This window comes from Sorex fumeus, unplaced genomic scaffold (genome assembly GCF_029834395.1).
Source record: "Sorex fumeus unplaced genomic scaffold, SorFum_2.1 ptg000072l, whole genome shotgun sequence".
Taxonomy (NCBI): Eukaryota; Metazoa; Chordata; class Mammalia; order Eulipotyphla; family Soricidae; genus Sorex; species Sorex fumeus.
Genome location: NW_026606129.1, coordinates 13,180,164 through 13,252,252, shown reverse-complemented (window position 1 = coordinate 13,252,252; position 72,089 = coordinate 13,180,164). Strand labels below are relative to the sequence as shown.

The 72,089-nt window shown below is 47.4% G+C and overlaps 1 protein-coding gene across 1 annotated transcript; it reads left to right on the top strand.

The window, feature by feature from the left end:
- Nucleotides 1-23,452: 23,452 nt before the first annotated feature.
- Nucleotides 23,453-66,419, top strand: KBTBD12 (kelch repeat and BTB domain containing 12). The gene is made up of 5 exons (XM_056129298.1): nt 23,453-24,522; nt 27,610-27,880; nt 30,066-30,216; nt 46,188-46,385; nt 66,241-66,419. The coding sequence occupies exons 1-5, from the start codon at nt 23,453-23,455 to the stop codon at nt 66,417-66,419; spliced, it is 1,869 nt and encodes a 622-aa protein (XP_055985273.1).
- The last annotated feature ends 5,670 nt before the right edge of the window (nt 66,420-72,089 follow it).

The window sequence follows — 72,089 nt, the reverse complement described above, 5'->3', positions numbered from 1 at the left end:
TGTACACTGGTAAAGGGATGGGTATTGGAATATTATATGACTGAAACTCAATCATGAATAACTTTGCAACTGTATATCTCAAGGTGATTCAATTTTTTTAATTAAGGAAGGAAGGAAGGAAGGAAGGAAGGAAGGAAGGAAGGAAGGAAGGGAGGAAACTTGTTGATTTGATTTTCGGGCCACACCAGTGATATTCAGGATTACTCCTGGCTCTGCACTCAAGGCTCACTCCTACTAGCAGTGCTTGGAGACTATATGGTGCCGAGGATTGAATCCTGACCAGCCATGTGTAAGGCACTATGCACTTGGAGAAATATCCAGTCCCATTGTTTTTTTTTTTTTTTTGCTTTTTGGGTCACACCCAACGATGCACAGGGGTTATTCCTGGCTCATGCACTCAGGAATTACTCCTGGCGGTGCTCGGGGGACCATATGGGATGCTGGGAATCAAACCCGGGTCGGCTGCATGCAAGGCAAACACCCTACCCACTGTGCTATCACTCTAGCCCCTTCCACCTCTGTTCTTAAGAAATTCCCTAATTCTACTCATTCATCTACTCAGCAACTATTTACTGAGCATCTGTTCCAGGCACAGTGCTGGGCTGGCTGGAAATCAAAGTGAGAACAAAAACAAGGCCAGCCATTGTCTTGTGACATATATCACTGAGCGAGGTGATTGATCTTATAATTTGCACCAGTACAAAATAGAATTCAAGGCAAGGACCAGAAAAGAGAGAAGTGAGGCCTGGGTGGGGAGGAAAATAAAACCTAAATCATACCTATCTGTGAAATAATATGTCTACGAAGATTGTGTCTGGCAAGTGCTGCTGGATAGACTGTAAACAAGGCACTCTGGGGCACCCAGGAGACGAGATTTCCCAGCTGTCAGCCCCTGGAGCCTTGCTTAGAAGCATCAAGGAGTTGCAAAAGCCTGGCTTGCTCCCCAGGGCGCCTTCTAATAGCATCCTTCATTGGAGAGGCCCCCAAAGAAATAGGGATCTTGCTTCTGCCGTGGGCTGGAGCAATAGCACAGCAGGTAGGGCATTTGCCTTGCATGCAGCAGACCTGACCAAGCCGGGTTCGATTCCTCCGCCCCTCTCGAAGATTTGGCAAGCTACCGAAAGTATTTCGCCCGCACGGCAAAGCCTGGCAAACTACCCATGACATATTTGATATGCCAAACACAGTAACAACAAGTCTCACAATGGAGACGTTACTGGGCCCACTCGAGCAAACTGATGAACTACGGGAGGACAGTGCTACAGTGCTACTTCTGCTTCAACGCAGGATGCCGTGAATATCATCAGCAAGAAAGAGATTTCTACCCCAGTTCAGAGATCTTCAGGGAAGAAAGCTTCCGTTTTTTAACACACGCCACTTCTGGGGGAAATGACTTGAGTTACTTTATCAAAGCACTCTCTCACGCATTAGCTCTCTTGCCTCATCCTCCAAAAAAGGGAAGTGTGAGGCAGACCCATTTCAGTTCAGCCAATTAGACTCCAGGAACCAGTGTTATTTCCCTGAGGTCAGGAGCCAACACTGGCTGGGTTTTGGCTTTGCCTTTGTCTGACCCAGAGAATTGTTTCCTGAGGGCCTGAGCCAGGCTGGAGCTGGTCACAAAGGTTGGACAGGCCAGAGCTTGTGGCCGCTGGGAACCTGGCACCCTGGTTTCACTGTATTCAATGCCTGGCACCACAAAGCAAAAACATGTTTTTATCTTTCTCTCTCTCTCTCTCTCTCTCTCTCTCTCTCTCTCTCTCTCTCTCTCTCTCTCTTTCTCTCTTTAATGACTTACCATGAGATACTGTTACAAAGCTTTCATTATTAAGTTTCAGTCATACAATGATCCAACATCCATCCCTCCACCAATGAATATTTTCTACCACCAATGTTCCCAGTATCCCTCCTGCCATCCCCACCCACCACACCCCTGCCTCCATGGCAGACATTTCCTTCTTACTCTCTTTCTAATTTGGGGCATTATGGTTTGCAATACAGATATTTAGAGGCCATCATGTTTGGTCCTTTATCTACTTTCAGCACACATCTTCCATGCCAAATGATTCCTCCAACCATCATTGACTCAGTGATCCCTTCTCTGTCCCAGCTGCCTTCTCCCCCAGCTCATGAGACAGGCTTCCAACCGTGGAGCAATCTTCCTGGCCCTTGTCTCTACTGTCCTTGGGTGTTAGTCTCATACCATGTTATTTTATATTCCACAAATGAGTGTAGTCCTTCTATGTCTGTCCCTCTCTTTCTGACTCATTTCACTTAGCATGATCCTTTCCATGTCCATCCACTTATAAGCAAATTTCATGACTTCATCTTTCCTAATATTTCCATAGCATTCCATTGTGTAGATGTACCAAAGTTTCTTCAGCCAATCATCAAAGCAAAAACATGTTTATACCAGGTGAGGAAATAGGACAGGCATGACATAGAAGTATGGTCATGAGCACCAAACAATGGGCACAAGCAGAAACATTCTGAAGCTTCAGCTCACAACAGCCAGAACCCAGAGTCATAGTATACTGGGTAGGGCGCTTGTCTTACACATGGCAGGCCTGGGTTCAATCCCCAGCATCTCATATGATTCCCTGAGCCCACCAGGAGTGATGGCGGAAGGCAGGAGTAAGCCCTGAGCAACACTGAATGTAGCCCCAAGACAAAATAAAATCAAGATCATCAAAGCCAGTAAGGACAGAACAGGAAGGTGTGACACTGCTGGAATTTCCAATGGGGTCACACAAGCCCCCAACTGCCAGCAGTCAGGCTTGCTCCTGGGACACTCGCAGACCAGCCACACTCAGCCCTGCCCTCTGCCCTCTGCCTTCTGCCCTCTGCCACTACAATCCTGTCTGGTCATTCATTCGCTCACTGCACATGTTCTTCTGAGTGTCTTGGGGTTTTTTGTTTGTTTGTTTTGTCTTTTATTTTACTTTTTGTTTATTTAAATTTTATTTTCAAGGAGTTGTTCACAGTAATTGATTACATTCAATATTTCAACACCAATCCCAGCATCATTAAACCTTCCCACCAGCATCATTTCAAGTTTTCCCATCACCACCCAAGCCTGCCCAAAAGGCAGATGCTAAGTAATTTATGTTGTATTGCTTGTTATGAATAATTGACTAAAAATGATCAAAAAGGTTTCCTTAGAGCAAAGTGTGTGAAAATTGCTGTATCTCATCTTGGAGCCTATTAGAGATCATTAACATATTGTCAGAGTTTGAGTCTTGTGTGCTAATATATATATATTGTACATATATATGTACATATAGTTTTTTTTATTAGTGAAACATCATGAGGTACAGTTGTAGACTTACAAATTTTGGTGCTTAGGTTTCAGTTATATGTACATATAGTTTTATCAAGATTGGTTTTCTTCAATCTTACACCCCATCAAATGTGTTGTATTTGGTATATCTACTCTTGGTAGATCAGTAGCATAATTGTATGAGATGTTGCGCAGCCGCTTTTGTGGCCATGCTCCTGGAATTCTAAACTTTTTTCAGGGTGCTAGACTTGGAGTTAATTTTTTTTAACTGGATGGTGATTTGGGGGCCGGGGGGGCATCTCTGCAGCGTACTGCTCTCTTCCGAGATTCATTTGTGCGTTTGGATTGTGGCCGTCAATATGCTGAAATGGCACCCAGAGGCAGTCTGTGGGAGTAACGGCCAGGAAAGGGGAAACGCAGGGAGACTGGTAGAGGGATCCATTCCTGACTCCAGAAGCCTGGAGATTTCAGTCACACTTCCTGCATACCTGGGTTTTTCAGCGGATTCAATCTCAGGCATGGGGGGCTTGGGGAGATCCTGTGAGTGTCAGCCATGAGCATTGTGGCAATTGGGTTCTGGAGCTTTCTGACTGTCGAAGCTTATTTATTTGGGGGCAGATGGAGGGGCACACCCGTCCCCCTTCGAGGTGGCCCAGTGATGTAAGCCTAGTGCAGGGTGAGGAGACATCTCTGTAGTGTGCTGATCCCTTCTGAGATTCATCTGTGCCTTGTTTTGTCTTTTGCTTTTGTTTGGGAGCCGCACCTGGTACTCAGGAATCACTCCCGATGGAGGTCCAGGTACCCCATGGGGTGCCAGGGACCAAACCTGGGTTGGCTACACCAAGGCAATGGTGTTCCTCACTGTACAACACAGTCCCTGAATGTGTTGTTCTGTGTTGTTGTTTTGCAGTCATGGCCAGCAGGGCTCCAGAGCTCACAAGGCCACCTGGTGAGGAAGATGGAACTCAGGGCTCCCGCATACAATTACTAGGTTCCTTGAAGGCGAGTCCCAGGCTCACCACAAGATTTTGCTCAACAGTGTACCAGATATTTTTTGAAGGACTATGGACCCAGCAGTAAAGAAACTGCATCTGTATCCCTCTCCCCCTCCGATTCAGGGGAAGAAATGAAAACAATACCGAGAGACAGAAGCCAACGACTTACAGCTGCCCTACATAGCGCCGTTCACTCACACTCAGACTTTTCCAGTGAATGTTATCATCAGGGAGTTGGCTCCCTGGTAGAACATACACTTTGCATGCGTGAGACCTGGGTTCAATGTCCAGCACTAGAAAGCAAAGAAATCCATATATTATCAATGTGTGAATTTGTTCTTTTCTGCAGAATGGGTACCCATGATGGAGCCCCACCCAGGCCTCAGAAAGTGACACACGCGCTCATCTTTCTGAGTCCTGTCCCCAGCCACAGTGCACACAGCTTTTGTTTTTTCCCAAGTATCAGAATGTTTTATGATTGTACAGATGCTTCATAAATATCTTCAGAAGCTTACAATTTAGAAAGTATTAGTATTCTTTAGGGGTAAAGGTGAGACTCCCTAAGAGATAGAGGAGAAAAAATGATTTATTGTTCTCTAGCATTGCTTGCATGAGATATCTATTCACCTTTCTTTTTCTTTCTTCTTACTGAATCACCGTGAATTACAAAGTCACAAAGATATTTATCATGAAGTTTCAGGCATCTATTCTTCCAATATCCATCCCTTCGCAGGTGCCCACTCCCCTTCACCAATGTCTCAGTTTCCTCCCTCACCCTCCCAGCCTGCCTCTGGCAGATACTTTCCTTCCCCCCTTGTCCTAGTATTCTCCTCCCTAAATTATCCGCCCCCCCCATCCCTCACCCAGACATTACAAATCTTTTTTTGTTTTGAGGTGCTGGGATTTCAATACTGTTAATCACACTTTTCATGCACATCACATTCCAACCCATTACCAGAGGTTCGGCCTCCTCCTGTCAGCCACTCGCCCCCTCCCAGGTAAGCGCCCTCCTGTGGACAGAAGCTCTACTTCCCATTAGTAATTAAATTGGGGGACAGTCAAATCTTTTCTTGACTCTGCAGGAGCTTGGCCTCCAGACCCCTGAAATTAGGGGGTTAACTACAGGACAGCAAGGACCATTTTGGTCTCTGTCTGTCTCTGTCTCTGTCTCTGTCTCTCTGTCTCTCTCTCTCTCTCTCTCTCTCTCTCTCTTTGTTACCTGCCAAGACTGAAGCTGGAAGTGAACCGTTTGAGGAGGGCTCGCTCCCTCCTCAGATAACAAACCATTTCTGCCCTTGTTCATTTTTCTCAGCAGATGCCGGAAGCAGGGAACACGGCGCAGTTGCCCTGAACAGCTCCCCCACCCCCTACCCACACCACTTGAGATGGCCAAACCGTCCCATTCATCCAGACTCTGTTCAACTCCGCGGTAAAGTCTTGGCAAGGCACAGGGGTCAGGGTTTTCCCTCCAGGGAGCCTCCAGGCCTGGCCTCCGTGCCCTAGGGCCAGGAATGAACCATTCTCGGGCCCTTAGTGCCCCAGTCACAGGAAAGGGCAAAGGTCTCCCAGGCACTGTCTGTACAGGTCCCTGGTTCAGGGACTGTCCACACCATAATGGACACTGAGAGATGTGGAAATCTTTGAAGGGGCTTTATGGGGCCTTCCAGTCGGGTCTCCTCTGGGCTCTGGCCACCTCCAAAGGGCCTTCCCTCCCCTCAGGGCCTGCCAACTCCCCACACTAGCTGCACAGGGAGTTTCTCCCTCTGGAAATCTACACACACACACACACACACACACACACACACACACACACAGGCCATGAGGGTTGTGGGGGAGAGGACACACCGCCCTAGTTTAGGGGTGCTCCCAAACGTTTTCCACATTCCCATAGTTCACTCACTTCCTCTCACAGGCCCCCATTGGCTGCTGTCCCCATTTCCCCCCACCTTTGGGGTAAGGAGGAAGCTCATTACCCCCAAAGTAATGAGCCCAGAGCGGTCCAACTTGTTGAAAAGGTCCTAGCAGAGCACAAGAGCACAGGAAATAAATGGTGAAAGAAGAAGGCTGGGGAGAATCGATACTTTTTTTAAAGAAAAAAAAAATCACTCAGCAGACACTCGGGCCCAGCAGCGGAACCACAGCGGGAGAGTAAGCATGAAAACACAGAAGGGAAAAGAAAAGAAGCCGGTGCCACCAGCCCCAGTCATCTGTCACTTCCTGGCAGGTCCTGTGAGGGATGAATGAAGTTTGAAGTAACCAGGCTGCTTTTTCATTGAAGAGTCTGTTTTCCCCTGATCAATAGGGCTGTTGATCCAGTGGTAGATACAGCTCCAGTTTTTCCCTGATCAATAGGGCTGTTCGAGCTGGTTGTAGATAAGATCCAGATAAGAAGCGAGCTGTGCTTTCTCAGAAATGCCATTTGGGGTGCAAATCTTTTTCCTTTAAAAGAAGGGGAGAAGCGGGAGGGGAGGGGGATGAAGAATGGGAGCGGGGAGTGAGGGAAGAAAACAGTTCTGTAGCCAGAAAAAGCTACCCCAAAGCAAATCATAATAAAAGGGGGCAGAAGATTTTAGCTTCAAGGGAACAGAAAACAGGAATAAATGAAATCAAAATGGCAAAATCGAACCAAAGGCACACAGGAAAATCTCAGCAACGTGATGAACAAATCAAGACTAGAAAATGAAGTTTGGCCTTGAGAGAGAGAGAAAGACCCCACAAAAGGATGGGCAGAGTGGGCCGTTTCCAGGGACCCATCAAGGAGCGCTCACCTTCAAACCCGACTTTGGTCTGAGACTATGCATAGGATCAACGTTAGCCCCACAGGCATCAGTTGGCAGGTGGTGTCTGGGTGTTTAGAGCCTTGACCCCACGCTCCGTGGGAGCACAGATTCCGACTCTGCCTCTGGGCTCCGAACAGGAACTCTTCACGCCATGCCCCACTTCCTCCCCAAAGGGATGAAAAGAGGGAGAAAAAGCGGCCAAAGAGGAAATCAAACAGCCTTCCAAGCTAGCTGAGAAAGATTCATTAGCCTCACACAAACAACCTGCACACAAAACTCCCTGTAAAAAGAGAAGAAAGGAAGAAAAACAAGCAGCAGGAGAAAACGGTGAGAGAAGCAGCTAAATGGACTCAAAGAAAGATTTTGAAAAGCTTCACGGACCTGTGAATATGGGTGCATGCAAGGATTAAAGCAAAGACCTAGGATGTTTCAAGAGACCTGACTTACCAATGTGAAATGGGTTTGCTCTGCTCTGGGTTTGGGGGCCACACCAGGGACCGTGCAGTGCTGAGGATCAAACCCAGGGCGTGTACTCGAGCAAGTACTCCATCCCTTTAAACTCTGTCTGGCGCATTTTTAAAATGTTGTCAACAAGTAGATATACAATGGAAAAAGAAATCCTTTTCAGAAAGGAATCAGATACAGATACAACAACCTACCCCGTGGGTGAATGTTGAAGACACTCTCCTAAGTCAAATAAAGTGTGTGCATGTGACACTGCCTATTCCCTTCTATGAGGTGAACTTGGGATGGGTTAATTCTCAGAGACATAAAGTAGAATGGGTGCTCCCAGTAGCTGGCAATGACAGTGAAGGGGTGGGGGTGGGGGGTGCAATGGGGGAATGAAAATTACTGTTTTCTATTTGAGATGATGGACTGGAGCGATAGCACAACGATAGGGCGTCTGCCTTGCACGTAGCCAGCCTGGCCGAGCCGGGTTCGATTCCTCCGCCCCTCTCGGAGAGCCCAGAAAGCTACTGAGAGTATCTCTCCCACACAGCAAAGCCTGGCAAGCTACCTGTGACATATTCAATGTGCCAAGCACAGTAACAACAAGTCTCAAAAAAATGGAGACATTACTGGGCCTGCTCAAGCAAATCCATGAACAACGGGAGGACAGAGTTTGTGTTTGTTTTGAGATGATGACAAAAATGCTGGAAATGGAGTTGGAGATAGCTGCATGCAAGTATGAATGCCCTTAATGCCTCAGAATTGTACCTATCAACCTGTTGAAAATGGTTAATTATATTATTATGTTACATATATTTGAGTATCTTTTTTGTGTGTCTTTTTTTCTTTTTGGGTCACACCCGGCCATGCATAGAGGTTAGTCCTGGCTCTGCACTCAGGAGTTACTCCTGGCGGTGCTCAGGGGACCATATGGGATGCTGGGAATCGAACCCGGGTCGGCCGCGTGCAAGGCAAGCACCCTACCTGCTGTGCTATCTCTCCAGCCCCCTCTTTTTTTGGTTTTTACGTGGAAGAGGAAGTCAGCTAATGTCAAAGATGCAATGGGGCCTGGAGAGAAAGCTCACTGGGCTGGAGTGTATACTCCGCATACTGGAAGCCTTGGTTCGATCCCCAGCACCACCAGGAATGACCCCTGAGCGCTGAGCCAGGAGTAGCCCCTGAATTTCCCCACCACACCCCCTAAGTGATGCAGTGTAAGACCGATTGTTTTGTTTCTGGCATTGAGAATAAAGGAAGGAGCCAGGGGCCGCAGCAAGAGAAGATTGGAAAGAAGCTGGAAAGGGCAAGTAAACAAGTCTCTCCCCTCCAGAAAGGAACACAGCCCTGGCAACTCCTTGATTTTGGCCAGGAGAGACCCGCGTTAGACTTCTGTCCTCCAGAACTGTAAGGAAACATCCATGCAAGGTAGTAAATTTGTGTTACCACCACCCCGAACACTGTTTTGAACTGGCTGACCTAACGCTTAGCTTCCCAGGAGATAATCTGTGATACATCCCCAGGAGATACTCTGCGATATTTTCCCCTTCCTAGGAGATACTCAGTGATACTTTCCCCTTGAGGACATTCCTCCTTATCTGGGTTCAGCTACATGAGTTTCCATCTCCCACACCTCAGAGCACAAAGATCTAACGCTTTCACAGGCCCCGGAAACCCCTATCCTGAGGGCAAAGCTCGCCAAGGATAGATGCTCCCAGGAAGGAAACAAACTAAAAGGCATAACCCAAACAGCAAAAGGCCCACCAGGGGAAACACGAAGTGTCTGTCCAATCCTGGGGACACAGAAATTAGCAGTGTCAGAGGCGAAATTCACATTTAACTGGACCACTTAGTATTTCTCTGACAACCCTCTTCCCAAGCCAACATAGGAAGTTGGCTTGTACAGCACTTTTGTCTAAAAGATTAAGCCAATGGATTTGTCTTTTTCCTGGTTTTTCTGTTTTGTTTTGTTTTGGGGAAACACCAGTAGTGCTCCGGGCTTACTCTGGCTCTATGCTCAGGGGTCTTTCCTAGGAGGGCTCAGGAGACCATATGTGGTGCCAGGGATTAAACCTGGCTTGGCTTGGTGCAAGGCAACTGCCCCACACGCTATACTATTTCTCTCACCTCAGATTTGTCTATTTTTTTTTTCATTTTATTTCCAGACAGAACGGTAGTACAGAGGATAGGGCATTTGCCTTGCACATAGCCAACCAGGATTAGGTCCCCGGCACCCCAATAAGTTCCCCCAAGTTCTGCAAGGAGTGATCCCTGAGTGCAGAGCCAGGAGGAAGCCCTGAGCATAGCCAGGTGTGGCCCCCAAAACAAAACAAACAAAAGATAACTCAGATCAAAAATCTGATTTTCAGGATTTGGGGGATGGATTTTAGAATACATTTTTATAATGGGGTGGGAAGGGGAGGAGATACAGCTTTCTACGCTTCGGTTACTGTACCCTTGTTCCTTCACCGCAAAAGGACAATTTCTACCCACCGACCTAGAATCATCTCCTGACCCCCTGATGGCCCACTTGAACCCCCTGGGAACCACCATGTCTGTCTAGACCTAGGAGGGCTTTGTGTACTGGTGTTGCAGGAGCAAGAAACCTTCCTGCAAGAATGAAGGGGACATCAGACTCGCTGGACACAGAGAGGAACTCTCGCTGGATTCAAAGGCCACTAAGGGAGGGGAGGGGGGAACCTCAGGTCACACACGGTGGCGGGGGGAGGAGGGGTGAGCATGCCCCCAGCACCTACAAAGAACTCCCACCACTGCCCCCACTCCAGCCCCCCACAAGAGACGGGGCAGGGACCCTGGACATTCCAACTGACTCCAGGCCTGCCAACCTGTCAGCATTCCTCATTATAGGGACAAGCCACCCAACCCACCACCTCCATGCAAGATCCCCTCACCCCCAACCCAAGACCCTGGATGCGGAGGGCCAGGGGAGCCGGGACCCTCAGGCCCGGGGTTTGGCAGACAGGAGGACAATCTCCCCACAAAAAGAACAGAATGGGAAAGAGCAATCTCCGGGGAGCCGCGGGCCCGCGTGTCCTCGTCCCTGCGCCCGACCTTGGGCGGCGGGGAGCTGGGTGGGGGTGGAGAGCAACACCTGTCACCTCCTCCATGCCGCCTGCCAGTCCCGCCAGTCCTGACACAGACTATTTATAGCGAGCGTCCTCCCGGGCAGCTATTGGGCAGCGTAGCGGGCAGCAGGGGCACCCTGCCCGGCCTGGCCCTGCGCCCTGCGGCTGCTCCGGCGCCATCGTGAGGGACAGTCCCGGACGGCGGGGCAGTGAGCGCGCGGGGTCCCTGTCCTCCTGTCCACGTTCCCAGCCCCCCTGCTGTGGCTCCGTGCCTGGACAGTGTACGCCCTAAAGGTAGGCGAGTGTCCGCCTCTGCGTGCCCCGCCGGGCCCACTGCCCTGCAGAGCCACATGGGCAGTTCTCAGGGGGGGCCCTCTGGGTGCAGGTACCCCTGTGCGTGCCTGGGCGCAATGAGCACTGTGCCAAGTGCACAGGGACACTCCCCGAAGGGCAATGTTCCACAAGCGTGTTGCACCCGGCCTGCAGCTGCCGGTGATGCAGAGATCAGGGTCGAAGTCAGGGGTCACCCTCTTGAAAGACTGCAGGACAACGGGGGCCAGGAAGATAGCACAGCGGGAGGGCTGCTTGCCTTGCATACAGCAGAACGGTTCGATCCCCATCTTCCCTCCCAGATGGTCCCCTGAGCACTGCCAGGTGTGAGGCGTGAGTGCAGAACCAGGAGCCCCCCAAACCAACCAACTCAAAAAGGCTCTAGGACAAGACGGGGGAGGGTATTCAAAGGGCGTGGGGGAGAGAACTGGGCCATCAGAGATGGGGCCGATGGCCACTCGGGTCCTGCAAGTTTTCACCACGGGAGTTTGGGGCTCTCTGTTGCCTGTCATAGCCGATGTTGTTTTCCGTCTGCAGCAGATGCTGGACCTCTTCCAGCTTTGCATGTTGAGGACGGATTGCTCACACAGGGCTGCGGGCAGCCCATTGCAATGGGGAGTGAAGGGGCTTCATCTTGTTTTCTAAGACTGGGGATCGGATCCTTCAGAGCACTGGTGATGGAGCATTTGTTTTGAGGGTGGAAGTGGGGGACCCAATGCCTTCTGCTTGCGACAGGCAAGGAAAGTGAATGAATCTAGGCGATTTGGCTTGGGCAGAAAGAGAGTATAACTTGATCCGTCTCAATTGACTTATAAAAAGGACAGAGGTGGAGTTGGAGTGAGAGTATAGCAGATAGGTCACTTGATTTACCTGCAGCCGGCCCTGGTTCAATACCTGACACCCCTGAGCCCTGCCAGGAGTGAGCCCTGAGCAAGCCAGGAGTGAGCCCTGAACAGCACTGGGTGTGACCCAAAGCAAAATAAAACAATATAAAAAGGCAACAGATATACAGGAAAATTGAACAGTGGGTAATTGCACATGGCTGACCCAGGTTCGACCCCCAGCACCCTAGATGGTCCCCAAGTACTGCCAGGGGTGAGCCCTGAGCACAGGGCCAGGAGGAAGCCTGAGCACTGCCAGATGTGACTCCTTTCAAAAAAAGTATGACCTATTTTTTTTTCAAGAAAATGGTTTATTCACATGTAGAAAGCCTAAAGGAAACATAACCTTTAAAAAAATTAGAACTAAGCAAATCATTGTTTCACTGCACAGACTGTACCAAGTGCCTCCATGCCCGCAGCATCTTCGCAGGAAGATATTAGCATCCAGAAATGATTCGAGCAGTTCTCTACCCTGCTCTGCTTTGTGTTTAATTCCTTTCCTTTTCCCGCTTCTTTTTTCTTGATTTCCTGTGTTTTTGTCTCCAAGGTCACTGATCTATGTTGGGGTTTCTTTTATGAAGCTGTTGTGACCTGCGACTGTATTCTTTAGCGCCATCATTTTCAATGAATTCCTTAATATTTTTGCAACAACATTTCTCAAAGATGCATGAATCTCTTTTCCAATGCTTTTTTTTTTCTCCCACATACTTAAGTCAAATCCAAGAGCAACCGTGCCAAAGTCACTAAGTTTGGGTGATTTTTTTGGCAAGGAGGCAGACAGGGAGGTCTACCTGGAGGGACTGGAGCTGATTCGTAAAGAGCCAGTAATATTTTTCACTGCCTCGCACACAGCAGCCTGGGTGGGTTCAATCCCTGGCACCACATACAATCTCCTTGAGCCTGCCAGGAATGAGCCTTGAGTACAGAGCCAGGAGTAAGCCCTGAACACAGCTGGGTATAACACCCCACCCCCAAAAAAAAGACAACCAAAAAATTAAAGGTTATTTTTTTTTTTGCTTTTTTGGGTCACATCTGGTGATGTACAGGGTTTACTCCTGGCTCTGCACTCAGGAATTACCCCTGGTGGTGCTCAGGGAACCATATGGGATGCTGGGAATCGAACCCTGGTTGGCCACGTGCAAGGCAAACGCCCTGCTGTGCTATTGCTCCAGCCCCTAAAGGTTAATTTTTAAAAGAAAAAGGAGCTGTATGTGTTTAATTATGAGTAGTTCAGTGGAAGATTGAGAAAATGAAAAAAGAGGAAAATCAGGAGGTGAAGCAGGATAATAACTAAAATGGGGCTGAAAATGAGCTCCAAATTTTGGGGGGAAAAATTATGTGGGGTCCTGATTTTGTTCCTCCTGTTGGTCTCCAACGTACAAAAAAAAGGGTCTTTATTTTCGTTCTGAAACTGAGGTGTCGTATTCTGCTCTCTTTAGGCCAACCTGCCTGGCCGGAGTGGAGAACACTTCATAAAGTCCAACAAAAGGAGTTTTAGGTCAGCTTGGATTTAGCTTTCTGACCAGGTCACTGCACACCTTTTCAGGTTTTTCAAAAATCAAACTTCAGGTTTTGATGTTGATTAACTTATCATCTTATCCTAGAACCTACTCCTCATCCTGATCATTTCTATGGGGAGGAAGAAATACAAACTAATTTAGGACTCCAGCAACTTCTTTTTTTGCACCAAGAAAAATAGGAAGAAACTGTTTTTGTCCTTCCTCCACGGAAAGCAGATGCCAAAGAAAACTGAAGAGGAGGGAGGAAGGGCTGAAGTCACGAGTGTTAAAGCAGTTCTCAGAGGCCGGGGTGATGGCAGAGCAGTATATTTGCCTTTCATGCCGCTGGCCCAGGTTCAATCCCTGGCATCCCATATGGTCTCCCGAGCACTGCCAGGAGTGATTCCTTTTTACAAATGATTTCTTTCTTTATTTTTAATGGAATCCCTATGATATACACAGTTACAGGCTTCAGTCATACAATGTGAGGAGTGATTTTTGAGTGCAGAGCCGGGAGTAACCAGATGTTACTAGTAACCAGTAACCAGCCCCCAGAATAAAATTTTTTTTGAAAAAAGTTCTCGGTCAAGTTAACTTCAGAGCATGTAAGCTTTTGTACTTTCCACTCATAATCTTAACAGTTTAAAAGAAAAATTTATAAAGTGTCTAAGTATTCCTTTATGGCTCTCTTCTTCCCTCTTTCTCTCTCTCTTTCTCTCTCTCTCTCTACACACACACACACACACACACACACACACATGTATGTGCATCATGTGAATACAGCTTTTCATTTTCATCCCTTTCGCATAATAAGACATGCTAAAAGGCATCAAGAATTATATATGAGGTCTCTGCCATACAGCTGGTGAAACGAAACATGAATTATGCAGTTGAAACTCCTTGTCACACTTCTCCAATTATAACCACCTCCTTCCATATCCTCTCTCGGCAACCACTCTCCTAAATTGGTGTTGCTAATTACCCTGCTTTTCTTTATGTCCCATTGCAGTGGTACGTATCATTTTTCAGCTTTATTTTGACATCATTTCAAGCTCACAGAAAAGTTCGAAGAATATTTTTAACAAAACCTCCCACAGGGGGAGGGGGGCGGGCGGGTCATGCAAGGCCTCAGGTGTGATCCCCATCAGCACACACCAAACTCTCCTACCTTTTCCCAGTTGTTATTTTTATTTCCTCGTCAGAATGACGTCTGCATGTGCTCTTCTGGAATACTGTTCCGCGTATTTAACATGGGCTTGAAATTGTATAAACTTTTTTATGTGTGCCACATTTGTTTATGTTGATAAATGTATCTCTAGTTTATAAATTGTATACTCTATAGTGCTTGGGGATAGCTTCTTTTTGTTTGTTTTGTTTTTGTTTTTTTGGGTCACACCTGGTGATGCACAGGGCTTACTCCTGGCTCTGCACTCAGGAGTTACCCCTGGCGGTGCTCAGGGGACCATATGGGATGCTGGGAATCGAACCCGGGTCGGCCGTGTGCAAGGCAAACGCCCTACCCGCTGTGTTATCACTCCAGCCTTTTTTTTCTGGGGGGGGTAGTGAGAGGGGAGCTATACCCAGTAATGCTCAGGGTTGACTGCTCCTGGCTCTGCACTCAAGCATTACTCCTGGTGGTGCTGGGGGCCATATAGCTGAGGATTGAACCTGGGTTGGCTGTGTGCAAGGCAAGTCGCTCTGGCACCTGCAATTAGTTTTTAACTTCAAACCATGGAGAGTTTTCATGGGAAAGAGGGCACGGTCCTGTATCAATCAATATTAAAAAAAGAAACAACTCGAACGAGAATGTAAAGCTTATCAATTAAACGTTGCAAAAGGAAAACACTGGCAGTAGAAGTTAATGGACATATGCCCACCCCAGTCCTGTTTCTCAGAACTAAACATAATGGACATGGGTATGGCTGCATTTTTGACTTGCAAAGTAATTAGGCTTTCTTCTTGTGATTTATATTTATCTTTGCAACTCATTTTTTTTCCTCCCTGGTAATGAGTACTGTTAGCCTGAATGCGCCAGTTCTGCCTTCTATAAATTGGAGCAGAGAATAACTTCCCATTGATATCATTGAGAACATTTATACAGTTTTGTTTTGCTGATAAAAGGAGAATGCTGTCTGCGGCCTCATTAGAAGAAAAAGTTTCTGTCAGCTTTCTCGTTTTTAGAAGCTATATCTGCACCCACATATGGACAACTTACATATGTATTCAAACATTGCTGTTACTTAAAAATTATTTGTATTTGTATAGGTGTGTCCTGCCTTCCCAAACATATCTTACCAAGCTAATTACATGGTGTATATGCATCACGTTATTTAACGTTCCCAAATTGTCTCCCACTGCCACACCTGGCATGGCTGGGGAGGGAGGGCTGGTGTCCATGCCACACCCAGTATGGCTGGGGACTTCCATGGCCATAGCCAGGGGTGCTCAAGGGACCATGCAGTGGCAGGGATTGAATGAAATTGCTTGCCCGTGTTCTACCACTTGAGCCATTTCTGCAGCTATTCGTAGATAATTCTCAAAACTAACCCCGGGAGAAAACATTGAAAGAAACAGAAACTTGCTGAGGTGACCAGATAACAAAGCAGTGATTAGAATTCATTCCTCAATCACCCAGACCGAAGACCACAGTTCCAGCCTCCGAGCTCCACCATGTACAGCACCAGTAATTTCCATTTACTGAGCACTCGAAGGCCATGGTCTGAGCCATGTATTTGTATCCACAATCCCCATTTTATCCATAGTGATTTTATGGCCAATAACCAGTTACTGGCGCCCGCTCGAGCAAATCGATGAGTAATGGGATGTCAAGTGATCAAGTGATCTTATGGCCTGAAGCCGCCAAGTCTTTTCTCTCTAGCGTTTGCTTCAGTCCCTGCCACTAGAGGGAGCAGGTCTCAAAATCCGCAGAATCTGGGCTGGGATAGTCCGGTTGAGTAAGGCCTAATGCACATGGGGCCGGGTTTCATTCCTGCTAAGGAACCACCCCAGGACAACACAGTGTGTAACCTTAGAGGCCCCCCAGAACTGCGGGGGACTTAACTGTTGACCTGGGGAGTCCCAGCCCTGTGAGGTCCGATCAGCATTGCGCCCTCAGAGCTTACAAACCAGTCTTATTGGCCAAGAATTGCTGTGGAGGGCTAGAGTTCGTCTTGCACGTGGCCCACACGGGTTTGATCCCTGGCATCCCATACGGTTCCCACCCCCACCCCCAATTCTCCACCCCCCAGCACCTCCAGGAGGAATCCCTGAGTGCAGAGCCAGAAGCGTACTGAGCATTGCTGGGTGCGCACCACCCCAAGGAAAGAAAGAATTGTTGATGGGTCCCCTGGACCTCCTGAACAGCCCCCCAAAAGCCCACAGAATATATCCCTGTGACTTAGTTGTTTTTGCCTTTTGGGTCACACCCAGAAATGCTCAGGGGTCACTCCTGGCTCTGCACTCAGGAATTACTCCTGGCGGTGCTTGGGGGACCATATGGGATGCCAGGGATCGAACCCGGGTCAACCGCGTGCAAGGCAAATGCCCTACCCGCTGTGCTATCGCTCCGGCCCCCAAGAAATATTTTTGACAAAATATTTAGATGGTTCCTATATAGTAACCTTGGGAGAGTAATTTAAGAGTGGACATTCTCTAAAAACCATTTTTAATTAGTGGATAAAATTAAAACCACTTGAAAGAGAATATGTCTGCAGACTTTGGGGTTCAGATGAAATTGGGTTCGGGGTTCATTTTCCGCATCTGTAAAGTGTGGTCATTTAATGAGAAGGGAGAAATTGAGAGCAGTGACCGAGAAGCAACTCAGTATCTATCACAAAGTAGAGGACCCCTATTTCCTTTTCTTATCAGCATACAATAACAAAAGATAGAAAAACATAAATAAGGGACCAGAGAGATAGTGCAGGGGTGAGGCCTTGGTCTTGCAAGCAACCAGCCTGGGTGTATCCCTGGTGCTGCATGGAGTGTCACAAGCCTCGCCAGGAGTGACCCCTGAGTGCAGAGCCAGAGGTAAGCCCTGGGAACTGCTGGGGCACAGCACACACACACACACACACACACACACACACACACACACACACACTATAAACAAAAGTGAAATTTATCTATTATTCCACTGTGTTTGCATATACACTTAGGCCAGTCAGGACTCTTTGGTGCAGATAAAAAGCGATCCCATTTCGAAGAAGATTCAATAGTCCAAGGAATGGCCTCTCAGAACTGAAAACATGCAGCTTTTGGGCAGTTTCTGTTACATTTCTCTGGATTATCTGCCATATTTCACCTGTTTTCTTTGTTCTCATGCTGGTTTGTGGGGCCATGGCAGCAGACATTCCATAACCCCCTCTCTAGACACAGGGACACCTCCAGTGTTGAACCAGAGACCTGAGCATCACTCTGATTAGTGCTATCTATGACCTCAACACAGCAGTTGTGGGGAGGGGAATGAGTGAACCCCACCCTAGCCACACCAAGAGAAAGCAGTTTGGGGATTTGGGGATGCGCTCCGTTGTCTACTATAAAGTTTTTCATGTGATCACAGCTATAACATATTGATAAACAAGCACTTCTATGCTGACTGGTCCATTTCTCATCTCCTGGTAACTAATGCAATATGGATTTTTATGAAAATAGTCCTGTGCCACCGAGGCCATTCATTCCTGCTGTACAGACCCAGAATCCTCAAATTATGGTCATCACATCAGGGTCACAGTCACGGTCCTCCCGTTGTTCATCGATTTGCTCCAACAGGCCCAGTAACGTCTCCATCGTGAGACTTGTTGTTACTGTGTTTGGCATATTGAATACTTCACGGGGAGCTTGGTAGGCTTTGCTGTTCGTTCCAGGTGAGATACTCTCGGTAGCTTGCCGGGCTCTCCAAGAGGGGCGGAGGAATCGAACCCAGCTCGGCCGGGCCGACTGCTTGCAAGGCAAACGCCCTACCACTGTTCTATCGCTCCAGCCCATCACATCGGGGTGATCAGCATTTTACTTCTGTCTGAGCAACAACTAAAATTTTAGGAACTGATGAATCCTAATCTTCTGCATTGTGTCAGGGCTAGTGATCCGAACTGGAAACTGCATGTGGGTTTCTTTAGTTGCTGTTGTTTGGGGGCCACATGCAGTGGTGTTCAGGTTTTACTCCTGCCTCTGCACTCAGGACTCGCTCCCAGTAGTGCTCAAAAGACCTTATGGGTGGAATGTCAGGATCAAGCTCTGGTTGGCCATTCACAAGGCAAGCAACCTACCCACCCCTGCTTGTGGGTTTCGAATAATGTAAGTATTAGGATTCTGGTATGTCAGTACAAACGGAATCAAGGGATTTTTTTTTTTAAGATCTGCTTCCTTTTAAGTAAGGATTTATGTTGTTGAGCCCCAAGAAACAGCTGTCATATGTAAAGTTGGCTGATATGTTTCTGTGTAAAGAAGTCCACATAATAAGATTTGGACTAGTCCTGACATTGCTGGAGGAGAATTCAGAAATCTATGACCTCCTAAGTTTCCACATTGGATTATCTGTGTGAAATCTTTGAAAATTGGATTCTCTTCGTAAAAAAAGTAAAAAGGTAAAAAGTCAGGTTTGACTTTTAGCCTGAAAACACTCCCAAAGAAACTTTTAAGCTTTTATTGAAATGAAGCTGAGTCATTTGTGCCAGAAACGCCAGCAAGGAAGGTGTCATCAGAGGCTATAGAGTCTACAATTGGCTAGTTATTATAATTCCACACGGTGACTTTTAGATGTTATAATTGCCATTATGTAATTAGACGTTCCTATGATGCTTAATATTTGTTTCCTGAAACGAACTTTAATTCAGCCCTGTACAAAGTACCCGGAAAGGCACATGAGATTTCTAATTCTTTTTTCTGTTTTTGTTTGTTTGTTTGTTTGTATGGGGGCCACACATGTTGGTGCTCAGGGCTTACTCCTGACTCCGTGCTCAAGGATCACTCCTGGTAGACTCAAGAAACTGTGAGAGTCCCGGGGAACAACCCAGGCTGTGTGCAAAGCAAGTGTACTACCCTAACCCTAACCCCTCTGTACTATGGTTCTGGTCCAAGGTTTCTAATCCTTTATGGGATTACAGGAATTTACAAAAACAACTGCTATTTGGATCAGGAATATAACTCAGGTGTGTGAGGCCCTAGTTCAGTCGCTGGCCCCGCATGTCCACCACCAAGTCCTACCAAGTGACCCTGGAGGATTCCAGCACTGGTGAGGTGTCCTTGATGACGCCCAGCAGCCTGGGCCTTAGTGAAAGCACACCTCCGTGTCTTAGCATTGACCTGTCCAGCCTGGCTGGGACAATAGTGCTGGGAGTGTCCCACAGATATATCCCTATCTCCTGTCCCCACGAGCACTGCTTGGAAACAAATGATGATGATGATGATGATGATAATAATAATAATAATAATAAATTTTATTTACAGCTGAAAACTTTCACTCTGCCTTTACTGAAATCACCACCTCTTCTCCCTCCTTTGCAACCAGACTTTTTGGTTCTCTTTACATACAAGGTCTTTCTCTTGTTAGAACGCCTGCAGGGGCTTAGCTCTCTCCTGCCATCACTGTTTCTGACTCTTGGACTGGCTTTCTTTTAAAGCAAACCACCTAATTAGCTTCCTTGGAACATCCTGCTTCTTTTCCCCTCGGGAAGGAATGCAGCCACTTCTAGCTTAAAGAGACTTGCAGTAGACTGGTGCTTTTTTTAAGGTGAGAAGTACTTTGGCCTCTGCCTCTATGAATTAATGAACAAAGAGAGGTTAGGGCAGCAGGCTTTCTGGAAGATTGCTTGCCTTGCACATGGCTGACCCAGATTCCATCCTTGGTCCTTTTTACGGTCTCCTGAGTCACATCAGGAGTGATCCCCGAGCACAGAATAGGAGTCAGCCCTGAGCGTGAAGGGTTGTGGCCCCGAACAAATGAACAGAAAGAACAAAGAGAAGCAGAAACTTGGGATACTTGTGTGCATCTTCTAAGGTCAGGATGATTTAGTTTGAAATGTTTATTTTCTTTTTTTTTACATTTTTATTAGTGAGACACCATGAGGTACAGTTGTAGACTTACAAATTTTTGTGCTTGGGTTTCAACCATACAATGATCAAATACCCATCCCTCCACCAGTGGCCATTTCCCACCACCATGGATCCCAGTATCCCTCCCACCCCTCATCCCCCCATCCCACCCTGCCTCTGTGGCAGGGGACATTCCCTTTTGTTCTCTCTCTCTTATTGGGTGTTGTGGTTTGCAAAAGAGGCAATGGATGACAATCATGTTTGGTCTATAGTCTACTTTCAGCATGCTTCTCCCATCCTGGGAGGGAGAAATGTTTATTTTCAAGTACTGTCAATAGCTGACATTTGGTTGTGAGCTCCCAAGTAGAAACAATCTTTATGTGGTCCACGGTCTTCAGTTAATGCCCAGTAACAAAATCCGAGCAGAATTTTAAGTGTTGTGTTTTTGGTTTTGTGTCATACTGATGCAAAGGAAAATATTATACCTGTAGTTAACAACTTGCTGTTTATGCAGCCAAAAGCATTTTTAGATACGCACGAAGCTGTCTTAAGATTAAGGTGATGCTCAAAGGTTACTTACTCCTGGCTCTGCACTCAGGAATTACCCCTGGCGGTGCTCACGGAACCATATGGGATGCCGGGGATTGAACCAGGTCAGCCATATGCAAGGCAAGTGCCCTACCCACCCACTGTACTATCTCTCCAGGCCCTGAGCAGAATTTTAGTGGCTCTTTTGTTTCCCCAACACCCTACAAGATTCCCTGCCATGATTTTTTTTGGAGGTGTACCCCCATCTTTGCTTGATAATTGCATCCTAAAGCCTATTTCCCAGACCAAGGAGGTGACTCAGAGGCAGAGCTCTTTCCTTCTTCCATGTGTGAGGCCCTAGATTTGATCCCAGCACACACACAATTATTATTATTATTATTTTTATTATTATTATTGCTTTTTCAGTCACACCTGGCGATGCACAGGAGTTACTCCTGGCTCATGCACTCAGGAATTACTCCTAGCAGCACTTAGGGGACCATATGGGATGCTGGGAATCGAACCCAGTTTCGGCCGCACGCAAGGCAAATGCCCTACCCGCTGTGCTATTGCTCCAGCCACACACACACACACACACACACACACACACACACACACAATTTTAAAAGAAAAAAAGTTCAAGTACTGTGTAAACTCAAAAAAAAAAACAGCAGCAGCTCTATCTCTCCCACTGCCCGTGTTCGGTAGTCTCACGCTGGTTCCCCAACCCTGGGGAGGTCGATGGCAATGGGCAGGTGAAGGAAGGAATGAGGGCCAGGCTGGTTGGTGTCAGTTGCAGTTTATTCCAATCCTCTCTCCATTCACTTCAGTTTCTCCTCTGCCTCCCCTAGCCCAATCTTACAGTCTCGTTATATCCCCCAGCATGAGGGGTTGGGGTAACAATTACACATAGGTGTGGTCACAATCAATAGGGGTAGAATTCTTTCCCTCGGGGAAAGCCACTTCTAGGACAGATTCTCATTATCAGATCAACCCATCCTAGAGCAGGATCCCCTGGGTGTGTTTCTTCTCTCCTTGTCCAACAAATATATAAGCATATATAATATAAATCATTTTGTATGGATACAGTAAGAAATACCTTAAACTTATAGAATTGCTCTCCTAGGGCCATCTTAATCTCGGACTACAGAGCTCAGGCCAGATAGTCTTTCCTATCCCTAGCAGGGTCCTAGTCTCGTCGTTTGGATCATGACAGCATTTGTCTATGATCAAGCTCTTAATTTATAGTTAAGAATCGTGGCACTTTGACCTGGCCCATTTCGATGCCAGGGTAGCTCACCACTTGCCCTGGGTCCATTCAGTCCCTTGTCAGGACCCTGCTTTTGGGGTGTTAGGAACCTGGGGCAACTGAGGCTTAAATCAAGAAAGTAGATGCCCGGGAGTGAATAATATTCAAAGCCAATTAAACCCTAAGTTACAAAGCATAATATTAACTGTCTTCCTATATTTATTACAAAAAGGACATTGCTTTAAAGTAAACTATTCAAAAGACATAAGGAGAGGAGAAAGGCAACATTAACTTACAATACAATTTCAAAGTCCTAGAAGGATTTGACCTTACAAATTAACAGATACTGATTAGGGGAAAAGCTGATTAACTGGGTGGGGAGGAGAGCATGGGGAAGAGGTTACAGATAAACACAATGGAATGGAAGTGCCTCAGGAGCACTTTAATAAACCTGAGTTCCTTGTGGCAAGGGGGAAAGGGCAAACCAATGTTAAGCCTAATATTTGGAGCTATATTCCAACAAAGTACAAAGATCATTACCTAACATCCTACACCCTATGCCAGGGGATGAGGTGCAATTTATAGGCGGAATTGCAAAATGCCTAACTTATCACTGCTTCCTTCACCTTTAGAGAGAGAACTTCCTAGCTCTCCTGGGGGAAAAAATCTCTACTGATACAAAGGAAAATATCATGTCTGTAGTTAATAACTTGCTGTCCTCCCAGGATGGGAGAAGCATGCTGAAAGTAGACTATAGACCAAACATGATTGCCACTCATTGCCTCTTTTGCAAACCACAACACCCAAAAGGACAGAGAGAACAAAAGGGAATGCCCTGCCACAGAGGCAGGGGGGGTGGGGGTGGGGTGGGGGGGTGGGAGGGATACTGGGATCCGTGGTGGTGGAGGGTGGGCACTGGTGGAGGGATGGGTACTTGATCATTGTATGGTTGAAACCCAAGCATAAAAATTTGTAAGTCTACAGCTGTACCTCGTGATGTTTCACTAATAAAAATTTAAAAAATAATAATAAAATAAAAAATAACTTGCTGTTTATGCAGTCAATAAGCATTTTTAGATACTCACGTAGCTGTTTTAAGATTAAACACACACACATATGTATAAATACTCTATATGGCATGTATAACATTTGCCTATAAACGTTTCTCAAAACCGCTGCTGCCTTTTTAAATTATAAAACTATTTCTCAAAAGGCAACTGTGTGTTTTCTTTCCATCAGGGCTGAGCTGTGCCATCTCGGTCGCTTTTAGAGTAATCAGACATGCAAATAGCCCCTTAAGCACCAAGCTCAACCTCAAGGAGAAGGAACTGAAAAGTCGGGAGAGGATATCATGGAATGCAAACTCGAGGACGCAGGAAAATGTCATCATAGCTTGAATTTGCTGAAGCAAATTAAGAACATGAGAGAATTCGCGGAAATGATCGATGTGGTGCTCATAGCAGAAGGAGAGAGATTTCCTTGCCACCGACTGGTCCTGGCCGCCTTCAGCCCTTATTTCAAAGCCATGTTCACCTGTGGCCTCCTGGAGTGCTCTCAGAGGGAGGTGACCCTCCACGACATCACGGCGGACAGCGTGTCGGTCCTGCTCCGTTACATGTACAGCGCGGCGCTTCAGATCGACAACGCCAACGTGCAGACGGTCGCCACGGCCGCCTACTTCATGCAGATGGAAGACGTCTTCGGCGTGTGTCAGAAGTACATGATGGACCACATGGACGCCTCCAACTGCGTGGGCATCTACCACTTCGCCAAGCAGATCGGCGCCGAGGACCTCTGCGATCGGTCGCGGAAGTACCTGTACCAGCACTTCGCCGAGGCCTGCCTGCAGGAGGAAATCCTGGACGTGGAGGAGCACCAGTTCCTGGCGCTCATCAGGTCGGACGACCTCAACGTGTCCCGGGAGGAGAGCATCCTCGAGCTGGTCCTGCGCTGGGTGGACCACGACCGGGCCCTGCGCGCCGCGCACCTGCCCGAGCTGCTGCAGCAGGTGCGGCTGGAGCTGGTGAGCCCCCCGTTCCTCCGGCAGGCCCTGCGCCGGAGCCCCCTGCTGCTGAGCGACGCCGGCTGCATCGCCCGCATCCAGCGCGCCTTCGCCGCCAGCAAGGCCCCGCGGCCGCCGCACGCGCCCCTGCGCTACGGCATGGAGACCACCAGCCTCCTGCTCTGCCTGGGCAACAACTCGGCGGGCATCCGGTCCCGGCACCGGAGCTACGGCGACGCCAGCTTCTGCTACGACCCCGTCGCCCGCAAGACCTACTTCATCTCGTCGCCCAAGTACGGCGAGGGCCTGGGCACCGTGTGCGCGGGCGTGGTGATGGACAGCAACGCCGTGGTGGTGGCCGGGGAGGCCAGCGCGCCCAGGCTCGCCCGGCAGAAGGGCCGGAACGTGGAGATCTACAGGTTGGTCCCTTGGCGTCCTAAGGGGACGTGGGTCGGGATGACTTTGACGTGGTCGGGTTCTAAGTCAGCCGTTGTGTCTTATCTCCTTTGGGAGGGGTGGGGCTGGGGGGACACAGGGGTCACTCCCGGTGGTGCCTGGGGTGCTCAGGGGTCACACCCGGTGGTGCCTGGGGTGCCCTTGACGGTTGCTCGGGATTGAACCTGGGCCGGCGGCAGAGAAAGCAAGCGTCCTGCCCACTGTGCTCTTTCTCTGACTCCCCGAACCGTTTCTTTTTTGAAACAATGTTTCTTTCTTGCGGCCGGAGAGATGAGAGAGTAGGGGGTTGGGCATTTGTCTGGCGTGAGGCCGGCTTGGGTTTGATTGCCAGCCTCTCAGATGGTCCCTCAAGCCCACCAGCAGTGACCCCTGAGTGCAGAGCCAGGAGTAAGCTCTGAGCACACCTGGCCCCCAAAACAAAAATAAATGTGCCTTTCCATTTTTTTTTTTTTACTTATCCCCCCGTACTTCAGCATGGAAACAGCCATTATCAATGTTATCTTTAAAATGTCAACCTCAGGGCTGGAGTGACAGCGGGTAGGCTGTTTGCCTTGCACGCAGCCGACCCGGGTTCGATTCCCAGCATCCCATAAGGTCCCCTGAGCATCGCCAGGGGTAATTCCTGAGTGCATGAGCCAGGGGTAACCCCTGTGCATATCCGGGTGTGACCCAAAAAGCAAATAAAATAAAATAAAATAACATGTCAACCTCTATGAACATAGAATGCTTTTTTCACTATTATTTTTTTTCACGATTTATTTTTCTTAATAATAAAAGTCATATTTTGATCCGGACATTTTCTCTCCCTTCATCTTCGGTTCAATGTCCAAACAGAAATAAGATTAGTCAGTGACCCAGCAAATTCCTTTTCCAAACCTCATAAGCCATATTTTATTCTACAACTATTTTCTTATATGTCGTGTCTCAAGTCTTTTTTTTCATTCTATTTATGTGTACATTCACTAGCTTTAATGCAGTAGCCCCTGTATATGCAGATACCCAGTCCTTCTTTCTCTTCTAAAAATCATTGTAATTAAAAATAGTGAAAATATTGGTGATTCTAGGGGCTGAACATAGAAAGTGACAGAAGACAGCGCTCATGTAACGGGTCGATTTCCACCTTCCGCTTGTGACAAGCCAGACATGCCCACCAGGGAAGGAGCACAAACTTCCATCTTCTTCCTTGTCAAGCTGGAAGCCAGGAGTTACTCTGTGGGAGAGAAAAGTTGACATCAACAAGGGGAAAACCTATGTGAGGATTGTGGCTGTCTGATGCAGTTACTCAGCCATGCTTTTTTTTTTTAATTTTATATATTTTTAATTTTTCCCCTTTCAATAAAACATGCATACTATGAGGACTTTGTTCCTAAGCATAACAGCTTTTTTTTTCTTATTTGCTATTTTTCCTGGCTTTTTTAAATTTTAGATTTCAATTCCAGGTTTTCCTTCTGTAGTTTTCTGGGATGGAGCTTCTAATTGTGCTTATCTTCTCCCACTGTTCCCCTAGAATGTTCGCCTTTCTTGGACTCAGTGCCCCAAATCACGAGTGGAGAAAAGAAACACAGTTATCAAGAGACAAGATGAATGAACCAAAGCCTGTTCACACTGTATAATGCCCCCCCACATACACACATGTTATATGCATGCACACACTCGCCCATACACTTATTTAATGAGTTGCACTCTAGAAGTATTGAGAGAACATATATCCTATATATACACGTATATACACATATAAACTCATACCTAGTAACTCTTCCCAGATGAACATAATTATTCATAGATGCAATTACTGAAATATCATACCCAGAAGACTAAAATAGATGCCAAATGCCCATATACACCTACAGGTGGAATTTTTTACACCTACGGGTAGTCTTGACTATTCTAAGTCATTTAGGACCACAGGAACAATGCTTAAGATTCTGTATAACTCTTAAGATCCCAGTAGAAATCTCTGAATTGAGATATTTTCAGATTTTCTGCTCTAAAATAAATTAGCATAGTATTAAAGAGAGACCTCCAGTTCCATAGAAGACATTTTACATATTTTTACTTTTTCTTATTCTTATAGTGAAATTAAAAATAATTTTTCTCAGTGACTTTCCTATTCTTTTTTCCAACTCCCTTTTCTCCTATTTGTCCTTGACTTTCTCTTCCAGAGTTAAAAAATGAAGACTGTGCTTGATAATCTATTTCCAATAGACTGTTTCCTAAAATTCTCTAGGTAGTTGTGGTTATTTAATGTACATTGTACTTAGCTCATCAATCCTTTTTTATTTTTTAGGGGGGGTGTTATTTGGGGGACCACACCCAGCAGTAGTCAGGGCTGACTCCTGACTGCTCAGGAATTACTCCCGACAGGACTCAGGGACCATATGGGATTCCAGGGATAGAAGTCAGGTTGTTGCATGCAAGGCAAGTGCCCTACCACTGTGCTGTCTACCTTTCCGAACCCTCATCAATTCTTTTTTGAAAAGTGCAAATCTATAATCCAATCTTATTTTTGGTTTCGGGATACACATGGCAGAGCTCAGGAGCTATTCTCAATTCTGTGCTCAGAGGCTGTTCTTGGTCGCGCTTAGGGGCCAGATGGTGCTGGGAATCAAGCCTAAGTCTCCCCCATGCAAAGTAGGTGTTCACCCCGTTGGCCTTTATATTTCTGTTTTGTTTTGTTTTGTCTTGTTGCTTCTTGGGTCACACCCAGCAATGCACAGGGGTTACTCCTGGCTTTGCACTCAGGAATCACTCCTGGCGGTGCTCGGGGGACTGTATAGGATGCTGGGAATTGAACCTGGGTCGGCCGCATGTGAGGCAAACATCCTACCCGCTGTGCTATCGCTCCAGCTCCGGGTCTTTATATTTCTGACCCAGAAGCAATCTTTGACAATTTTTTTCTCTCCAGTTAGAAGAAACAAATTGTTTTTAGGTGGAAAAAGAAACTTGAGTATATTTCTTGGGTACGCGGGTTTTGTGTTGCTGCTAATTCTGAGTCTCTCTCTCTCTCTCTCTCTCTCTCTCTCTCTCTCTCTCTCTCTCTTCACTTACAGGTATCATGATAGAGGAAACCAGTTCTGGGAAAAGTTATGCACAACTGAATTCCGAGAGCTGTATGCTCTGGGCAGTGTCCACAATGACCTCTATGTGATAGGAGGACAGATGAAAATTAAGAACCAGTATCTGATTACAAACTGTGTTGATAAGTACAGTGTAGAACAGGACTATTGGAAAAGGGTGTCTCCCCTTCCACTACCCTTGGCATGCCACGCAGTGGTGACAGTGAAGAATAAACTTTATGTGATTGGAGGCTGGACTCCCCAGGTTAAAGGCTTTTCCTGTCTCCTGGCATGGCTAGGTGCTGTCTTTGTTAAGTACTAAAAGCGTATGGCTAACATTTTGGTTACATGCTCGCTGGTGTATAAAACATTAAACTGAAGACTCAACAGTCTTCGAGAAGCAATTTGGGAGAATGCATTCTAATGCGTGTTAATCTGAGACGTGACCATCTCTGTGCTCAGTTCTTCCTAACCCTCCTCCGGCTGGCTAACCAGGAAAGATGCTGATACCCAGGAATTCTCTGGGGGAGAAATGCCGGAGCCTTAACCCCGTGCTGTCTGCTCCATCGTTGTGTGACCCGAGGCAAGGAACTCTCAGGTCTTTGCCCATGTTGGCACCATCATTCCTGCATGTATATATTTAGACTGTAGGAAAGTTGGTGCCATGGCTGGGAATTGGGCATATAGTGATAGCATACAGAGCTGTTTCTTGAAGTCTGGCCAGCCAAACCTGAGAAGTCACCAGAGCACCCTCACCCTCACCTTCTCTCTTCCCAGGACGCCCCTCCTGGACCATAGTGTTGTTGTGATAGTACCCAGCTGCCCTGTGACTACCCACCCACCCATCCAGTCTTTCCGGTTACAAAGGAATCATCACCCATTGTCCATCCCCATGACACTGATTTTTTGTTTTTGCTTATTTCTTGTTTCTCCAAAGGTGCTTCATGATAAAAACTGATACATATACGTAGAAAGAGAAGTGTATCTTATTTTTTGTGTGTTCTCTTTGACAAGCTTGGGTTTTCCCATTTATACCATGCCATACCTTTATTTAAAAGTTAAATTTCACATTTGATATATTTGAAAGGCTGGACTGTGTATTTCAAGGCAATACAGATTTAATCACAGCTAGGAACGGAAACCTGGTGAATTATTCGTAATTAGGCTTCTGCAGAACTCTCCGTTTCCTAGTTCATTCTGCAGGACCGAGCTCCCCAAACAACTCTGCTTATCTTCCAAATAAATAGAGATGAAGCCTCCCTTTGCTTCTCTTCAGTAAAATATAGATGAAATGCTGGAATTAAACGGCAAAGGGAAACAATAAGGTCAATATTTATAAATGTAGAATGTCTCTGAACAGATGACACATGAATATTTCATAGCAAAGGCTTTTGCTCATCTGTACTTAGTACAAAACAGTCAGTGACAGGGTAACGTGGGGTTGTGATTGCAATGTGCTAAGCGTAACTGTATGCGCTGAGAGTTAACTACAGTTAATTGCATACAGCTTCCATCAGTGTGGTGGTTATTTCTGGATTGAACACCTGCATCTGAAACAAAAGCTACTTAAGCCTCTTTAGCCTGAAGTCAGAGGAGTTCCTGATGCATTGTAGACCAAAAAGCAATACTTCACTCTCAGTTCCTGGGTGCGACACATCAGTAAAAGAACACGCAGTCACTGCCTACTGCCTTTTGTCAGTGAAGATATCTATAAACACATCAAATAACTGCAAATAATTTATGCTAACCATATAGCTTTAAAATTGAAATGCAGGGACTGGAGACAGTAGAACAGGTAAGGATCTTGCCTGGCACACAGCAGACCCAGTTTCAATCCCTGGCACCATAGAATGGTCTCCTGAACCCTGCCAGGAGTGACTCCTGAGCACTGAGCCAGGAATAAGCCCTGAGAACTGCTGAATATGGTCCAAAAACAAAAACAAATTGAATTCAGATCATTCCTATATAGATCACAATTGCAGTGTAAACATATCCTAATTTTGTTGAATTTAGATTTTAAAATATACTACTAAGAAAAAATGCCTCATATATTCTTCAAATTCATTTCTTACAATGAATATTAAAAACCCACCACTATAAAATCTGATATAATGAAATGTACTTTTAAACCTGTTCCCCAAAGTGGTTTTCTTCTCAAAGCTTGTACTGTTGCTTTACTGACTGGTGTTCTCTGGTCTCGCTGTTCAGTTCACAAATCGTTAGCCGTGACTCAACACATCAGCCTCATTATTACAGGATATAAATTCCTCTAATATTGACAATGTACTTAGAACCCCCGAGTCATGGCCTTTGACGCTTTTCTGAGTCTGGGTTGTTGCTCTTAACCTCCCTCTATCTCCTCGGCTGTCGGCTTTGATTAATTGCATCTGTGGCCTCCCAAAGGCCTCAGAAGTGGTTTGTTATTATAGTACCTGTCATATTTCATACAGATGGATCTTCCTGATGAAGAACCTGATCGATTAAGCAACAAACTGTTGCAGTATGACCCCAGCCAAGATCAATGGACGGAGCGTGTGCCCATGAAGTATTCCAAGTACCGATTCAGCACGGCTGCACTCAACGGCGAGATCTATGTCTTGGGTAAGAAGCAGCAGATTAATTTTAAAAGTCCAAGGGCTTTCATTTTTCCTCAGCAGTTTGCCTCAGTAAAAGTGAAATATTTTTTCCTGCTCTTGAATCCTAGTGTACGTGTGTGTATGCCACATTTTTTTCTTTCATTTTTTTTTTAGAAGACAGATAAGTTTAATGAAAAGTCCATTAGCCTGCTATTGGAAAAATGACTGTAATGGAATTTTCAAATCTGTTGGGATTCAAATCCAGTGGTGAGGTTGATTTGGGGAGGGTGTAAACTGTAGTGACATATCCTCGACTAACAAGCCAAATATTTTGAAATGGGAAAAAGCCCTTGATTGCCTTTAGTTGATGAAGTGGTTCTTGCAAGCTTCTTCTTCTTCTTCTTTTTTTTTTTTTTGGCGCTATGAGAAGAGCATAAATCACCATAAATAAGACAAAGCCACCGCTGATGCCCAGTCCTCTTCATTTTACCTCATCCATCACATTTCCAGGGGCATTATTGATAATGTTTAATCGGAAAGCATCCTTCCTTATCTCTGGAAGATGCATGGTCTTGTATTAGCCAGTACAGATGGGGCAAGACGAACTCATTTCCACCAGTGTGAGAACAATTCTAGGTGACCTTCTCTATTCCCTGCTCCTCCTTCAATCCTGTGCTTTTTTCTCTTCTATTGAGTATTTTGCTCTTGAGAGCACATTTCATTTTCCTAACATCATTTTCTATGGTCACCCCCCCCCCCACACACACACACACACACACTCCCGATACCTATATGAAGGAGGATCCTGACCAACCAGCTGGAGAACTGAGTTGCATCTTTATTTCATCTCATCTGTTTTGGTATCTAACTGGCAGAAACTTGGGGAAGATGGTGGATCGCAAAGAGATGGCAAAAAAACAAACTTGAAATACGCAATGAAAGCAAATGGAGCATTTGAATAGATTTTTTTTTTGCAAAAGTCATTATCTCTTGGCTGCCTGCACAGCATGAAGCAAATAATTAATGTGCTTAAATAGTCATAGTTATATGATTTTTAAGAGCAAGAACATTATGCCATATCATTTATGACTACCTCACTTAAAATTCTAATTGCTTTTCCTCTGGGTCTCTATTTGTCACTGTTACAACCATATGCTGGGTCACAGACCCTAATGAGACACTGAGCTAGGCTAGATTATCGAAGCTTATGGTTGTGGAAGCCCCATCTACCAGTTACATCCAAGCTGCAGGTAGTCTAAGAGGGCAAAAGTGATGTACCAACTGGGATTGGAGCAAGTGGGGACAGCGGGTGGGGGATGCATTTGCTTTGCATGCAGCCGACCTGAGTTTGATCCCCAACATCCCATAATGGTCCCCTGAGCATCATCAGAAGTAATTCCTGAGTTCAAAGCCAGGAGTAATCCCTGAGCACTGCCAGGTGTGTTCCCTATCAATTTATTTAAACTAAAAAAAAAAAAGTGATGTTCCAACTGAACCCCAATGAGATACCCCACAGTGGAGGAAGTGATGAATAGCGATGGTGTCTTTTGAGTAGAATTATAGATGGAGGTGCAGGGGGTGAATGCCTTAGAGATATCTTTTGGAGCTTCCATTTTGTGGCATGAAAAAATGTTCACTGAAAGAGTGAAAGGAGCTAGATTTGAAAGGAACTGTAAAATTCAGTAAGTGTGGCAGAGAAAAGAATGTGCTCCAGGAAAGAGTGGAGGCTAGGAACGGCAGGAAAGAACTAGAAGGGTGAAGGACAGAGCAGAGGCTTGGAGGTAAGACAGAAGTAGGACGCGTGGTGGATGGAGGGAGACTGGGCGAACCTGGGTAGGGCAGTGTGAGGAGAGGGACAGGTGAGGGGGGACTGGTTTGTGTACGTCTGTGGGTCATGAACTCAGAGAATCATAATGCTATGAATCATTGTCACTGTCCTCCCGTTGTTCATCGATTTGCTCGAGTGGGCCTAGTAACGTCTCCATTGTGACAATTGTTACTGTGTTTGGCATATTGAATACGTCACAGGTAGCTTGCCAGGCTTTGCCATGCGGGCGACGTACTCTCGGTAGCTTGCCAGGGTCTCCGAGAGAGGCGGAGGAATTGAACTTGGGTCGGCACTGTTGGCCACTTGTAAGGCAAATGCCCTACCCGCTGTGCTATCGCTCCAGCCTATATTATGAATATGATGATATAATATAACGAAGACACAGAAGCGACATTTCTTTCTCTTTTTTAAAGAACTTTTAGGAGGCCTGAGAGATCATACAGTCTTGCAAGCAATCAACCTTCATTTGATCCCCAGCATCCCATATCATCCCCTGAGTTCTAGTAGAAATGATTCTTGAGAGCAGAGTCAGGAGTAACCGCTGAGCATCACCAGATATGACCCCAGAACAATATAAGACCAAATTATATAGTTTTTATAATTTATTGGAGCAATAATACAGCAGGTAGGGCACTTGCCCACATGCAGGCTGACCCAGATTCGATCTCCAGCACCCCATAGGATCCCCAAATCTGCCTAGATTTATCCCTGAGCACAAAGCCAGAAGTAAGCCCTAAGCACCGCCAGGTGTGGCCCCAAAACAAAATATTTTATTATGGGACCAGGGGCCAGAGAGTACAGCAGGTAAAATGCTTGCCTGGCACGTGACTGACCCAGGTACCATCCCAGGTAGCCCTTATGGTCCTCTGGGAGAGACTTCTGAGCAAAGAGCCAGGAGTAAGCCCTGAGCACAACAGGGTGTGTTGTACTCCCCACGGAGAATCATTATTCATCACTGGTTCTTGGGGGTTAACATCACACCGCTCTGTATTATTTTCCACACTCAACCTGAGTTTGTCTTTTTCTCCATCTTTCTAGAAAAAAGGAACTTTGTATGTATTTCTTCCTCTCCTTTTGGGGTCTTCACTGGGCCAAAGAAATAGGAAATAACCAGGGGTTATTCTGATATTCTCCACTCCTCCTGATTCTTCTTAAAGACAGATTTTATTTATGGGAGTCATTTTAAGATAGAGTGTCTCTCAGCAGGATTTTAATTATGGATCATGGGTTAGAACAATGGCTATGTAGATCTGATACTCCGAGTAAACAAATCAAGCCATGCTGTATCAAAATACAGAGTCTTAAAGGAAGGGATTGGCCGGTATGTTAGACCTTTTTCCAGATATGATCACTTGATCACTTGATCACTTGACATCCTGTTAATTATCAATTTGCTTGAGCAGGCGCCAGTAACATCTTCATTCATCCCTGTCGAGTGCTAGTGTAGCCCAATGGCGTCTGCTCACACTCCAGGAACATGAAGAGCCTCAAACTGATCGTTCAGGGTCTTGACGAAGAAGTCTGACCATCTCGTAGGTGGGCGACCACATGATCTTTTGACAGCCGTGGAATCCAGTCAATAACGGCTCTAGTCCAGTGGTCATCTCCAAATCTCATTACGTGTCCAGCCCATCTGATTTCTGATGCCTTGGCATACGAGACAGCGTCCCTGATTCTCAATCGTAAATGGAGGTCAGAACTCCAGATTCTTTCTCTCACTTGAGTGAAGTGTGATACTCCAAGCATAGCTCTTTCGATTCCTCTTTGGGAGACCCGAATAGCGTTCTCATCCTGTTTTCATAGGGCCCAGGTCTCTGATGTGTATGTCAATGCAGGAAGGACAGTGGAATCAAAGAGATGTGCCTGGAGCCGCGGGTTCTTCTTCCTCTTAGCTATTTTTTTGTCGTTATTGAAGGCGTTCCAGAAGTTGACGTTCTTCCTCCTGTGCAACCCAGGTGCCAGGTCATTCATCATGTTGACTTCTCAACCTAGGTACACATAACTGTTGCATTCGGAGATGTTTGTTTTGTTGAGAGCGAATGGAATGTTAGTCCATTTCTCATAAACATTGTCTTCGTGAGATTCAGCTGTAGTCTGACCTTTCCACACTCACGGTCGAAGTCGGCCCGCATTTGTGCCGCTTGGCTAATGTTTGGTGTTATTAAGAATGATGTCATCAGCGAAGTGGAGGTGGTGTGGTTGCCGACTGTCTATCTTCACTCCCATTCCTTCCCATTCCAGTTGTCGCATGACATGCTTGAGAGTGGCACTGAAGAGTTTCGGTCAAATGGTATTACCCTGCCGAACCCCTCTCTTGACATGGATGATCACTTCCTTGTAGAATGGTGAGATCCTGGTAGTGAATCCATAATACAGCTCACAGAGGATCCTAATGTATTGACCTCTGTGACCTTGGACTCCAGATATGATCATAGAAAAAAAATAAAGATCCCAACAATGCCAACTCTTTTAATGGTCAATTTATCTTTTCTTTTTACTTAGAAATTATTCTACTTTCTCTAGAGCATTAATCTTGGTAGAAAAAATATTAGTATTGAATGGCAAAGAGAATATGAAAAAATATGTATTGCTATTAAATTTCTATTGTTAACAGAAAATATTTTTTAAAAAGAAAGGAAAAAATGAAGTATTAGCCAGGACACAGGCTCTTTGCTTAACAAAGAAAAAATCTATGGCAGTTTCCACAACTATTTGGGGAAAAGAATCTGAACTGCTTGGTTTACTTTTTCCCCCCCAATTTTTTTTATTGACTTAACTTTCTTCTATACCTAACATGACATAGATTCCAAATGTTAAGCATTATAAATTGGCATCAGTCTACATGACACAGATGTCAGTGAAAGCCTAGTATCCAACCATCACTCTCTCATTAATTGTTTTCCATGGCAGCCAAAGTGAGGAAGAAAGGTCTGAGCGGTTCTGTGGATGAAAGAGTGGTCCTTGGGATTCGATCCCACTGGTGTTCATTCGCCCAGGAAGGACTTTCATCCTTAGGACCCAGCACATCTTTAATTTATATTCAGCAGCACCAGGAATGAAACTTAGGCCCTGTCTTATGCAGGTCACGCATGACCCGTAGGGTCTTGAACTCTATCGGGAGACGTGAGCCCCTGGGGGGCCTGGGAGGGCTCAACCAGAAAGGCCCAACCCGCCGGTTTTCAGCCTCTATGCACCAGCCCTGGTTAAAGCAACAACTTCGACGCATGAATATTCTTTGAAGGAAATTTAGGAGTCGTTGAGGAGCTTCTCAGTGCTAAGTACCAGATTGTCTCAATGCTCATCCACGGAGCCTGGCCTCTGAGAGCTTGATAATTATAGTAATTATTACTATTATGACTTGGAATAAGTATCAAGGGGCCCACTGATGCTCCAGTGCCCTAATAATGCTCAGTGTACTGCTTTCCTTTGTGTGACTTGCCTGAGATGGCCCAGATCCTCCCGGGACTGGACTCTGCTACTGGCCCAGGTGGCTGCTGCCAGCAGGATTCGCTCTAGCCCCCCGTGTCTGGGATCACAGCACCACTGTGATCTGCATCCTTCGTGTTATCCCGTGATGGCAGGCCCCCGTGACACACACATCCATGCAGCCTGCGTTACTGCAAGGGGCAGGCACGAAGTTGTTATGACACCCCTTGGAAGTACTTTTTCCCATCAAGATCTAACGGTGAGGGGGCCAGAGGGCACTTGCCTTGCACGCAGCAGACACAGGTTCGATCCCCACCACCCCCTGAGCATACCAGGAGTGATTCCTGAGTGCAGAGACAGAACTAAGCCCTGAGCACTGCTGGGTGGGCCCCCCTGCCCTCACCAAAAAAAAAAACAAAAATAAAAAGAACTAATGATGACATGAAACTACCAGACATTAAATTTTGTTTGTTTGGGGGCCACACCCAGTAATGCTCAGGAATTACTCCTGGCAGTGCTCAGGGGATCATATGGGACGCCGGGGATTGAACTGTGAATTGCCAGCATATAAGGCAGACACTACGCCCGATGTATCCTGGCGCCTAAACGACTGGACGTTAAGACTCATGCTGTGCATTTTTGAGGAGTGGTAAAGATATCAGAATACTGGCCTCAGTTCACATCTGTGCTCATTTTTTTTATTTGTGGAGATGTTGGATTTTGAGAAATCATAAATACTATGAACAATTTAAATTTAGAGAAAAATGTCTTCTGGGATTAAATCAAATTAGAAAATGGGTGTATTAGATGGTAGGGTACTTTTCCTGGCAATCTATAAATTGCCTTCACAACAGAAGAATTCCGGAAGGAGAGAGAGACAGAGACAGAGACACAGTGAGAAAGACAGAGGGAGGGGGGGAGAGAGAGAGAGAAAGAAAGAGAGAGAGAGAGAGAGAGAGAGAGAAAGCACACTCTGGCTAGATTATTTGCTTAAGTGACTCCATTGTTCATGCAATTACATGTGTATTTTATCAACCTTACACTCTAATTGACTCCTCTGTTGGCTAACTTCCTGGAAAGCTTAAAATAATTTAAGTAATCTGGAGACGCCTATGAGAAAATGATACCCTTGTAGAAAACCCAGGTTTTTCAGACCAGCCTATTTCCATTCTGGGATCCCTCCTGGTGAGCGTGGGGGACTATATGTGGTGCCAGGGACTGAAACCAGGGCAGCCACATGCCAGGCAAGTGCCTCACCCACCATTCTCTGTCTAGCCTCATGGAGCAAGTGTTTTGGCCAGGGTAATGCAGGCCTGGACTTAGTGACAAAGCCAGTTTAAGCCCTTTGGGGAGAGACCAAATTAAACGGTGGTCTTTCAGCGATGACTTGCATTTTTAAGATTTTGTTTTACTAAAAAAATTATCTTTTTAAATTTTTTTTTAAATTGGGAAAGCTAAAGCTAACTAGCTAGAGCAATTTTTACAACTTCTACAGAAATATTTTCTGGTCATTGTCGAAATAATGAATGTAATCAATGTATAGAATAGTTAAGTGGAAATCATCTACCTCACAGGCATTGGGAGGGGTGGGAGGGGGGGTATATTGGGGTTCTTGGTGGTGAAAAATGAGTACTGATGAAGGGAGAGGTTTTTTATCATTGTGTGACTGAGACTTAAACCTGAAAGCTTAGTAACTTTTCTCACAGTGATTCAATAAATAAATATAAGAAGAAAAAATAATAGATAAATAAAATTATGAAAAAAAAAGTAAGATGGAGTTCATGCCCGATTTAATCAGCTAATCAGTAGCTGAATAAATAGCAGTACTCCTACACAAAAAAAATATTTTGTGGTCATTCCATTATCTATTTAGTGATAACAAGCAATATTAAATTAATTATTTTTTAAAATTTTTTTCTTTTTTATTTCAGTTTTATTTTTTTATTTATTTTAAATTTTTATTAGTGAAACACCATGAGATACACTTGTAGATTTACAAATTTTTGTGCTTGGGTGTCAATTATACACTGATCAAACACCCATCCCTCCACCAGTGCCCATTCTCCACCACCACGGGTCCCAGTATCCCTCCAACCCCCCATCCCCTCACCCCATGATTTTTAAAATTTTTTTCATTTTAATGAATCACCGTGAGATACAGTCACAGACTTACAAGCTTTCATAATTGTGTTTCAGTCAAACAATGTTCAGGTACCCATCACTCCACCAGTGCCCATTCTCCACCCCCAATGTTCCCAGTATCCCTCCCCCCCCCCACTCCTTCCCACCCCCTGCCTCTGTGGCAGGCACAATCCCTCTTACTCGCTCTGTCCTTTTGGGTGTTGTGGTCTGCAACACAGGTATCAGGAGGTCATCATGCTTGGTCCATAATCTACTTTCAGCACGCATCTACTATCCCGAGCTATAAAATTAATTATTGTGGGCCTGCTACCGGGGCCAGGCTGGAGAGGCAATTGGGAAAATGGGGACAATAGTGGAGGAAAGGTGACAGTGGTGATGAGATGGGGGTTGGAGTATCAAATGCCTGTGACGAATCATCGTGAACAACTTTGTAAATCACCGTGTTTAATTAAAGGGAGGGAGGGGAAAGAGTTAAACCATTTCATCCAACTTATTGCCGAGTCAATTTTTTTTAAATGTTCTCTAAGCTAGCAGTCCCTTCAGTGCCCACTAACATCACCTATTGGCAGGAGGAAATGTCAGCTCCTTGTTTCCAAGGTTTTAAATTCTACTTTAATGAAGAATGAAGCAGGACGTGAATTCAGTGGTGGCTCCTGTGAGTTAAGTTTTGAGGAAGATAAACCTGCTGAGCTCAGGCTAATTAAAACCTCGCTGGGAGTCTGGACCAAGAAGCTCTGCTAGAAAACTTGGAGTTAAGTGGGTCACCAGAGCTTCTGCTTTGAAAGCAGTTTCTGTGGGATGAAGTGGGAAGCAGTTAAGACTTTGAAGTATCAGTGATGCTTTTGAATAACTCAGAATTGCTTCTGAAATAGTGAAATATATTCAGGGGCCTGAGCCATAACCCAGCGGGTTGGGAACTTGACCTGGCACAGGACTGAGCTGGTTTGATGGCCAGCACCTCGTGTGGTCCCCTAGAGTGTGCAAGGAGGGGTCCCTGAGCATAGAACTTGGAGTAAGCCCTGAGCACAGCAAGTGTGAATTAAATATCTGTGTGATCTATAGACATATATATATATACCACATATATATGTATATATGAAATATGTATCATAAATGTACTTTGGATTCCCATCAAGTATTCAAAGTTACTTCAGCCTGATGGGCCAGTTCAAGAAAATGAGACCCAACTGAGTTCACAGAGTGCTATGTGGGACAGGGTAAGGGACTTAGGGGCAGTGGTGGAGAGATCTTGTCACTCTGATGATGGGCATGGCAGATGGCACTGTAAGTATAAGATGATAATATTTGTACTATTGTAAAAAAAATTTACTATTATAAAAAATAATAAAAATTAAAATTTCTAATTAGTAACAAAAAAAAGAAAATGAGGCCCAGTCTGTACTCAGGGGTCACTCTTGGGGAACTTTATGTCATGTTGGGGGCCAAACTGTGGGCTGCGTGCAAGCTAATTGCCATAACCTCAATACTATCCCTCCAGTCTCCAGAATTTTCTGTTCCACTATCTACATTTCTACTTGGAAATGGCAAGACATTTCGAGCACTTTCTTTCTTTCTTTTATTTTTTTAATTTAGGAGTACTCCTTTTTATCCAGCTAGGATTAAACTGATTTTACTGAGCATGAGCTCCACATCTTTTTTTAATGTATTCAGAATGTTAATTTTATTTGTTTATTATTATTTTTTCATCACCATGAGATACAGTTACAAAACTTTCCTGTTTGAGTTTCAGTCATATCCTGATGGACCACCCAACCCTCCACCAGTGCATATCTTCCACCACCAAGGTCCCCAGTATCCCCCCATCCCAGCCCTCCCCCTGCCTCTACGGCAGACAACCTCCCCCACACTCTCTTCTGTATTGCTTGTTATGAACAGCATAAGATGCGAACGGCCTCGTATCAAGCCCTTGATTTCTCCCTCCAAAAATCAAACCATGTTCGGCTCCAACGAACAGCACTTCCGCCTCTTTGCTTTGATTTACATATAATTCCTCACATAGAGCAAACCACAGGCAGGCTTTCTGAGCATGAAGAGAAAAAAAAATAACTGGTAAAGAAAATCGAAGGGTGTGCCGGTGAAAGGAACATCTCAGATCCAGATGAGAATTATTGGCTATATTTTAGGAGACCAACCCTAGACTGGCAGGTCTCTGAATTATATAAAGGGCAAGCTAGTCCGCTTTCAACCTGGAGATTCCCCCCCTCTAAAAATACTGCCAATGCCCCCCGCCTTGAGTTATAAGAGGCTATTTTCTGGGGACTTAGACTTCGAAGATGGGACCTGAAAATGAGGGAAGAAAACAAACCTGAACATGAACAACTTGGGAGGAAGAATGCTGTGGATGCCGATAGCTGGTTTGGAGGTCTGGGTCGTGGCTGATATTTGCAGCAGAAAGAAACTCATCTCTACACGTGGGGCTGGCTTTACTCCTGGGAGTAAAAGTCCTTTCAGTGGCCCCTACCCAAAGTGTTCCTGACGAAGGAAGATGCATGATTTCTTATCGGTCTGGAGCGATAGCACAGCGGGTAGGGCGTTCGCCTTACAAGCGGCCAACATGGCCGACCCGAGTTCGAGTCCTCCGCCCCTCTCGGAGAGCCCGGCAAGCTACCGAGAGTATTCGATATGCCAGACACAGTAACAACAAAGTCTCCAATGGAGACGTTACTGGGCCCGCTCAAGCAAATCGACGATCTTATCGGTCAAGTATTTACTTGGTGTGGCTCTCTTTTATATCTCTGTGCACAGGGTCGCATCAAAATGTGTCGGGCAAATTACAAGTGGAAAATATATATAAGATTGTGCTCTAAAAGACAGCGAGGGGTTTCTCCCCCACCCCACCCCACCCCACCACCTTGCTATGTGTGCCAGAAGGATTGGAGGGTGGGGGAAGAAGGAAAAACTCAGCTTATTTTCTGCTTTCTCTATCCAGGGGCTGGAGCAATAATATAGCAGGTAGGGCGTTTGCCTTTCACGTGGTCGACCCGAGATAGATTCCCAGCATCCCATAAGGTCCCCTGAGCACCGCCAGGAGGAATTCCTGAGTGCAGACTCAGGAGTAGCCCCTGAGCATCACCAGCTATGCCTAAACCCAAACCAAAGCAAACTTTCTCTGTCCAAAGGGAGAAATGGCGAGAGATTTGACTGTCTGATCAACAATGCAGCTACTACAGACATAACAAAAGGGGTCAGAGCAATAGTCCAGCAGAGAGGGTGTTTGCCTTCCACAAGATGACCCGGGTTCGATTCTCGGCATCCCATTTGGTCCCCTGAGCACTCCTAGGAATGATTCCTGAGTGCAGAGCAAGGAGTAACCCCTGAGCACCACCAGACATGGCCCCAAAATAAAACCAACAAAAAACGAAAAACAAAAAACCCAACCAAAATAACTAAACTGACAATAATTTTAGCAACTTCAGTAAAACCGGTTTATTAACATTAATTAACATCAGCGACCCTAATGGAAAGAAAGCAGCATTAACGGAGAGCCCCACCCAGGCTCCACACTGACCTGTCGTACACCAGAACAAATAAAATTCCGATTGTCACCCTCCTGAGCAGAGTGCTAGCTTCTGCTGCTTCTCCTTTGCAGAGTCACTGAATCAGCTGATCTTTGCAACCATGGCTAAAATCACCGTTATTATCCTTAACTTACAGATGAGGAAATTGAGGCTTAGCGAAATGGGGGACCCCAGCTGTCCAGCTACGACGCTGCCACGTGGCTGTATGCCCAGGGTCTGGATCAATTCCCCCATCCCATGCCGGCCTGCCCCCTTAAATATTTGATGAAAGCTTCGGGAACAAGGCAAGCCACCCTGGGAGCTTGTCAAAAATGGTTCCAGAATGCCCCGCCGCTCTGGAGTCTCGGCCAGAGGAGAACAGAATAAACTTGGCCACCTGATGGTAGCCCTGCGGGTACAACGTCCTTCCCGGCCAGCCCTGTCTTACCCAAGGTACTGTGGCCGCTGGGCCTCAGAACTGGCTCTGCCCTGCTGCCCTCAGCCAGCTCCGGGCCAGGCTTCAAGTGGGGGGAGTTTTCCTCACCCCATCACCAAAGGGAAAGAATCTTTAATAGCCAAACACAGAAAGAGGTCTGATGCTCTGGAGAAATGAAAACAGCGGGAGGGAAGCACGTAGTTATCCTTGACAATCTACCTCCCCTCAGCACCGCAAAAAAAAACAAAGGATCAGTTTTGCACTGAAGGACCTTTTCTCCAAGATGGTTTCTTCTCTCTGTGTGTCTATTTTTGAATCAAGGAAAGTCAGGCTCGGAGCATCGGAAGGCGTCGCCACGAACCCCACGAAGGAGGCTCATTGGCATTCTGAAGATGCGCGGATCCGACCGGAGGATCTCTCTCATCAAAAGAGTTCTCCTGTGTGCTGGTGCTGACTTATTAATAAAGATCACGCTTGGATTTGATTATTTATCTAATCAGGAGGCACCTTCCACTGATGCTCATTAACGTCCGCCGTTTTAGGGGAGAGGTGACGCCCCGGGGCTTCGTGGTGGAATTGCAGCTGAGAGTCAGGGAACGTGCTTAGGGGCTTGCGGCTGGAAACCCAGGGTGCCCAGTAAGCCCACATCTCCCTGGGAAAGAGCAGGTGACCTGTCTGCCAACCCAGCGGAGAGGGCACAGATGTATAAGGTTAGCTCTGTGGTCTAAGCGCTGAACAGCGTCTTTAAAGACTCTGACAGAGAAATGAAATGGCTTCTCTAATGCTCTAGTGATTCGCCAAACCAAGAGATTCGTCTCCTTTTCCTGATGCGTATTCTGCTGGGCAGGGTTTTTATGTGAAACTCATGGGGCAGACTTGGGGTGTTGCTGGCTCCCCGTGCTCCAGCCTGTCTCCCGATTTAACCTGTTTGCACCCACTTACTACTGGCTTTCGAAAGTGGTTGTCAGATAAACAGACTTCTAACATGGCTCATGGAGCCTGCAGTGCAATGACCTCCCTCTTTCTGTTAGACAGTGTGACCAAGATCGGCGACCCTGGGTCTGACCTCTTCTCTACAGCCATCTTGTCCCACAGACAGGCAGTTCCACATTTGGTTAAACTCAGTCAGAAGCCCGCACATTGAACAAGACCCAGGGCCAGGCGAGCCGTACAGCTAACTGCAACCAGCGTGGCCCTCCCGGGAAGCGCTGCAGCTCAGACTTGGCACTGAGATGGACTAAATTATTTATCCCAGCAGATAAGAGAGAAAGCAGCCAGAGAGCCCAGAGTTTATACCCTCAGTCCCTGGATTCATACTGAATTCATACAGATCTCCACTGAGACAGGAAACCATCTCCATCAGCAAAAAAGGAAACCCAAAAGTTCCTTCCTAAATCACCTTAGATGCCTGGCGTTTGGCCCCAGCTGTGAGAAACACACCAGCTGTTGTGTCTCTTTTCTCTCTTTTTCCTTTTTTTTTTTTTTGGAGGGGGGTGGTCACACCTGGTGATAATCAGGGGTTACTCCTGGCTCTGCACTCAGGAATTACTCCTGGCAGTGCTTGGGGGACCATATGGGGTGTTGGAGTCAAACCCAGGCTGGCTACATGCAAGACAAACACCCTACTCACTGTACTATCACTCCAGCCCCATCCCTTTTCTTAGATTCGTTAAGAACTGAGTGTCAGGTGCTGTGAATATCAGTGCAGTGAAAAATGGCCTTTTCCCCCCATGAGCTCATGGAAGCTGTACCTGCCGAAAGCAAAGGACAAGTCCCATTTGTCCCTCGTTCGTTACAGTTGTACAGTGTGGCGGGCACTGTGCTAAGGAGCACACACACGGAGCTGAAGGTTGACTCATCAAACGGAAAACAGGGCCGGAGAGATAGTACACAGGGACTGAGGCACCACCCGCTTTGAATGCAGTCCCTGTCACCACAGTTGATCTCCCAGGCGTGATCTCTGAGCAAGCGTGAAGCCTTGCGTGCTGCTGAGTGGCTCAGACCGAAATACTGCCCCCTACCAAAATACTGAAAAACAGGGGATAATGCAAATACCAGCTGACTAGCCGGAAATGGAATAAAATAACAGAAGGAAAAGAAACTTCATATAATAGTGTAAGCAGTTAATTTCTCAGTAAATGAGACATTTCATAGATAGCCTGAGATCACAGCATTTCTTAATTTGTTGTCGTCGGTTTTTTTTGTTTTGTTTTTTTCTGTTGTTGTTGTTTTTGTTATTTTATTTTTCTGGTTTCTTGGGGCTACACCCAGTGGTGCTCAAGACTTACTCCTGGCTCTGAGCTCAGGGATCACTTCCGGATGGAGCAAGGTGGACCAGTGAGGTGCCAGAGATGAGACCAGGGTCAGCTGCATGCAAGGCAAACCTACCTGCACTGCCCTCCTGCCACTCGGGTCCCTTAGTTTGACTTTTGTCGTTGCTGTAGCTGTGACCAAACACCATTCAGGAGCCCTGGAGGAGAGAGCTTTGTTGCCCAAGGCGGGCTTCTTCGGGGCTTTCTGAGTGGGGGTGAAGATCAGAGCTCTTTGAGGGTCTGCTCTCAGGTCATCGAGAAGCGGGGTCTTCCCACCAAGGAGTAGGTCACCTTCCAGGGAGAGCCCCTTGGTCTCAGGAGCCTCTCCCCAAATCAAGAGACAGCCGTGATTTTCCAGGCCTTTCCGTCAGTGGGGTATGGAGAGGGAGGAGAGGGGAAAATGTCATCTGCCAAGCTATTTCTTCTTAGTAGACTACAAATTCTTATTCCATTAACTTCCCAGGGAGGGTTACACTTAAAGTCCTAATTAGGGACGTGCTATTTATACCACCAATGCAGTTTCCAGGCCTCTCAGTACAATCTGTATCTCTTTAAAGCTATCCATCACATCCTGCAGCCTGACCCTCTCTGCCCCACTCATCTCTTACCAGCAGGAAACGCCTTCTTCATCTTCCCAAGCTCCTGATCACTTAGCATGTCGTTACCCCGCATACAACAGTGCTCAGTGACTATCAGTGAATAAAATGTGCCAGAGATAATCAAAAAATGCACTGGGCATTTGGATTTCAAGCCTTCCTTGGACCCCAAATCTGAAATTTGGGACCGGAACGATAGTACAGCAGGTAGGGCATTTGCCTTGCATGCGACTGAACCGGGTTCAATCCCCAGCATCCCATAAGGTCCCCCAAGCACTGCCAGGAGTAATTCCTGAGTGCAGAGTGAGGAGCAACCCCTGAGCATAGCTGCATGTGACCCAAAAAAAAGCAGCAAAAAAATCTGAAATTTATTGTTTAATTAGGGGGACACGTTGGCTGTGCTCAGCGTTTACTTACTCTTGGCTCTGTGCTCAGGGATCATGCTTGGTGTTGCTCAGGGGATTGAACTTGGGTCAGCCACATGCAAAGCAAAGTGCCCCACTAGCAGTACTGTCTCTCTGACTCCCAAATCTGAAATTCAGCCACAGAACGGTCTCTCATTGGGAAAGATTTACCCAGTGAAGAAAGTAGAGGCTCGCAACCAAGAGAAGTGGAAAAGGCTGTCGTTAGCTCACCAGTGAATGAAATTGTTGCTGATGATCCACAGACAAGCTTCTCTCAAAGTAGATTTCCTCACATCCAAAATTGAAATCCTTGGTGTGACGGGGACATTCGCAGTGAGAATGAGTACGAGTTTATATAACTCCAGCCTCTGTGATTAGCCTCGTGGATTAGCGCAGACAGAACATCATCGATAAAAAATGACTCTGAATTTGGCTCCGCTTCCATTGTAGACATCTCTATTGCTTCAAAACTGTCTTAGAAACAGTAGCAGACAAGAAAGAAAAGTACAGATGGCCTGGGATGTGGCCCCGCAGTTGAGGCCGTGCCTTGCCTCTGTGAGATACAGATTCAGTTCCCAGCACTGCAGAGGAAAAGAAAGAGAAGGAGCCAGAAGGATAGTACAATGGGTAGGGTGCTTGCTTTGCATGCAGCTAGCCAGGGTTCGATCTCTGGCATTGTACATGTCCACTGAGTGATCCCTGAGCACAGAGCCAGGAGTAAACCCTGAGCCCTGCTTGGTGTGGCCCAAATATGGAAGGAAGGAAGGAAGGAAAGAAGGAAGGAAGGAAGGAAGGAAGGAAGGAAGGAAGGAAGGGGAAGGAAGGAAGGAGGGAGAGGAAGGAAGGAAGGAGGGAGAGGAAGGAAGGAAGGAAGGAAGGAAGGAAGGAAGGAAGGAAGGAAGGAAGGAAGGAGGGAGAGGAAGGAAGGAAGGAAGGAAGGAAGGAAGGAAGGAAGGAGAAGGAAGGAAGGAGGGAGAGGAAGGAAGGAAGGAAGGAAGGAAGGAAGGAAGGAAGGAAGGAAGGGGAAGGAAGGAAGGAGGGAAGGAGAAGGAAGGAAGGAGGGAGAGGAAGGAAGGAAGGAAGGAAGGGAGGGAGGGAGGGAGGGAGGGAGGAAGGAAGGGAGGGAGGGAGGAGAGGAGGAGAGGAGGAGAGGAGGAAAGAGAGGAGAGGAGGGAGGGAGAAAGGGAGGAAGGAAGGGAAGGGAAGAAAGGAGAAAGGAAGACAAAGTCAAAAGCCCCTCACCCTATGACCTAAGCCACAGCATAGTGGGTGCTGCTGGTCGTGAACTGTTCGTTAGTGACCCTCTTAACTTCGGGACCTCATTATTCTCGCAGGCGGAATTGGCTGCATCGGTCGGGACAAGGGGCAGGTTCGGAAGTGCCTGGACGCAGTGGAAATCTACAACCCCGACGGAGACTTCTGGAGAGAGGGTCCACCTCTGCCCAGCCCCCTGCTCTCCCTTCGAACCAATTCTACCAACACGGGGGTAGTGGACGGAAAGCTGTATGTCTGCGGGGGCTTCCACGGAGCAGGTAAGAGCCCATCTTAGTACTGGGCACCGCCTTTGGCACTGATTTTGACCCGCGCTGGCAGATCTCCTCAGAGTTCACTTACGGCCTTTCAAGTTGAGTGACCTGGAGAAACTCACCCCACCCCTGAACTGTGGAATTCACAATAGAACTATTACCCCTGTGGGCTAATCTCAGAATCAAATGGGACCCAGTCTATAATGAGTCTGGGACATAGCATAGACACTCATACGATAGAAGTTCAGGGGTCAGAGAGATGGTACAGAGAGAAGGGTGTTCGCCTTGCATGTGGCTGACCTGGGTTTGATCCGCAGCATCCCATATGGTTCCCCAAGAACTGCCAGGACTGATTCCAGAGTGTAGAAGTAGGAGTAAACTCTGAGCACTGCCAGATGTGGCCCAAAAACAAATAACAACAAAAAGAGTTCAATACGATTGTAGAATTAAAGAAGATATTTTAAAACACAAAGAACATGGACCTGGAAAATGACTTAAAGAACTTTGCATGTTGGGGGAGAAGGCAGCTGGGATAGAGATGGGATCACTAAGTTAATGATGGTTGGAGGGATCGTTCGGGATGGGAGATGTGTGCTGAAAGTAGATAAAGGACCAAACTTCCAAACATGATGCCTTTTGGTATCTATATCACAAACAGTTTGCTTGAGCGGGCCCAGTAACATTGTGAGACTTGTTACTGTGTTTGGCACATCCAATACATCATGGGGAGCTTGCCAGGCTTTGCCGTGCGGGCAAGATACTCTCAGTAGCTTGCCGGGCTCTCCGAGAGGGGCGGAGGAATCGAACTCGGGTCGGCCATGTTGGCTGCGTGCAAGGCAAACGCCCTACCTGCTGTGCTATCGCTCCAGCCCATTACAAACAATAATGCCCCAAAGTAGAGAGTATGGGGGAAATTGTCTGCCATGGAGGCAGGGGAGAGGGATAGAAGGGAGGGTATACTGGGGACTTTGATGATGGAGAATGTGCATTGGCAAAGGGATGGGTGTTTGATCATCGTATGACTGAAACTCAAACATGAAAGCTTTGTAACTTTTTTTTTTTTCAGTAAAAAGGGGGGGAAGAATTTTGCATGTGGGACTCTCATGTTCAGTCCCTTGTATAAACCCCCCACTCTCTGATCACTGCAGAGCACCCCAGCCAGAATACCCCCAAAAGTAGAGAACTGGTGAAAGAAAAATGACCTCAAGCATTAGGGTCTTGGTTTTTGGTATTGGTTTTGGTTTTTCATTTTGGGGCCACACCCAGTAGTGCTCAGGAGTTACTCATGAACGTTCTGTGCAATGCTGGGATGACACAGGTCAGCTGGGTACAAGGCAAACACTCTGCCACTGCACTAACTTTCTGGCCCATCAAACGTTAGGACAAACATTTATCTGTATTTATTGCTCAAGAGATCCTATCCTCAGAAGATTGATTCTTTCTCCAGTATTACTACTAGAAATGAATTGCTTCAAAGCATTTCTAAAATAACCCCTCATGCATATGTGTATTGCCAAACTCAGTGGGGTGCATATATCTAATTGTAGCCTAATTGTCCTGCATTATGAATTCATAATTTTTCAGTGCAACTGAGTTTTTAAGTCTGCACAAACCTAATAAACAAATGTCTCCAAAATGTGATTCGTTGCAGTGGTAAGTAAGCCAAATGCAGTTATATTAAAAATGACTCTTTAGACTGAAGAAATTGAATCATAGTGGGTGAAGTACCTACTTAGCACACAGTCAGCCCAATTGGTCCTCAGAACCACATACAGTCCCCTGAACCCTGCCAGAAGTAGGCCCTAAACACTGTCAGATGTGACCCAAAAACCCAAAAACCAAACAAATGAGCCTGTAACTGGAGCTCCGGCTCACGGGCTTGAGTACCTAGGCCTTGGGTTCAATGCCCAGAAGCATCCCAAACCCCACCCCCCGCCCCTAGGCAGCACCAGGTATAGTCCACACACATTAAAAAATTACCAATTCTGGGGCTGGAGCAATAGCACAGCCGGGAGGGCGTTTGCCTTGCATGCAGCCGACCCGGGTTCTATTCCCAGCATCCCATATGGTCCCCCGAGCACTGCCAGGAGTAATTTCTGAGTGTATGAGGCAGGAATAACCCCTGAGCACCGCTGGGTGTGACCCAAAAAGCAAAAAAAAAAAAATTACTAATTCTAATTATACTCTAGAAGTACTGCCTCAGTGTGTACCCAGGAAAGCATGCCTCAAAAGCACTTCAAACTTTGGAAGCATGCCAAACTGAAAAGCTGACACTGCAGCCAAGACTCTCATGGCTTCCTCAGTGTTTAAAGCACACAGTTATATGTAAGATAGAAACGAACAGTCGGGGAGACGATACAGCCTGGAGGATGCTGGTCTTGCAAACACTTGACCCAGGTTCAATCCGCAGCATCCAGTATGGTTACCTGAGCACCTCTAGCAGTAATTCCTGAGTACACATTAAGGCTGGAGCGATAGCACAGCGGTAGGGTGTTTGCCTTGCACGCAGCCAATATGGCCAACCCGAGTTCGATTCCTCCGCCCCTCTTGGAGAGCCCGGCAAGCTACCGAGAGTATCTCGCCTGCACGGCAGAGCCTGGCAAGCTACCCGAGACATATTCGATATGCCAAACACAGTAGCAACTAGTCTCACGATGGAGATGTTACTGGGCCCACTCGAGCAAATCTATGAACAACGGGAGGACCGTGACCTTGACACATTAAGGAGTAACCTCTGAGCACTGCCAGGTGTGGCCACACACACATACACATACATACACACACACACACACACACACACAAATCAACATTGACACAATTTTTTAGAAGACTTTGGCGATTAAGGAATCAAAAGCCTTAAGTGGGCCTTATTTGATACTGATTCAAACATATCTTCTATTAAAAGACATCTTTTTTTTTCAGATAAAATGGAAAATTGGAATCTTTGGGGTACTGAGTGATATGATAGAATGGTTCATTATCTTGGGTTATAATAATAATGGCATTGCCATTTTATGAAAAGGAGAAAGAAAAAATTTAAAACAGTCCTGATGATGAGTGGTTGTTCAGAAATGTTGATGAGTGGAATTAGCATGGTCTAAAGTTGACTTATAATTTACTCTATATCAAATAAATTTTAGAATAGAAATAAGGTTGATGTTGGGGAGGGAGACAAAAATAGATTTCAGTCATCTGCCTCACAGGCATTAGGAGGGTTGGGGGGTATATTGGGGTTCTTGGTGAAAAATGAGTACTGGTGAAGGGAAAGTTGTTTGATCATTATATGACCAAGACTTAAACCTGAAAGCTTTTTAACTTTTCCCACAGTGACTCTATAAATAACAAAAAGCAAACAAACAAACACTGTCCTCCCATTGATCATCAATTTGCTCGAGCGGGCCCAGTTACGTCTCCATTTTTTTAAGACTTGTTGTTACTGTGTTTGGCATATCGAATACGTCACGGGGAGCTTGCCAGGCTCTGCCGTGCTGGCGAGATACTCTCAGTAGCTTGCTGGGCTCTCCGAGAGGGGCAGAGGTCAATAAATAAATATAACAACAACAACAACAAAGAATAGATTTCACAACAGCAATGGTAAAATGTTGATCCTCTGGTACCAGTGGTACCAGAGGTCTGGAGTACATCAGCTGGGTACCAGGGGTCTGGGACAGTGTGTGGAGCCTATGTCCAAACCCCAGCAGCCCCCCAACTGGCAGTGGGTACACGGGGCTTTATTTCACTCTTAGAAATGCTTGAAAATTCCCATGATAAAAAAATCTTTAATTCCTTCTTTGTTCTTCACAGGGAATTGCAAAGAGGCCTTTCAAACCCTTTCTTAATATCTTCTATATGATAGCGTAGGAGAATAACAGCCTATTAAAACAACAAGAAACCTCTAAGGAGAGCTAGAAGCATCAGAGCGAGGCCCCAGCTGCTGTGCACACTTTTCCACCCGGGCTCTCCTCTGGCGATGATTATGTGCCCTCTGGCCACCCTCTGGCTCTCAGCTTCCGTCTTGACCGAAAAAAGAACAGAGAATAAATCCAAGCAGTAGCATCAGTATCTCGAGTGGGGTAGAGAGTAATTAGCATCTAAGGGTCTAGATGATGCTGTGTTCTGCCTGGCTCCTTGACCTTATCTTCCTTTGTAGAATACTGAGTTAGGCCGTCAACATCCTCCTGGTTTTTCCCCACGTACCGAAAACCATACTAGGAGCCAACCTCTTTTCTTGGTACTGTGTTGGACCATTAATGCTTTCAGCCAGAGGGAAAGGGGTTTTACGTGTGTGCCCATTTGAGTTATTTGGTAGATTGGCTGGGATTAACTGAATGAATCATCACTGGGCTTTTATGAAAATGAGAACAATTAAATAATAGCGTGCTCAATTTAGCCAAGATGGTTTAGCATCAGACCTAAAACCAGGCACGGATGTTTTGCCTCATCTGGGGCACAAATCTACTCCTTTCATTCATTTATTCAGGAAACCACAGTCAAGAAATTAATCTCTTATCGTCTAGTTAGTAAATTCAATCACATGTATCGAAACATACCATTTACAAGCATTCAGGATGCAATCTTGAGATGTTTGGGATTTGTTAAAAAGATTTGGTTTGGGTTTAAATGTAAGTTGAGGGGCTAGAGCAATAGCACAGCGGGTAGGGCGTTTGCCTTGCATGCGGCCAACCCGGGTTCGATTCCCAGCCTCCCATATGGTCCCCCGAGCACCACCAGGAGTAATTCCTGAATAAAGAGCCAGGAGTAACCCCTGTGCATCACCGGGTGTGACCCAAAAAGCAAAAATAAATAAATAAATGTAAGTTGACTACTTCTATTTTTCTCTCCAAATTCACTAAAATTACAGTAGTGTGATGAAGACCCTGAGAGAAAAGGGAGAACAACAGCACCAAAATTTTTGGAAGACAGAGAGGCCAGATAGATAATACAGCATATAGCCTGCTCACCCCACGTGCGGCTGACCTGGGTTCAAGTCCTGGTACCCCATATGGTTCCCTGAGCCCCTCCAGGAGTGAACCCTAAATACAGAGCCAGGAGTTAGATATGGCCCTCAGCACTGTTAGATATGGCCCCAAAACCAAAAAATGTGAGAGTTTGGGAGGAGAGGAAATCAGATAAATGAGTATTAATTAACTAGACCTGAGAAAGTTCTGAACTTTGTGCAGGAAAAACAGATATCACAGGAAGAAATTGATAGCCATGTAGCTCTGTAAGAAAACACAAAAGCAATACTACCAAAATATGAAACCGAGGGTCCAGAGAAACAGTACAGCAGGTTGGGCATTTGCCTTGCACACAGCTGACCTGGGTTCAACGCCCCAGGACCTCATATGGTCCCCGGAGCCCACCAGGAGTGTGATCCCTGAGGGCTGGAGTGATGGCACAGTGGAGAGAGCTTACACTTTGCATGTGGCCAACCCAGTTCGATCCTGATACCCCATATGGCCTCATGAGTACTGCCAGGAGCGATTCCTGAGAGCAGAACCGAGAGTAAGCCCTGAACATCAAAACCAAACAATCAAGCAAAAGGAATGGCCCTCACGCAAAACCCACATTGGTGTGTGTGACCTATAACAAAACCAAACAAATTAAAAAAGAGTGATCCCTTAGTGCAGAGCCAGAAGTAACCCCTGAGCATCCCTAGGTGTGGCCAAAAAAAAAAAAAAATACAGGTGAGGGTTAGTTGAAAGACAGAAAGACCTTGAATGCCCCGCCCTACTCTCAACAAGTTCAATAAAACCCTGCCTTGACCCCATGGAAAGTCTGACATGGAGGCCAGAGGTGAGGTGACGCATCCATGACTAGAAGTGGACAGTGATAAATTGCACAATGGCTACTGAGAGCCCTACTTTTCTCCATTCCTTGGCTTCCAAAATGTGGGCAGGAGACTGGAAAATTCTCCTTTAGGTATGTAACCAGACCCCAAAAATGACAGGAATTAGCAAAAAAAAAAAATCTGAAAAAAAAAACAGAGTCCATGTAGTAGTATCCTCAGAGAAATGGGGGGGGGGGGGGTGCGTGGGAGGGCACGGAGGACTGTGTCAATGAAATAGGCAAATAATAGTTCAAGGAGTTCTTGGCCAGGAAGACAGTTTTATGGTCTAGAGTACGTACTTCGTATGTAGGGCCAGAGGGTCAGAGAGATAGTACTGTGGGTAGAACACTTGCTTTGCATGTGACCAATCCTGGTTTGATCCCCAGCTCTACATATGATCCCCTGATCACTGCCAGAAATAATTCCTGAATGCAGAGCCAGGAGTAATCCCTGAGCACTGTCAGGCCCCCAAAAAAACCTTTTTTTTATAAGCTGAGATCAGAGACATAGTTCAGTAGGGAAGGCACTTGCCTTGCATATAGCTGACCCCGGCACCACGTAGGGTCCCCCAAGGAGTGATCCCTGAGCACAGAGCCAGAAGTAAGCCCTGAGCATAACCGGGTGTGACCTCACCCCACATCAAATATCTGCCAAAAAACATGAAGTTAAAAAAAAAAACCCTCTGGGTAAATGATTTCTACCTTTTCATCTAAGCTGCTGGCCTGTTAGTGATGTGTGGGCATGTTTTCGAAAGTCCACAAAGTATCCCCTCTCTGCCTTTCTGGTAGAATATGCTCTCTTTTTTTTTTTCAATTTATTGTAAGTAAATATGTAAGTGAAGAGAGGGGAGGGGCCAGGGAATTGGCTCAATGGTAGAGCACATGCTGTGTGTGTGACCCATACCCTGGGTGTGATCCTTGGTACCAGCCACACCTCAAAAAAAAAAAAAAAACTGTAAAACTCTGTGGACAGGAGATCCCAGTTACCATTAGAGGAAAACTGAAGCCAGTGTTGGGGTTGGGGTCAGGAGTTCCCTAGCCCTGGGAGGCATGGAGAGACCAGACAGACAATGTTCCTGCAGGAATTCAAGCGGGGTTTTATTCAAGCCAGCATGCTGGGGCTCTGCAACATACCCGAGAGCGGGCAGAGGCTGAGAGCCTCGAACTCAGAAACAGGCCATCTTTTATACAGTTTGAGAACAAAGACCACATATTTTTCCCACATATTTTGCACATACATGTTTTGCTAGGTTCCTTGCAGTTTTTCTTGCAGTATCTTGACTCAAACACCTTGACCCGGTCACATAGTTTCAGTTTCCAGAATGGTCAAAACACTCTATCTATCTTTAAATAGTTATGTCTAACCCATACCTTACACATCTACTGGATTCAATCCAATTTTGTAACCTCAAGGCTGCTGAACTATTTACAGAAAGCAATTTTGCAAGTTAATTAACTCCTTCCTAGCCTTCCTAGCTCCTTTCACCAGGAGGTCCGTATGCAGAAGACTGCATCGGAGGCCCGAGGAGCAGCTGGTCCCAAACAGAGCTGGCCAAAGGCTCTGCAGATGTGACTTCCAGAAGGGCGACTGAGTGTCTGGAAATATTTAGACATCTAGACATTCGGAGAAGAACAATGAAAACACTAATGACAGACCGGGCCGCTGGGTCCGGTGGATGGAGGACATACTTGGTGTGCAGGAGCCCTGGGTTCAATCCCCATCCCTGCCTGGTCCTGGAGGACACCCGGGAGTGGCCCCAGAGCACCTCCGGGTGTGGCCCAAACTAAATGAATAGTGAATGAATAGTGAATGAATATTGTCTGTCTGTCCTCCTGTTGTTCATTGATTTGCTCGAGCGGGCCCAGTAATGTCTCCATTGTGAGACTTGTTGTTACGGTGTTTGGCATATGAATACATCACGGGTAGCTTGCTAGGCTTTGCCGTGCAGGCGAGATACTCTCGGTAGCTTGCCCGGCTCTCCGAGAGGGGTGGAAGAATCGAACCTGGCTCGGCAGGGCCAGCCACACGCAAGGCAAACACCCTACCACTATGCTATCTCTCCATGGATAATAAATGAATAGTGAACTTCAGCAAAAGAAAGAGGTTGCACAGGGAAAGCACATCCTGCATCTCATCTAGAATTCCATGTGGCCATGTCTAATCATGCAAATAGGAAGTACCGAACTAAACAAAATTATACCTTAGCGAGACTGGAAACTGGAAGAACAGCAAGCTGGCAGCCCTGGCGGGAACCAGGAGAAAACTGATGCCATTCTATCGCAGTGCAGGTCAAGAGGAGCCAGGGAGATAGACCAGCAAGTAAGGCATTTGCCTTTCACACAGCCGACCCAATACCACGTATGGTTCCTCAGGCACTGCCGAGAGTGACCCCAGAGCACAGAGCCAGGAGCAACCCTTTTGCACCTCTGATTAAGACCCACTAACCCCCCCAAAAAAAGTTAATAGATTCAGCAGGGTTTCAGGATAGACCATTGATGTCTTAAAAATTGTGTTTCTCTGCTCTCACAATGCACAATCCAAAAATAAAATTAGCGCGGCTGGAGTGATAGCACAGTGGATAGGGCGTTTGCCTCACATGTGGCCAACTGGGGTTCGATTCCCAGCATCCCATGTGGTCCCCTGAGCACTTCCAGGAGTGATTCCTGAGTGCAAAGCCAGGAGTAACCCCTGAGCATGCCAGGTGTGACCCAAAAAGAAAAAAAAAAGAAACAAAGAAACAAAAATAAAATTAGGGCAAAAAATTCCTAGTATTTTTTTGTCGGTGAAATTTTTTTTAATTTATTATCAGAAAGATAGTACAAGGGTTCAGGTGTCTACCTCGCATGTAGCTCACCTGGGTGAATCTGTGGCATCCCTAAGTGCAGAGCTAGGGGTAGGCCCTGAGCATTGCCAAGTGTAGCCCCCCAAACAAACAAAAGGCCAAATATCCTAAAATTTCAGTTGCGACCACACAGCTGTGCCAACAGATTGAAAGTCACCGAAAGCTACAGTTTGCAAAGATGAGTTTATGGGATGTGAACTAATTTCCGGTCAAGCTGTTCTTAAGGAAAAGGTCAGCGCCTTCCGCCCCTACTGGCCCCATCAATGAGGGAGGAGGATGAAGCTGAATGCTGTAGGGAGCATCTCGTGGAGAGGGGACCAGGGGGAGAGGCCAGGCTTCTGGCACTTGCTTTGCCTGCAGCCAACAGCACTGCCTCCCGCCCCCTGTGCCCCGCCTGCAATGACCCCTGCGTGTAGAGCCAGAGGGGGCCCTGGGCACCGCTGGGCGTGACCGCAAAGCAAGAAATGCAGGAGAGCCTCGGGAAAGAGAAGAGATGCAGTGAAGAGATGCAGGCTGCAAGGACAGAGCCAGGCTCCTGATGCAGAGAGAGAGGGCAGGCGCCACCAAGTGGCAGGACGGAGTCCCAGCATCCCGGAGCGCCAGTGCCAACCTCAGGAGCAATCAATCCTGCCTGGGTCATCAGCATCCCGGGCTCCTAGGTGGGCCCTTGGCTCCATGTGCAACCCACAAGGCAGGAAGGCGGGGTGACTCCCTGCTGACACAGTGCCCGCTGAGGCTCCAGCTCCAGCTTTAGGCTTTTTTTTGTTTTAATTTTTATTAAAAACACCGTGATTTACAAAGTTGTTCATCAGACAGTTGTTTCGAGAATTTTGCGTTCCAGCACCACCAGCGTGACTTTCCCTCCACCGGTTTCCCTCCCGATCCCAACCTGCCCCTTCAGGTACATCACAAACTTGCTTATCTTGCTTATTCCAATAAAACTCTTAAGAGCTGGCAAACAGAATGATCAGAAAATAAATCAGGGGCTGGAGTGATAGCACAACGGGTAGGGCATTTGCCTTGCACGCGGCCCGACCTGGGTTCGATCCCCAGCATCCCATATGGTGCCCTGAGCACGGCCAGGAGGAGTTCCTGAGTGCATGAACCAGGAGTAACCCCTGAGCATCGCCAGGTGTGACCCAAAAAGCAAAAAAAAAAAAATCAATAAGAGCCAATTGGTGATTACTACATGATTTTTGATCCATGTAAATTAGAAAGTTAACATCACTTAATACAATATAAATAAAATGTGTAGTTACATACATACATTTTCAATTCTGGAATCAAAAATGTATTACATTGAATTTTACTTTGTACTTGGATCTCATTATGATAATAATCATGTCTTACCTGTCATTAATCAAACTTTTAAAGCAAATTCTGTATTAATATATTTTGGAGTTTCCATAGAATAGGTTAGGCCTACATATGGAAATTTTCCCATACACTTTATATAAACACTGTGCTTTTCAAAGTTGTTCCTGATGGTTTGTTACAGGCTTTCATTATTCCAACCCCAATTCCACCACCATTGCACCTCCCCCCACCACTGTCTCCAGTTTTCCCCACCGCCCCTTCAGCCTGCCCCCTTGGGTTCTTTGAAAAAGAGAAAGAGGGAGAGAGGGAAGGGAGGGGGAGGGGAGGGAGGAAGGAAGGCAGGAAGGCACATTGAACACTATTTTCCATTTAACTCACTAATAAACGAAGAATAAAGCTGAGCACTAGCAGAGAGCCTGCGCGGTCTGCTCGGGGCTGTTCTCTGCATGTTTCCATGTTTTCGTTTATTCGAGTCTCACAATAACCTATGACGAAAGTAACTGTCACCCTCCTACTTTACAGAAACAAAAATCACGATCACGATCATCCTGTTGTTCGTCGATTTCCTTGAGCAGGCACCAGTAACGTCTCCTTCTTCCTAGCCCCGAGATTTTAAAAGAGCCATTTCAATGCTCTTTCAGGATTAGGAAAATGAGACCCATCATTGTTACTGGTATTTGGCATATTGAATACGACACGGGGAGTTTGCCAGACTCTGCCGTGCAGGCAGGATACTTTTGGTAGCCTGCCAGGTTCTCAAAGGAAAAATAAGATAATAAGATGTTGCATGGCCACAAATGCAGCCGCGCTTCCGGGAGCTGGGTTTTACATTCTCTGCGTCTTGGCCGTTGATGGGACCAACCTGGCGCTGACGGCAGCTGGTGGGTGTGACGCCTACCTACTGGAAGATGGGGGATCTGGGTGGAGAAGGCCCAGTCCCAATCCAAGTAGGCTTGGAGACCTCAGCCCCGGGACCTGCATGCCTGGGTTCCTCTGCCAGTTCTTTCATGCATGAGGCCTGTCCGGACATGTATAGAGTGGTACCAGCATGGCCGTGGCTGACTCTGGAGGTCCTCAGCTGCTGGGTCTCTGCTCGGGGTGGTGAGGGGGGAGAGAAACTCAATCCTTCCCCCTCCAAGGGGCCCCGGTGAGGACAGCCAGGCGCGGGGGCCGGAGACTCTCCCCTACTTTACAGAATCAAAAATCATTCAGAGAAGTCACACAGGGTAAATGTTGACTCTTAAGGAGCAAACCCTGATCAGCTAGTCCTTGAGTCTGTATTTATTTTTTCTTTTTGGGTCACACCCAGCAATGCTCAGGGGTTACTCCTGGCTCTGCACTCAGGAATTACTCCTGGCAGTGCTTAGAGGACCATATGGGATGCTGGGGATCGAACCCAGGTCGGCCGCGTGCGAGGCAAACGCCCTACCCACTGTACTATCACTCTGACCCAAGTCTGTATTTTTTAACCTGTCGGTTAAACTTGCTTCTCAATTCCAGACCGATAAAAGCAGGATGTTGGGTCTGGGGCTAGGGAAGTGGTTCAGATTATCCTAATACGAGGTCCCAGCAGAGAAACCACTCGTCCTGACTGATGATGTCTCTGGTTCATTCATTCCACACACCTTCACTGAACAACTTCCAGGCGAGGAACCCCAGAGACTCGCCTGTGAATAAAGCCACCCCGGCCGTGAGGAGCTAAGCGGGAGCCAGAGGAGAAGGCTGCGCTATTAGTGGGGATTGCTCCCCGCCAGCTGCTTAGAACAGCTCCTTAGGGGAAAGCTGCTCCCAGCTCTCAGGTTCGGCAAGTACAAGGTGAGCGCTGAGCGTCATTTACACCAGGAAGCGGGTGAGCAAAGACCTAAGGGAATCCTACCAAGAGGCAGAACGGGAGGCCTCAAAGGGTCAGCACCAGCCAAATGTTTTTTTGGGTTTTTTTTGTTTTGTTTTGTTTTTTTCTTTTTGGGTCACACCCGGCGATGCACAGGGGTTACTCCTGGCTCATACACTCAGGAATTGCTCCTGGCGAGTCAAATTTGATATCATTTGAATGTTTAAAAAATGGGGGCCACAATAAAAAAGAAGTTTGGGACTGCAGCAATAGCACAGCTGGTAGAACATTTGCCTTGCATGTGGCCGACCCGGATTCAATTCCCAGCATCCCATATGGTTCCCTGAGCACCTCCAGGAGTAATTCCCAAGTGCAGAGCCAGGAGTAATCCCTGTGCATTTCTAGGTGTGACCCAAAAGGTAAAAAAAAGGGTGGAAGGCAGGGGCTGGAGTGATAGCACAGCAGATCAGGTGTTTGCCTTGCACAAGGCCGACCCAGGTTCGATTCCTGGCATGCCATATGGTCCCCCGAGCACTGCCAGGAGTAAGAGCCAGGAGTAACCCCTGAGCATCACCAGTGTAACCCCCCCAAAAAAGGGGAAAAATGGGGGCCAGAGAGATAGTACAGCAGGTAGGGTGTTTGCCTCGCACACGGTCATCCCAGGTTTGATCCCCAGCATCCCCTATGGTCCCCTGAGCACTGCCAGGAGTAATTCCTGAGTGCAGAGCCAGGAGTAACCCCTGAGCATCGCCCAGTGTGACCATAAAAATTAAAATAGAAAAATACATATTTTAAATAAATAATAAACACTTTTTAAAAAAATCACCAGTAGTTGTCATTGAAACACACCATGTACAAAATCCACAGATGACACAGGAATATTTCATCTTTTGACACAATTTGACACATCAATATTTCATCAAAAAGAAAAAAGACTTTTGCTTGTACCTCAGAAACTGCACTTAGTGGCAGCGTAACGGGGGCTTGTGATTTGCAATGTGCCAACTATAGTTAATTGTATAGACTCACCCTTTTGAGACCCCTCGTAGAGGATTCATTCAGGTAAAATCATCAACAGATGCTAAGAGCAATGGTTGAAAGGTGATCCACCAGGCACCAAAATATAACCGTATCAATCACAAGATCAATACAAAGTTAATCCTTATTATAGGAAGGGAAAATTGGAGGCCAGGGAGATAGTGCAGCTGCTAGGATGTTTGCCTTGCATGCAGCCAACCCACGCTCAACCCCAGCATCCCATATTGTCCCCCAAGCACCGCTAGAAGTAATTCTTGAGTGCGGAGTCAGGTATAATCCCTGAGCATTAACAGGCGTGGCCCCAAAACAAACAAAAATAAGAGAAAATAAATACTTTTGCAATGGAGAAATTGGATGGTCACTGTTGTAACAAAATGATCATGAATAATAATGATCATGACCGGGCTGGAGTGATAGCACAGAGGGTAGGGCGTTTGCCTTGCATGCGGCCGACCCGGGTTCGAATCCCAGCATCCCATATGGTCCCCTGAGCACCACCAGGAGTAATTCCTGAGTGCAAAGCCAGGAGTAACCCCTGTGCATAGCTGGGTGTGACCCAAAAAGCAAATAAAATAAAATAAAATAAGCAACAGAAAGGATGAAGTCTTCCCCTTAAAAATAAATAAATAAATAATGATCATGACCATCATCTGACTGGAACGATGGTACAGCGGGTAGGGCATTTGCCTTGCATGTGGCCGACATGGCCAACCCGAATTTGATTCCACTGCCCCTCTTGGAGAGCCTGGCAAGCTACCGAGAGTATCTCACCCTCACAGCAAAGCCTGGCAATCTACCTGTGACATATTCAATATGCCAAAAACAGTAACAACAAGTCTCACCATTTGTTGTGAGATGTTACTGGTGCCCGCTCGAGCAAATCAATGAACAACGGGAGGACAGTGACAGTGACTGTGACCATCATCATTATAGTTTTATAGTATTTTCTTCCTATGTGATAGAGTATGAATGATTTTTGCACCACTGAAATTTTTCAGTCTTGGTAAGTCTTCTGCTTTCTGGTTTATAGAAAATACAAGACAGACAATCAAGTATAATGAGGAAATAAATAAGCAAATTTAGGCTATGAGACATTGATTTTTAAAAACAAATAAAATTGGCACAGACTCTTAAAAGATGCTCAGTTTTTTTTAATTGAATCACCATGAGATACACAGTTACAAAGTCATCGGTGATTGGGTTTCAGTCATAGGGTGCTCCAACACCCGTCCCTCCACCAGTGTACATTTCCCACCACCAATGTCCCCAGTTTCCCTCCTGCCTCTACGGAAGACACTTTTCTTCCAGGAGTGGTCCCTGGTCACTGTCATTGTCACTGTCCTCCCGTTGTTCATCGATTTGCTCGAGCGGGCCCAGTATCATTGTGAGACCTGTTACTATGTTTAGCATATCAAACACGTCACGGGTAGCTTGCTAAGCTTTGCCGTGAGGGGGAGATACTCTCAGTAACTTGCCGGGCTCTCCGAGAAGGGCGGAGGAATCGAACTCAGGTCAGCCGACTGGCCGCGTGAAATTCAAATGCCCTACTCGCTGTGCTATAGCTCCAGCCCTGGTCACAGAGACAGGAATTAAGCTCTGAGCACCACCTGCATATCACACACACCCCCACTCCCGCAGAAAGAAAATCTACCTTACTCTTATTTTGTTCTTTTCTACCTGTGCTACTCTCCAGGGTTGTCTGATCTCGGGGCCAGACAATTCTGTAGCCATCAACTTCACCTCTCAGCTCTAGTCCTACAGCTCGACACAGTCTGGACCACAGAACTCTGAGCTGGGGTTGAGTTCCTGTGTCCCTGTCGCTTGAGGGCATGTGTCCCTGTGTCCCTGGCCTCTGAGACGCTGATTCGAGGAGTCCAGTCTCCAATACTTCCCTTCCCTCTGCCCCTTTAGGCTTCATTTCCAATTGAGCTGATGGCTCCTAAGAGTAACAGGGGATCTAAAGTGGGCGTCGCCAGAAGCAGATGCTGGAACAAGGACTCGGGTGCTAATTTTACCAGGACGCCCTAAGAGAATGACACAGAAAAGCAATTTCCCAAAGCAAGTGAGACCACCCTCCAGCAGGGGGCGCTGGGATGATGGCGTGGGCAGCATGAGACTCAGGTGTAACAGTACCAGACGTGGGCTTTGCAGGTTGCCTTAAAGATGATAGATTTCCAGGAGGTCAGTGAGTGATATTTTCTCCCCAAAAAAGGGGGCAGTAGATCAAATAAATTTTGCACCTTTGCAGAAAAGGGAAGAAGGAATCGGTGGCTGTCACTGTGGTGGGCTCCTTGCCATGGAAAATCCTGGACAGTGGGAAACCCCTCAAGGCTGTTCCTCCCATAGAGGGTGGGATCTGGGTCGTTTGCCTGCAGATTGTCTGCTTGGCGCTGCACTCTGGCTTGCCCCGCTGAGCTGAGACAAGGTCTTCAGGTGGAGGGGTGCAGGGTTGGGGGGCTGTGATGAGCACCTCTAGAACAGGGGTCGCAGAGGGCACAGCTGACAGCAGCCGGTGACATTACCAGTCGCTTCCGTTCTAAATGCCCACGCTTAAACAGAGAAGGTTTTGTTCCTCTGAACCGAAGAGACACCACGGAATGTTGTCAGCTTGGCATGATTTTAGGGAATCAGTCTTGTCTCGTCATGCGTTCTGCATTCTTGGAATTTTTGTATTGGTTTTGGATTCTTTTCCCCTGGAATGCCGCTGGTTCTAGGAACTTGGTTTTCCTGCTGAGTTAACATACTGATCTGTGTGTTTTTAGATGTCGTTGCACACATGGAAGCTTGGCATTGATTCGTGAGCAGGAAATACAGTTTTCAGAGGAGGAGACTAAGACTCAGGGACAGAAGAAATGAGGGCCAGGTGGCCTGGTCCATGTTTGGAAGCTTGCCACAAGTTGCACCCCCACCTCCACTGCTTTGTTTAGAGTTGGCAATCTGGGTACTGTGTGGGTCTATTCTTACAGTTCAGCAGATGCAGAATCTTGTTCTGATCATACATGGCTCATCTGACACATCATACCTTCATGCTTATTTACCTAAATGTGTAGAATAAGGATGTGAAGAGTAAGCTATCGTCTCAGGCACTGGAGAGATAGTACAGAGGGTAGGGCACTTGCTTTGCTCATGGCCAACCCAGGCTCAATCCCTGGCATCTCACTGACTCCCCTGAGCACTGCCGGGAGTGATCCCTGAGTGTGGAGCCAGGAGTAACCCCTGAGCATCACTGGGTGTGGTCCCAAAACAAAAACAAAACAACTTAAATTCTCTTATATGACCAAAGGGCTGGAGTGATAGCACAGCGGGTAGGGCGTTTGCCTTGCATGCGGCCAACCCGGCCGACCCGAGTTCGATTCCTCCGCCCCTCTCGGAGAGCCCGGCAAGCTACCGAGAGTGTCTCGCCCGCACAGCAAAGCCTGACAAGCTCCCCATGGTGTATTGGATATGCCAAAAACAGTAGCAAGTCTCACAATGGAGACGTTACTGGTGCCCACTCGAGTAAATCGATGAACAACGGGAGGACAGTGCTACAGACCACAGACTAGATGGACAATATTTAGAATTTTCATGCTTTTATCTGTTATGGTCTTGTGATTCTGACTTTGATCAGCTGAGCTAACTGATGAGTTAAACCCTTAAAGCCTTAAACCCTTAAGCCCTTTAAACCCTTAAACCCTCCCTGGGCCTTTCCAACAAGTTTGTTGACATGTGTCTTTGATTTCCTTAATTCTGGAATATTAATGTTTACTCTTTTAACTTTTTCGCATTTTCAGAATTGATCTTTTAAAATAATAGTCTTCTTTTTAGAATTTTTTTTCACTTTATGGGGGTGTGGGGTCTCCCAAGCACAGAGCTGGGGAAGCCTGGGGACCCTTCCCAGGGATTCTTAGCAGGGACCTGAAGGTGCAATGCTGACCAGGTCCTGCAGGGGGCTCCCGGGATGCTATGGGGTACTAAGGCTGGAAGCCAGGCCAGCTGCAGTCCAGGCAAATGCCCTACACCCTGTCCTATCACTCTGCCCTCTTCCACCTTTGTTAATTTTTTTTATTATTTTGCAATTTCCCTGTGGGTGAATTCAGGGTGTGCGTCCGAGCTGGATGTCCGGCTGTGGCATCTGCTTTGATTCACCTGGCTGGGATCTTCTCTAACTCCACCCGTGTAACTGCTCATTTTCCCCTGTGACATGGACACTGAGATTCCGACAACCGCTGAGCGTGTCACTTCCCCATATCTCCCAGAAACGATTCCCTACAGGATAAAGCACTTCCTGTCATTTGTATGTCTGCGTTCTTGATTTTTTTTTTTTAACTAGGCAATCCTCTAACTTCTCTTCAGATGAAATACTATGACCATCTTCCTGCTTTTTTTTTTGGGGGGGGGCATGCCCGGTAGTGCTTTGGGGGGGACTCCTGGCTCTGCGCTCAAGAATCATTCCTGGTCATGCTCTGGAGACCATATGGGATGCTGGAGATCGAACCAGGGTCAGCTGCATGCAAGGCAAGCACCTTACACACTGTGCTCTCTCTCCAGCCTCCACCTCCCTGCTTTTAAGAGCAGACTAGAGGACCTGGAGAGATAGTGTAATAGATAAGCTACTTGCCTTATCTCGCCCACGCGGCAAAGCCCGGCAAGCTACCTGTGATGTGTTCGATATGCCAAACACAGTAACAAGAAAGTCTCACAACGGAGACGTTACTGGGCCCGCTCGAGCAAAACGATGAACAATGGGAGGACAGTGCTACAGTGCTACGGTGCCACTTGCCTTGCACGCAGCTGACCAGGGCTTGATTCCCCAGCACCACAAACCGTTTCCAAGCACGCCAGGAGAGATCTCTGAGTGCAGAGCCAGGAGTAAGCCTTAAGCACCACCAGGTGTGGCCCCCCCCAAAAAAGACTAGAATCCTGGGTCACACCCCAGAGGGAGTAGGCAGCATTCAGCCTGTCTCCTCGACTCAATGCAAAGAAGACCGAGGGCAGAATGCATGGGACAACTCCCTGGGACTCCTGAAAAGTAAGTGGGTAGGATGTGGAGGAAAGGAAAACAGCCTTGAAATAGGCACATCGATGTTACGTCGCCCGTTTTCCTCTCATATCTCTGGTCTGGACTCAAAAGTCTGCCCAGACGGATTGGAGAGAGTGAGTACAGCAGATAGGGTGCTTGCCTTGCATGTGACCAACCTGGGTTCCATCCCCGCCATCCATCCCCGGAGCACTGCCAGAAGTAACTCCTGGGGGCAGAGCTAGGAGTAAGTAACCCCTGAGCTTTGCCGGGTGTGGCCCAGAAAAAAAAAAAACCAAAAAACAAATAAAGGTCAGCCTAGAGAAACCACAAAGAGTTCAAGGAGAAAAGATTTTGGGAAATAAGCAAGATGATGGGCTGGAGGGATAGCACAGTGGTAGGGCATTTGCCTTGCACGTGGTTGACACGGCAGAGCGAGTTCGATTCCACCGCCCCTCTTGGAGAGCCCAGAAAGCTACCAAGAGTATCTCGCCCGCACGGCAGAGCCTGGCAAGCTACCCGTGACATATTCGATATGCCAAACACAGTAACAACAAAGTCTCACAATGGAGACGTTACTGAGCCTGCTCGAGCAAATCGATGAACAATGGGGGACAGTGACAGTAACTGTGACAGTGAAGCAAGATGATGACCCCACTTGGATAGAGCATAAGGGGGATTTTCTTTCCTTTCTTCTTTCCCCCTCCTCAGTGGTCAGGCGGGGGCAGACCACCAGCTCATAGGGGAGCCCTGAGTGGGGGACGCACATACTGCATCTGGGGGCTCTAAACCGCCCAGCTCTCCAGCCTGAGGAAGGAGATCTAGGGTCAGCATCAGGGGGCAGGCAGAGAAAATCAGCCCTGCTAACACCATGGGTTCATGCCCCGGCTACTCATGGATGCCTTCCCCCAAACGGTAAACTGAGAACAGATCAGAAAAGTGACCCTCCCAGCCACTGTGTGAGGCTCAGAAGCGGTCAGCCCCGCCCCACCAGGCCTTGGAAACTCACATCTGCCTTTGGAAACGGCAGAAGGTGGGTTGGAACACGTGTTGGCTGACCTTGGCTGACCTTCCTGGGTTGGTTCTCTGCTGCAAAATAAAATCACGAGTGCCTGGTACATTCAGGGATCCAGGTTCAAATCCCAGCACCACCTGGTCTTCTTCACCTACCCTGGTGTGGACATGGTGATCTCCAGAGACCTTCCCTGTAGGACGGAAAAAAAAAAAATCAGCATTTCCCACAGGACTGTGGCATTGCAACACTTTGGTTCCTCTGGGCCCCAGTAGATCTGGCGGAAGTTTCAAGCATGCATCAGAACTCAGCCTAACTCCTTCACTAATGACTTTACTATCTGACACACTGAAAGTACCCACGGAAGGTCCCTTTTTTATTATTTATTTATTTTTCTCTTTCTAGCTTTCGGGTCACACCCGGCAGTGCTCAGAGGTGATGCCTGGCTTTGCACTAGGAAATTATTCCTGGCAGTGAATAATTTAGGGGACCACATGGGATGCCGGGGATCAAACCTGGGTCAGACCCGTGCAGGGCACGTGCCCTCCTGGCTGTGCTCTCTCTGGCCCTAACAGCATCTTCTGTAACTGACTTTTCATTTATATATATATATATTCCTGTTAATGTTTACCTATTCTCTCCCCCCACCTCCAAGTCCAGTTAATTGTATTCAATGGTGAGTTGCCTAGACCCCCCTCTTAGCATCCCCAGCAGTGCTCAGGAGGCCTGGACGCCCCAGTTACTCTCTGCCAACCAGGTCGGTGGGTCCATGCGAGGATCTGAGCTGGTGCTGCTCAGCCTTAGATGTGGGGGAACACCTGGGCAACCCCAGTACTTCTTGGGGACCCCCAGGGTTACACGAGCAGTGCTCTGGAACCTTGAAGATGCTTGGGGATGTGTTTGATCCCATACTCTGCCTCAGGCCCTGCAAGACCTTCCAGGCCATGGGTCTCTGGACTGAGTCCCTGTGACCTATCCCCTTTCCCATTCAGATCGCCATGAAGTCATCACCAAAGAAATTCTGGAGCTGGACCCCTGGGAGAACCAGTGGAACGTGGTGGCCGTTAACGTCCTCATGCACGACAGCTATGACGTGTGCCTGGTGGCCAGGATGAATCCCCGTGACCTCATCCCCCCACCTTCAGACCTGGTGGAGGAAGATGAACAATGAGGTCAGTATGAGGAACCACCAGTCGTGTCTGCAAAGGTGGGTTCCGCAGGGGAGAGAGACCCCCCCCACATGCCAGTGACCCCAAACACATATGTATGCTTCCTGTGGAGTGAGCCAGGGGCAGAGCTGGGCGGCGGGGGCTTCAGGGAAGGGCATGGGATGGACAAGACTCTCCCCGGCTGACGCTGCAGAGGGTCCTGGAATGTCACAGGGCTGCAGGGACTGCCCACTGCGGAGACTCGGGGTCCGGCTGCGGAGGAAGCGGTCCCCTGATGGGGAGATCTTGGAGAGGGCTGGGCAAAGGTAGCTGCCCAGGCTCCAAGTTTCACCCGAGGCGGGAAAAGCAGGTTGTAGCTGGAAGGTGGGCTCCTGGAAGATGGAGCCTGGTCCCAGGCAGAGGCTCAAGTACTTGGGGGTCATACCCAGGGGTGCTCAGGATTCCTCCTGGCAGACCCCGAGACTGAACTGGAGTCAGCCATGTGCCAGGCAGACACCCTCCCCACTGTGCTGTCACTCCAGCCCCGCCAGCCAGGGTTTCACGGATGGGCGATGTCCAAGCAAGATGCCTCTTCCTGCTCTGTTTTGGCATCAGCCTTCGGCTCTGCTTCCACTCTCGTCCTGCTGCGTGGCCTGCAAGGGGCTCACAGGGTCCCCCAGATACCCAATAGCCCTCAGGTCCTGCCCCAGTGAGCAGGAGATTTCTCCCTGAATGGCGTCCACATCACCAACAGAAACACAGAGTTCCTCCCTGGTCCCCTTGGGCACTGGCCAGTGTCCTGGGCTGGGCCTCCCGAAATGCCCCTGACCAGCTCTCAGACACACAACCTTCTGCGGTCCTGTCTGAACACATGCGGTCTGGACCACTTCATCTCGGAACAGGCCAGGTTCCGGGTAGATGGAGGAAGCACCTTCCGGTGGCCACTCTCAAGGGTCCACGACTGTGAAATCTCCTCCTACCGTCTGGGGGGAGAAGGGTAGTGCCCTCCTCTCCCACCACACTAAAACTCATCAGGAGACAGCCACTCCCAAACTAAGTTTAGGGGCCCCCGACACCACGCATGGGCAGTCTATCGCTGACACTTGAACCTCTACATCTGTTTGGGGGCTTTAGGGGTTTTCAGTTTGCTTGTGTTTTGGTGGGAGGAGATTGGGCCACACTCAGCGATGCTCAGGGGTTACTCCTGGTTCTGTGTTCAGGGATCACTCCTGGTGGGGTTCAGGGGACCATATGGGATGCTGGGGATTGAACCCAGGTTGACTGTGTTCAAGGCAAACGCCCCCCTCCCCCACCCCTGCTGTACTCTCTCTCCAGGAACCTCGAATCTCCACTTCCGGAAGCCCGGTGGGAATCAGATTGCTCTGAGGTTGCAGTGCCATGGTTACTTCTTGGAAGTTCCACACTGCCATTCCCTTTTGAAGGAGGAGCAGCCAGTAACTTCCTGAGCATGTTCCCAGAGGGAGAATGTTCTAGATTGCGGCAGCCTTGTGTGGAAAGGTGGCCAGGGGGCCCAGGACCCCAGATTTCAGCTGCTAACCCTGCGGGAAGGCAGGTGATGGGAACCGAGACTGTGAGCACCTGCTTCCACCACCGTGAAGGGTCAGCCCTGGACAGAGCTCTCGCTGACCCCGTGGAATAGCACTCCTCAGCCCTTGGTGTCTGAGCAGGTCAGAGATAAGATGGAATTCTCCCTGGGAAGATCCAGATCCTGGCTTTGTTGTGATAACGGGACAGTCCCAGGGTAGGAGGGTTGAAGGGGGTGGTCCCTGTCCCCCACTCCAGCTTAGTTTTTTAAAAATTTTTTTATTTTCCAAAATAGTTCACAATATTTGATTACATTTAATATTCAAACACCGATCCCACCACCATGACACCTTCCCACCACCATATTTCGGATGTTTCCATCCCGAACCCCAACCCCTGCCCCAAAGCAGAACTGAAATAATGTATTTTGTATTGTTTGTTATGAAAAACTAATGAAAATGCTATCAAAAAAAGTTTCCTTAGAGGAAAGAGTGTGAAGAGGGTTGTATTTCACTAAGGGGCCATTGAGCCCTTCTGTAAGAGATCACTAACACGTTGCTAAAGGTTGAGCCTTGTGTACTTTTATATATATATATATATATGTATATATATATATATTTTTTTTTTTTTTTGCTTTTTGGGTCACACCCGGCAATGCCCAGGGGTTACTCCTGGCTCTGCACTCAGGAATCACTCCTGGCAATGCTCAGGGGACCATATGGGACACTGAGAATCAAACCCGGGTTGGCCACGTGCAAGGCAAACACCCTACCCGCTGTGCTATTGCTCCAGCCCCATACATATATATCTTTAAAAAAAAAAAAAAAAGTATTTCCCTCTAAGACAGGTTGCCTCACACCTTTTTTTTTTTTTTGCTTTTTTGGGTCACACCCGGCAATGCACAGGGGTTACTCCTGGCTCTGCACTCAGGAATCACTCCTGGCGGTGCTCAGGGGACCATATGGGATGCTGGAGATCGAACCCGGGTCGGTCGCGTGCAAGGCAAACGCCCTAACGCTGTGTTATCGCTCCGGCCCCTTGCCTCCTACTTGAACCCCATCAAATGTGGGGTGGTACTCTTAGCCACTGCAGCTTCTTTTCCCTGTCACCCCACCCTGCTCCACCTGCCCTCCACCCAGGGGCGGCAAGTCCCTGTATCGCAAGGCCACGTGCTGGCTTTGAGACGGGGCCTCTCACCCGGCTCCGCTCTCCCTGTGGTCTGGAGCAAGATGAACTTGGTAGGTTCCTATTTCCCTCCAGCAAGAAGGGGAAGGAGAATCCTGGCTGTGAGAACTGAGAGCGCAAAAGCCGAGCAAAGTGCCTGTTAGGTGCTAAAACAAGAAACCTCCTTCAGTACCCGCCCCCGCCCCCCCCCCCCCCCCCCCGATCTTCAAGGCGCTGGAAACGCCCTTTCCCTAAGCCTCGTGTCCAAGGCCGCCCAGCGTTGAGTGGGATGGCGGGATTCCTGGGGGTCTTCTAATCCCAGCACTGCATATGATGACCAGCATTCCTGGTCTCATGGTCACTTACCAGCCCCTGAATCATGTTACCAGACGAGCAAAGGTTTGCTCCAGCCATTAAGTTCTGGTGCTCCCTGACCGGTTCCCATACTTAGAATGAAAACCGAGATGCGTTTGCCCTCCTCTTCGTGAAATATTGTGAATGGACTTTGAAACGCTTTTCCTGTCACTCCTGTTTTCACTTGCTCTGAAGGCTGTTCCAGGAGCACGGGGCGGGCACTACCAGCCTCCGCTGTTTATACACTGTTTATGCAGCAGAGTTGTAGGGACCAGGAAGCCAGCATTCCTGGTCTCATTATTTGGCCTTGGCTGAGACTGCTACAAGGCCGCACCTGGCAGCCACACCCTGTGTGGTCTGTGTCCCGGAAGGTGCCTTGTTCTCGCTGATGTGATGAGCAAAAGCTTTACATTTGAATGTCAAAGGTTACTAATAAAGGAGTGCTTTCATTTTTGTGCTTTGTTTTATAACTTCACGCACATGTCCTTTGAAGAAGGGCGTGAGACAGAAGGGCAGCCGGCATAAAGGTGCCCGCCAGATCACCCACATGGGGAAGGAGACCAAAAAAAACGCCTCTTAGGGGAAAATATCCCTTTGTGGGCCAGAGAGAGCGTATAGATGTTAAGGTACCAGTTTTGCATGCAGCTATGTTGAGGAAATCGGTTCAAATCCCAGCACTACATATGATGACTCAATGCCCCCAGGTGCACTCCCCACCCTGAAAAAAAAATTCCCTTTGCAGACCCTGCAAATCACTAGATCATTCTTTTTAGTTTGGGGGGTCTGGGAAGAGACTGCTCACGGCTTATTCCTGGCTCTGCATTCAAGGCATCACTCCTGGCAGTGCTCAGGGGAACATGAGTGGTACCAGGGACTAAACCCAGACCATCTGCATGAAAGGCAAGTGCCCTCCTATATCTCTCCAGCCCCAGTCACTGGAACATTCTGTGAATCCTTTCAGCAAATCTCTTCGTTGCTACACAAGGGCTGGTAACTATTGAACCCCGGCCCCTAACATATCAGCACCATCCCCCACTTTTCCATCTTTGATCAGTTCACAGTTTTGTTAACCCTGAAAACCCTGTATGGTTCAGCCAATGGAGTGAAGGTGTTACAGATGCTGAACACCTCAGAGGGTGAGAATGATGAAGTCTTAGACCCATTGGAGCCAAGATCAGCTGGAATCAAGAAAATCTAAGATGGGGGCCAGAGCAATAGTACAGCGGGTAGGGCGCTTGCCTTGCATATGGCTCACCTGGGTTCAATCCCCGACATCCCTTATTACTCCTGAGCACTGCCAGGAGTAATTCCTGAGTGCTGAGCCAGGAGTAACCCCTGTGCATTGCCGGGTGTGGCCCAAAAAGCAAAAAAGAAAAAAAGAGAAGAAAAGAAAAAAGAAATCCAAGGTATAGGACCAAATGACCAACAGATGGCTTCCAGTTTCATTGTTTGTGCAGTATAGTACATTTCCACACTAAAAATCACACCTCAGTGATCACGCCACACACACCACGACAGTTTACAGTGGTCTCGGTGACAGCAGGAAGTGAGCAAATGTGGTTAGAACCTGGCGACATCCTTCACTCTAAGAAACCACCATCCCGAAGTCCTCCCTCTTTTTTTTTTCTTTTTGGGTCATACCTGGCAATGCACAGGGTTACTCCTGGCTCTGCACTCAAGAATTACTCCTGGCAGTGCTCAGGGGACCATATGGAGTGCTGGGAATCGAACCTGGGTCAGCCGTGTGCAAGGCAAATGCCCTCCCCACTGTGCTATCACTCCAGCACTGTCCTCCCTCTTCTTAACAAGCCACACCTTGCCCGCCTCTTGCCCAGCTCCCCTCTCTGCACTTACATGACCTGCATATTCGTGGGGAAGGGCCTTCCTGCACACCATCCCGAGTGTGCCCCTTGGTTTGAAAGCTGCTGTCTTGCTCAGAAACGCTCTCCTCTATACGGCTGCGCCCTCAACCACTTCACACCTGCCGCCGCCTGCCCACGGTTTCACAGACCAGCGTAGAACAAGGCGGCTGACCAGTGGCTTCAGCCTCTCTGCCGCTGCAGGCCGGCCTGGGTTTCCACAGACCCTGGGGTGAGGCCACCCCGACTCTGAGAGTCTGCTGTCACCAGGCTGGTCACTGCGCCCTCATCTGATCCCCCTGTGTGCGTTGCTCCCTCAGAATCCCATTCCTGGTAGTTCTCCTGACAGAAACGCCTCCCCAGTTCTCCGACTCTTCCCAATGTGGGTCGAACAGACCTGGGGACAGCCTACCAGCTCGCCCTGACCCCTATCTCCTGCTACTCCAGGAGTGGGGGCATGACCAGCAGGAAGAGCACGTGGGAGCAGAGTCCACAGGTCCAGCTGAAAGCAGGACACGAGGAGGAACACAAGTGGGCACTTGGAGTTGTACCCCCAGACTATCTGTCCACAGCCATCAGCCCTGCCTGGGGCACGGAGGAGGACAAGGAGGCACAGGCAATCAGAGATGACCACAGTGCCATGCCAAGTCCTGCCCTTATGCCTGAGCAGAATGGTTTAGTGGGTTTTATTGTTGTTGTTGGACTCCATCTGACTGTGCTTAGGGATGACTCCAGACTCGGTGCTCAGTGATCACCGTAGCAGGGCTCAGG

Excerpts from the sequence above, each read along its gene's own strand:
- KBTBD12 (XM_056129298.1), top strand. The coding sequence starts at position 23,453 with ATGGAATGCAAACTCGAGGACGCAGGAAAATGTCATCATAGCTTGAAT. Across the intron at positions 27,881-30,065 it reads TTGGAGGCTGGACTCCCCAG|ATGGATCTTCCTGATGAAGA; the intron begins GTTAAAGGCTTT and ends TATTTCATACAG. Across the intron at positions 30,217-46,187 it reads CGGCGAGATCTATGTCTTGG|GCGGAATTGGCTGCATCGGT; the intron begins GTAAGAAGCAGC and ends TTATTCTCGCAG.